The sequence below is a fragment of the Pelobates fuscus genome, chromosome 9, assembly GCF_036172605.1.
Source record: "Pelobates fuscus isolate aPelFus1 chromosome 9, aPelFus1.pri, whole genome shotgun sequence".
NCBI classification, from domain to species: domain Eukaryota; kingdom Metazoa; phylum Chordata; class Amphibia; order Anura; family Pelobatidae; genus Pelobates; species Pelobates fuscus.
In genome coordinates this window covers 3,814,668-3,886,756 of record NC_086325.1, presented here as the reverse complement: position 1 = coordinate 3,886,756, position 72,089 = coordinate 3,814,668, and the positions used below count along the sequence as shown (strand labels likewise).

At 45.1% G+C, this 72,089-nt stretch overlaps 1 protein-coding gene across 1 annotated transcript; it reads left to right on the top strand.

Moving 5' to 3' along the window:
- The first annotated feature begins 25,626 nt into the window (after positions 1-25,626).
- LOC134572990 (mucin-2-like) lies at positions 25,627-53,504 on the top strand. The gene is made up of 9 exons (XM_063432344.1): positions 25,627-25,786; positions 26,040-26,920; positions 27,107-28,898; positions 29,091-31,413; positions 31,522-31,855; positions 33,136-33,418; positions 34,212-35,420; positions 35,583-36,419; positions 53,293-53,504. The coding sequence occupies exons 1-9, from the start codon at positions 25,627-25,629 to the stop codon at positions 53,502-53,504; spliced, it is 8,031 nt and encodes a 2,676-aa protein (XP_063288414.1).
- The last annotated feature ends 18,585 nt before the right edge of the window (positions 53,505-72,089 follow it).

Below are 72,089 nucleotides of genomic sequence, written 5' to 3'. Positions count from 1 at the left end.
GCTCGTAGTGCGCTGGTGGGGGTATCGGGGCTTCTGCTGGGGGGACGTCTGCAGGGCAATATTTGGTATGGTCGCAGGCGGAGCGCGGCCGGATATGCTAGTTTTACATGCAGGCGGTAATGACCTGGGCCTCACCCCGCAGCGGAGGCTGGTAAAATGGATGAAGCAGGATCTTAACCGGCTGGTTGATCTGCTTCCCGGGGTGATGCTGGTATGGTCTGAGATTGTTCCGAGGCGGCGGTGGCGTTACGCCCGGGACCCGGTAGCCATTGACAGATGCAGGGGTAAGGTGAACAGCCTGATGGCGAGTTTTGTCAGGAAACTGGGGGGAGTGGTGGTACGGCACCAGGAACTGGAGGAGGGGTTGGATGGGTATTACCGCTCGGACGGTGTACACCTTTCGGCAGTGGGTTACGACCTGCTGAACTTGGGTCTGCAGGAAGGGATGCAGAGGGCGTTCCTTCTTCGGGGTGGCGGAGCTCAGACAGCTTAAGGGGTCAAGGTCTGAGCTTGTGGCGGGATAGGGAGCTGAGAGAGAGGACATAGGCTCCCTATGAGGAACGTGAGGAACATGGAAAAAATTGGAATTATGGTCAATGGTGGTTTCGAGTCCTGGAGGTGGCTCAGAACCTGGTGGGGCAGGGGTATCCGGGTATACCCCTGCCATGGTTACTTATGGTTGGCACTTGTTCGGTTCAAGTTGGCGAGGTTGGAAAATGTCGTTACATATTTGTATTTGTTATGTTGGGGGTCATTGCCCTCTATTAAAAAGAAGGATACGGATGAGAGGGGCGGAAGGTGGGGGCAATGACCCATGTTTATATGTTAACTTATTTAAAGCAATATTATCGTTATATATTATATAAATTATTTAATAAAGCTGTGGACAAATTTTCCCATATACCAGGTGTCAGTGTGTTATTGGGTTAGGTATGTGGGGGGTTTTTGTCCAAGGTTCCGCCAGCCCATATGGCGACTATACACCGGTCATGTAGCCCCATGTAGCCAAAGCACAGCTTAAGCGGAACAGGGCCTTGACAGGGGTTAGGAGGCGGGCCCAGGAGGAACAGACAGGACAGGTGGGTTATGGGATATGTGGGATTGGCTATTTAAGGGAGGAGCCATTTTGTGAGGTTCACTTCTAATTTCCTACCCGGTTTAGTTTGTCCCGCCCACCCTCCCTATATATTTATGTTTAGATAAGAGTTTCCCGTTTTTTCACAGCGGCGGGATAGGGAGCTGAGAGAGAGGACATAGGCTCCCTATGAGGAACGTGAGGAACATGGAAAAAATTGGAATTATGGTCAATGGTGGTTTCGAGTCCTGGAGGTGGCTCAGAACCTGGTGGGGCAGGGGTATCCGGGTATACCCCTGCCATGGTTACTTATGGTTGGCACTTGTTCGGTTCAAGTTGGCGAGGTTGGAAAATGTCGTTACATATTTGTATTTGTTATGTTGGGGGTCATTGCCCTCTATTAAAAAGAAGGATACGGATGAGAGGGGCGGAAGGTGGGGGCAATGACCCATGTTTATATGTTAACTTATTTAAAGCAATATTATCGTTATATATTATAAATTATTTAATAAAGCTGTGGACAAATTTTCCCATATACCAGGTGTCAGTGTGTTATTGGGTTAGGTATGTGGGGGGTTTTTGTCCAAGGTTCCGCCAGCCCATATGGCGACTATACACCGGTCATGCCGCATAGGGATAAATTATACTCATATGTGGTAAACTTTCAAAACAATTGACATTTCTTATCATTGATAAACTACCCCATTAAATAATGGAACCTCCTAATTACAACATACGATGGTATATCCGAATCTTGGATTGATAAGCACATAGATCTAAGATATCTGCGGGCGCAAAGCACTGAATAATTATATATACATAATTCAAAGGATTTTTTCTTGGTGATCAGTATAATCAATACTTAATCTGTCTGTTATATATATACACGTCCAACATTACTTTGTATCAATATATACAATCAGCTGAATTAATTCCTTCATCCACATCAATGTATACACCATTAGTTCAACTATTTACAATAGACAGAAATATACCACTTAAACACAAAAAGCAACATATCCATTCCAATTCAATTATCCATTATATCCATTATATTTTAAGGGAATGCAGGATCCAATATCGTGGCATCAAATATCCAGAAGTTCCACGGTACATCTTCCGGTATCTCAAAAGGTCCATAACCCCAACATTATACCAATCGGTAACTTACACATGGAAATCTAAATAAATAAGTGAAATAAAAACAATCAATTAAGATATAAACAACACACAGGCAGGGCGGAATCACCCAATCCTTAGTATATGGATCACAAAAATGGGGAGAGGTCTCGTTCTTCATTAAGACCCTTAGGATATAAGGTCTGCAATTCGTATATCCAGTACAAGTCACGCTGTTTCAGCACAACTTCCCTTGATCCACCCCTCAACAGGGGTTTCACTGTTTCCAAAATCATATATCTTAATTGAGAAACTGCATGTCGTTTCTCAGAAAAGTGTCGGGCCACTGGGTACTGAACTTTCTCAGTTCTGATACTGCTCTTGTATTCTCTTATTCTGGTAGTAAATTCTCTTGTGGTCTCCCCCACATAAGCTAGGCCACAAGGACACTTGAGCACGTACACTACAAATTCCGTTTGGCAATTATGAAATTCCTTAATAGGGTATCTTTTACCAGTCCTTGGATGGACAAAATAATCACCAGTGACTACCCCATTGCAATTAATGCAGTGCCCGCATTTGTACATACCCACTGGTGCCTTGAGCCATGTTTCTTTTCCAGCCTTCGTTCCTTGTAAATCCACATTCCGCATTAATCGATCCTGAAAGTTTTTATGCCTCTTAAACGAAAATAAAGGTTTCTCATTAAAACACGACCTTAACTTAGGATCAGACTGTAGAATGTCCCAGTGCCTATTTACAATGTGTTTGATCTCTTGGGAATGTGTCGAATAAGTTGTCACACATGGGATACCAATATTTTTATTTATTGTTTTCTTAATCAACCTACTATAGGTTTAAAAGACAAACTGGGCAGGGATATTGTCTTTTTAGGCACATCCCAAGTTTGCAATAATTGTAACGCAGGCAATTGTGGTTTTAGCTCTTGCAGGTTGATGCATGTATGTTAACACTGTTTCAGGGCCCTGCTGGGATCGCTCAACTTTGCAATGAGGATCATTCCCCAGGGCAGATCTTTTATTTCACATCTACTATCCCTATTTCCAAAATTCACCTCAGACACTTCAAGTATCACATTAGATGACCACGCAACCTCTGATTTATGTATGTGGGGAGTTTTTCTCACCTCTTGGAACGGGCGAGCCATGTTTATACCACCCCACTCTGACACTTCACCTACACTGTGGACAGATACTGCAGCAAACACAGGTTTTGCAGCCATCTGGGGAGATCTATGGCTTTGGGGACCATGGCCGACCGAGGTCAAATCACTATCCAAATTCACAGAGACCTCAGCTTTATTTGAACTGTACCCAATCGTGGCAGCGGACGTTGCCTGGGGACCACATTGGTCTGGCCACACGGTTAGGTGCTACTCTAGATAATATGGCTACATGCCATATTGTCAATAATGGCCGGTCAGCATGCTTGGTATTTACGAGACTCCTAAGATGACTCACATGGGTAGCGGCCTCCTGTCAATTCTTTATCACATGTATTCACGTTCCGGGGTGCACAAACACCGGTGCTGATCACTTGTCTCGATTTCATTTCAGGATTTCTTCACAACACTACCCACCGCCTCCAGACTGGCAACTCCAGCCCCACTTTTCCAAGACATGATAATGGATTAAAAGCTTTGTTAGATCACGCACGTCACATTTCTCACCTCGCACTTTCAGTAAACACTAGGAACACATACGATAGGGCTTTTCACGTATTCAAGAAATTCATCACTGAATTCCACATCCAGGACATGTTCACGTTAGAATCAATATTGGGTTTCACTTCCTTTTGCCACATCAACCTTAAACTATCATTTAACACTATAAAACTGTACCTTACTGGCATTCAACACCACATGCTTATCCAACAACCCAATGCTACAGGTTTCCTGTCCTCATATCAAATTAAGACAGTACTTAAAGGCATTAAAAAATTGGACGCACATGTCCCCTCACAAAGACTACCCATAGACAACAACATATTCCATTCACTAATCAATTTATTAGATTCTGCTCCTTTCGAGCCCATAACTAATACCGTAATAAAGACAGCTATATATTTAGCCTTTTATGGGTTCCTCCGACCCAACGAATTCACGACTAAGACCATTACAACCCCCGACTACCTAAGAACTATGGACTTGCAAAATCACAACGACCACTACCTTCTAAATTTAAAACAATCAAAAACCAGCTCCATAGGTCATACTATTAAAATCCCCTTGTATCCTACCCATAATAAATGGTGCCCTGAACAAGTTTTTGACGCTTATCTTCTTTCATTCCACAAACAACCTTTACAACCTTTGCTCGAACTGCATGGTAACATTCTGACTACAACAAAGTTTATGCTTTATGTACGTCTACTATTGACTAGGCTCAGTCTAAACCCCAATCATTTCTCAGGTCATTCTTTCCGAATTGGGGAAGCATCTACAGCATCTGCTAATCACATACCCTCGCACATTATCAAGACAATGGGACGCTGGAAATCCTCCGCTTACACACTCTACATACCTAATCCTGTTAAAGAATTAAGACAAGCTTTCTGTGACTTATCTAAATAAAGAAAGAAGTTGGTTACCATATTGCGTCTTATGGTATTTTATTTTTGCCCACTTTTATTACAGGTCTACTGCTTTGTCGGTTCCGGCACACCACAACCGACTTGTTCCAACTCATTGATGTTGTGGTTATTATATGCTAGATTTCTGTATACGGCTATATTGCCCCGACTACAAATTTGAAGGCTTGGCCTGTAGTTGTGTGAGGGACTTGAATTCCCTTTAAAAGGGCTGCCAATCCGCTCCCACCTTACCGTTGCTGGTCTGGCGAGTCACCCCACCCACCACTCCCTCTATTCATAAACACCCTATAAGGTAGGCCCACTTTTATTACAGGCCTACTGCTTTGTTGGTTCCGGCACACCACAACCAACTGGTTCCAACTCATTGATGTTATGGTTATTATATGCTCTGTATACGGCTATATTGCCCCGACTACAAATATATATATAAACTCTCAGTATTGTTTCAAACCCGAGGAAGAGAGGAAAATTATTGAAAACTTGTCTTTAAATATTATGTTAGTCCAATAAAAAGTATCATTAAATAGTGCAATAATTTGGCATTTTGGAATTTTATGTATACTTGAAATACCTTATAACATAGAGAAGGAATACCGTGTACAAATTGATCATCTGGAATCTGCCATACATGTGAACTATACAATGACTAAGGAAATATGAGACTAACCCAATATATACCTAGCAATTGAGGGGTTAGTACCGTAGCTGACTGGGGAAATGCAATAGAACAAGATTAAAATAAGCAATTCGACCCAACCAGGGTCATATAACATAGCAATGATTGATGATGAACATGGCAAGGGTCACATTGATAAAACCAACATATATATGGGAGAACTGCGAGTAGTATAGGTGGAGCAACGGAAGAGTAGCAATATGGGATAATCAGCAATTTTAAGAAACTAGGATCAGTATCAAGCAAAATATTTGATGAATAGAGTTTATATGGACAATAACAATATGGACAGATAATTGCAGTAGAATTGTAACTGAGCTAACAAGTGATTGGAAGTCAACCATCAGCTGAATATATCAGTAGTGAATTTGCCCTAAATGATCAGAACATAGTTGTAGAAACAGTTAACTAAACCACATTTGGCCAGCCATAGTGTAGCCCATGGAACAGCGCAGTCAGGGGAGTGGGCCTTGACAGAGCCAGGAGTAGGCAGGGGAGTAACCAGTTAAAGGGGTGTGGTTATTGGTAAATGGGGGTTGGACTATAGGAGTATATTAAGCGGCCATTTTATGACTAAGGGACATTTTAACTAAACTGACACTTACCTGGTAATTGTTTTTGGCAGGTCTGTGTTGGTTTCTCTTTTGTCTTGCAGATCATGGCATCAATGGAAGAAATCCTGGAGGGAGTGAGAGCTGCTGTGAGGGATAGAGGACTGGCCTGGCTTCACGAGCAACTGGGGGCTCAGGGTCCCCCCCCTACAACCCCTGCGGCGGCTGCACGGCGTTCCATGAGGAGGGCGAGACCGCCCCAGCGGCTGAGCCCGGGCATGGAGCCCGAAGTCGGCAGACGGAGGAGCCCGTCAGCGGAGTCTGTTGGGGCCCTGGAGGAGGTAGCGGGCCCCAGCGGAGTGGATGTACCGCGGCCGGCACCGTCGGTCCGACGCGGTGCTGGCCGGGCGCGGGCAGCAGCTAGGCCGAGGCCTGCCACGCGGTGTGCGCCCCGCCGGGAGGCGGCAGGCGGGACAGTTGCGGCTGGAGCCAGGACCCAGAGCAGATCGGATGGTGGAAGCAGTGAGCGGTTGCGGCCCGGTGAGTCAGGGAATGGCGCTGGGGCTGGGCAGCGGGCGGGGGGCAGAGCGGAGGCCTCTAGTAATCAGGCGGTCCCCCTGATGGCAGGGGGAGCCCCTGGGCAAGGGGACACATCGGGGGCGGCCTCTAGTGGGGCCAGGTTCAGCGCAAGGGACGCAGACGGCGGGTCCGCTCAGCCAGGTACATTGGGGCCGGCAGGGCCCGCGGCTTTAGCAGACAGAAAACGCCAGGATAAACAGGCGGAATCCCCAGTTCGCAAGGCGGCCCAAAAGGGGCCAGGTTCAGCAGGTCGGGATAGCTCCCAGGACTCAGCTCAGGGCATGGAGACAGGACGGGCTGGGGGAGAGCGGGAGGGCCGCAGGGGCGGCTCCCGGGGACCGAGGGGTCTCTCGCGGAGCCCTAGGCCGCATCGCAGCAGGGAGCAGCACGGCGTCAGTGCCAGGCATGACAGGAGGCAGGCTGACGGGTGGAGGGGTAGAGAGAGGAGCAGGTCTGCAAGCAGATTTAGCAGAAGGAGATCGGCCTCAAGGGACCGGAGGTGGAGGCAGCGGCGCAGTGCGTCTGGGTCATCAGGCAGGAGCTCGCCAGGTCAGCGGCGCAGTGCTTACGGCCGGGAGGGCCAGGCAGGGAGACGGGATATGGTGCGGAACTACAGGCAGGAACATAAGGAGGTTGGGCGGGTATGTGATCATGTGGACACACTACCCAGGTGTCGTTCTCCTTGCAGGTCTCGCAGCACTACACCCGCGGTCCTGAGGCAGGGCCAGGCTGACGGGAGTCGGCGCCAATTGGATGCTCCGGAGCCAAGCATGGCGGACGGACGGGAAACGAACCCACAGCCTTCTGCGGCTTCGGGCTCAGGCGGTGAGTCAACTGTTACACCACACGCAGGAACACTATTGAATTGCTTAAAGTCTTTCCTAGATTCATGGGCGGGTGGGGAAATGGCTTCACCTCAGTTTGGGAGAGTGTGGACGTGTGAGAAAGGCCAGGGGTTACAAGGTAGGGCCGTGGGCCCAACACTGGATAGCGAAGTGGGGTTATCTGTGTCCGAAACTAGTAAGGAGTCTGGGGAAAAGGTAGGTATTGGGGGTGAAATTACCGACGCTGCGCGGCAAAACGTGCACGTGTCTTTTTCGGGCCCATTAGGTTGTCATCTGAAAATGGACATCAAGGAGAAAATTTGGAAGGGTGAGTTTGTGGAGGTTTTTTCCTTGCTCCCGCTGGAGGAGTTCTTAGACATGAAGGAGGAGGACAAGAAGGACGCAAAGAAGGAGGAGGAGGAGAAAAAGCGTAGGTATCGGAAGATTCCTAAAACGTTTGGGAACTGGCTGCGGGCCTTTTGTATCCTGGCCAGCGTGATAGGGGAAAAGTCGCCGGATAAATGCTCCCAATTGTTTTGCTACCTAGATAGGATTGGGGAAGCGTACCGGACCTATGGCGGGGTCGCCTGGTGGCGGTACGACGAGCAATTTCGCCAGAGGTTAGCGGCGAATCCCAGCATGCGGTGGGATCAAATGGACCTCCCCCTCTGGATGCGGCTCATGATGGCGCAAAAGGCTGCGCCCTTTCAAGGGACGGCCGGTGCGGCCCCTGGGGGACCTGCATCGGCCGGGCAAAAGAAAGGCTTTTGTTGGCTCTTTAACGAGGGCCAATGTAAGTGGGGTACGTCGTGCCGGTTTAAGCACGAGTGCTCAGGCTGTGGGGGTGCACACGGAGCCAGCCGGTGTTTTAAGCGAGGTAAGTCTGCGCCAGGAGCGGGAGCCGTTGGAGCGTCGGCCCCCTCCGCTGCCGCGGGGGGCAACCCCGGTGAAAGTAGGCGAGATGCTGCCGTGGCTAAAACTGTACGGTAACCGTCAGGACGCTGAATTCTTATGGCACGGCTTCACGGAGGGTTTTTCAATACCATTTCAGAGTAGGGTTGTGGGGAGGTTATGCAGTAACCTCAAGTCGGTGGGTGAACACCCGGGAGTTGTGAGGGACAAGTTGCTGAAGGAGGTGCAACTGGGTAGGATGGCTGGGCCGTTCGAGGCTCCGCCGCTGCCTGACTTGAGGGTATCCCCGCTGGGGGTAGTCCCCAAGAAGGAGGCGGGTAAGTTTAGGTTGATTCATCATTTATCATTCCCGAAAGGGGCGTCAGTAAATGATGATATCGATGAGGCCCTGTGCTCCGTATCGTATGCATCATTCGACCATGCTGTCGAGTTGGTTCGGAGAGCAGGGCGAGGGGCTTTGATGGCGAAGGTGGATGTGGAGGCAGCATTCCGGCTCCTTCCTATCCACCCAGACTGTCACCATTTGTTAGGGTGCCTTTTTGAGGGTAAGTTTTTCGTGGACCTGTGCCTACCCATGGGTTGCTCCATTTCATGTGCGTATTTTGAAAAGTTTAGTACGTTCCTGGAGTGGGTAGTGCGCAGGGAATCGGGCGGGGGTACGGTGGTCCATTACTTGGACGACTTTCTGTGTGTGGGCCCGGCTGGGTCCGACAGATGTGCCCAAATACTGCGGGTGTTCCAGAGGTTAGCCCAACAGTTTGGGATTCCTCTGGCTGAGGACAAGACAGTGGGCCCGACCGAGTGTCTGAGTTTTTTAGGGCTGGAAATCGACTCGGTCGTGGGGGAATGTAGGCTGCCGGAGGAGAAGTTGAGGGTGCTCCGCCAGCAGGTGCACGCGATAAAGGGCGCTAGGAAAGTTACGCTGCGAGGACTGCAGTCCTTGCTCGGCAGCCTTAATTTCGCTTGTAAGGTGATCCCTATGGGAAGAGTTTTTTGTAGATTGCTGGCTAGGGCTACCTGTGGGGTCCGTCTGCCGAGTCATTACATCAGGGTGTCGGTTGGTATGAGAGAGGACTTGGACATATGGGACCGCTTCCTCACTGAATTTAACGGACGGGTGTTTTTCAGGGATGCGATGAAGGCATCTGGCGAAGCCGGGCTGTTTACGGACGCCTCGGGGAGCGTTGGCTTTGGGGCTTACCTTGGGGGCAAGTGGTGTGCCGAGGTTTGGCCTGAGGCTTGGTCCGAGAGCCCCTTGATTCGGAACCTCGCCTTTTTGGAGCTTTTTCCAGTTGTGGTAGCGGTGTCACTATGGGGCAAGGAGCTCAGGGACAAGAAAGTTGTCTTCCACTCCGATAACATGGCAGTGGTACAGGTGATTAACAGTCTATCGGCTTCGTCCCTGCCAGTGGTTAGGTTGTTGCGGCAGCTAGTGCTCTTGTGTATGTCTTGGAACATTGTCTTCCGGGCACGGCACGTGCCGGGCCTGCTGAATGTGGTCGCTGACGCTCTGTCTCGTTCACAGTGGGTGCGGTTCCGGGAAGCAGCGCCGGACGCGCAAGCGACAGGGCAGGCATGCCCGGAGGAGATGTGGCAGCTCGGGATGTTGTGCTTGGGCGATACATAAGGAGCTCACTGGCGCCGGGGACTTGGACCGCTTATACTAAGGTTTGGTGTGAATGGGAGGAAATGTTGTCCCAGGCGGGAGCAGGCGATTCTGCAGCTGGTAGGTTGGACACGCTGTTGTGGCTTCTTTGCAGGTTGGTGGCAGGTGGGTCATCCCCTTCTAGGGTGGAGCGCTACATGTCTGCGTTAGCCTTCCTGTTCAAGTTTAACGGGTGGGAAGACTTGGCCAAACATTTCTTGGTAAAGCAAACTTTGAAGGGTTTCAAGAAGGGCAGGAGATCTGTGGATACGAGGAGGCCTGTGTCCTTTGCCACCCTTCAAGGGTTGGTGGGGTTGTTGAACGAAGTGTGTAGTTCGGCATTTGAAGTAACTTTGTTCTCTGTGGCTTTCGTGTGGGCTTTCTTTGGGGCTTTTCGTATTGGCGAATTGGTGAGCGCCAATAGGTCGGGGGCATCGGGCCTCCGGTATGAGGATGTGGCTATAGAACAGGACAAGGTCGTGATTTGGCTCCGGCGCTCAAAGACGGACGTCTTCGGAAAGGGTAAGAATGTTGTCCTGTCATCACTACCAGGGTCCCCGGTGTGCCCGGTAGCGTGTGGGGACGTGTTTTTACGGGTTTGCCCGCAGGTTGGTGGTTGCTTCCTGATTCACGAGGATGGGAAGGCGCTGTCGCGCTTTCAGTTCTTGCGAGTCTTCCGCATGGGGTTGACGAGATTGGGCTTGCAGCCCGGACAATTTGGTACGCACTCCTTCCGTATCGGGGCTGCGACTGAGGCGGCGCGTCTCGGGCTGGGGGAGGAGCGGATAAAGCAGATTGGGAGATGGGAATCCATCAGGTTCCGCGCATATGTAAGGCCGGAAAGGTTGGTGTGAATGGAATGTTGTGGATGTGGGAGAAGGGTGCTCTGCCGGTTAACTGAATTTGTTTCCTTTCAGGCTTGGTCGCTTGGCTGGTGGGTCACTCGTTTGTCTACTGGGCGGAGAAGAGGGCCGCAGTTCGGAGACAAGGCACACAACTGGGTTTTCTTCTGGACACAGTGGACCTTCGGTGGTTTGGTTTTAGGGGTTTCAGCTGGCAGAGTATAAGTGGTGAAATTTTTGGGATGTTGTCCAGGGGGTTTGCCCCAGATATACAGTTGATTCACGGTGGGGGCAATGACTTAGGTCTGGTCCCCCAGAAGGTGTTGGTCAGGAGAATGAAGAGGGACCTGGACAGGGTGAGGGCTCTGGTCCCAGGAGTTATAGTTTGGTCTGAAATGGTGCCGCGGTTGAACTGGAGGCATGCCAGGGACCCGGCGGCTGTGGCACGTTGCCGTGGTAAAGTAAATAAGGCCATGTCTGTCTTTATTAGGAGAATAGGGGGGGTCCCAGTGAGGCACTTTGAATTGGAGGGCGGGTTGCCCGGTTATTTTAGGCGGGATGGTGTGCACCTGTCTGATGTCGGGTGTGATCTATTAAACTTGGGTTTCCAGGAGGGTATTTCCAAAGCCCTATTTATGTGTGGTGGGGGTCGCTCGAGACATTAAGGGGTCAAGTCTCTTGCTATGGCGGGATAGGGCTTGGGTAATTGGAAGGTAGGAGGAGTATAAATTGGTTAGGCTGGATTAAACTGGAGTGTGAAATGGTTTGTGGGTTCGAGCTCATCGGTGGCTCCGAACCAGGTGGTGTAGGGGGGTCTCGGTACACCCCTACAGTTTAAAAAGTTATGGATATGGGGCCTCTTTGGTAGGCCATATGTTATGTGTTATTGGTTATTTATAATGTTATTTATTGTTATTGGCGGGGTCATTGCCGGGGGTAATTTATGTACGGTGGGGGGTGGAGGTATATTTACTTTTGTGGCAATGACCCCAATTTGTTAACTTGTTTATAATAATAAATAAAGCTGTGGACTTTTTATTCCAACAGAAATACGGTGTCTGTAAGTTATTGGGGGGTTTGGGGTAAACAGCGCACCTGCCGAATAATCGACTGTGCGCATGTCATGTAGCCCATGGAACAGCGCAGTCAGGGGAGTGGGCCTTGACAGAGCCAGGAGTAGGCAGGGGAGTAACCAGTTAAAGGGGTGTGGTTATTGGTAAATTTGGGGTTGGACTATAGGAGTATATTAAGCGGCCATTTTATGACTAAGGGACATTTTAACTAAACTGACACTTACCTGGTAATTGTCCCTCCCACCCTCCCTGTTGTTTTGGAGTTCCCGTTTGGTCACAGCGGCGGGATAGGGCTTGGGTAATTGGAAGGTAGGAGGAGTATAAATTGGTTAGGCTGGATTAAACTGGAGTGTGAAATGGTTTGTGGGTTCGAGCTCATCGGTGGCTCCGAACCAGGTGGTGTAGGGGGGTCTCGGTACACCCCTACAGTTTAAAAAGTTATGGATATGGGGCCTCTTTGGTAGGCCATATGTTATGTGTTATTGGTTATTTATAATGTTATTTATTGTTATTGGCGGGGTCATTGCCGGGGGTAATTTATGTACGGTGGGGGGTGGAGGTATATTTACTTTTGTGGCAATGACCCCAATTTGTTAACTTGTTTATAATAATAAATAAAGCTGTGGACTTTTTATTCCAACAGAAATACGGTGTCTGTAAGTTATTGGGGGGTTTGGGGTAAACAGCGCACCTGCCGAATAATCGACTGTGCGCATGTCATGGCTTCTATGAGTATGGGGAGAAGTGGCTTAATTGACGACATGTTAGCATAACAATTATGATAATAACAATAAAACTGATAATTGTGGTATCGCAACTTGTTCTTTGCGAATTCACTTACAGATTTAACACTGCTGAAACAGATAGTAGGACAGAAAGTCAATATATCCCGTTGGATATCTTGAACATACCGGAACATGTACTTAATATTGACTTATGTAACGTATGCTTGAATGCATATTGAGGAATTGAGGACCTAGCAAGGGTTAGCGTAAATATGAAAGCCCCTTGTTAAAGTAAGTTTAACACCCCATGACTTAATACATGTTACTATACAGGAACTTACCTTTACCTCATAGTACCTGCCACATTACTGCTTTAAACTTATAATTGTGTGGGTCACACAGATTAACGTGCAAGCTTTTTAACCTGTATTATAGAATAAATAACTGGACAGGTTATTTCCCAAATTCTAGATACAATTTTTAATTCTAAGCAGAATCTTCGATTATCACCCCTCTGTCTACCTGTCCTATTACCCATTGTTTTCCCTTAGGATTATTAAAGGTAGGGACCTCCCCTTTCTTGTATTACTCTCCATATGGGCTTCCTTTAGCCTTCACTTTCTTCTTTTTTCTATATTATATTTGAGGGTTATTCCCTATTCTGGGAGAGTAATCTTAGGGCTCTTGGCACTTATTCATTGGTCAATGTTATGACCTCTGAATCAGAGCCACTACTATTTTATTTCACTTGGTTACCTAGCTGTTGGTACCGTATGTGCCGTATAACCATTATGCTGTGATAGAGGGATAGTCCAAGATATAATAGAAGTAGGGCTTGCTATGACCCCTTGCGTGAAGGTGTATCGGACCTAGCAGGAGTGCCGGGCATGCCCAGGTCTATCCACCTTCTTGTTTTCGAGACATGTTTGAATAACCAAGTAATTAGTGCATACAATCATGACGTAATGGCTTACTAGCTAATGCCAAGAGGCGAAACGATTAAACTTGGTTGGTGACGGATGAGGCGATGAAGCCCTGCTAAATGCCAAGCGGCTTGAGAGGCTCTATCTATGCATTTGCGCAAGAGTATTTCATGGCCACCGAACGTTGTGGCGGGGTGTCAGCCTCTCTGTGACTTTTAAAGCAAAAGAAAGAAAGGGAGTGAGAGGTGAGGCCCTCTCTAAGCTACCATGCAAGGCGACTAGCTATGAGTTGGGCCGATGGGTGTAGTACCTCTGAGTATGAGGATGGGTGTTGGCCTTGAAGGACCACTAACCGAAGGCGTAGAGGACTATGAAATTATTAACTATTGGATCCCTAGTGTCCTGTCAGCCAGTAACAAAGCAACCTAAGGGGAGAAGGGTATGGTAGTGTATAAGTACGTGTAGATTGACGTACCTGAGATAGATACCTGATGTAAACATACCTGTGTGAATTGAAAGGGCAGTTCGTTGACCCAATTAAATTAATTTATGACAAACATACCTAGCTTGTGTAGATTCCCTAAACCTGAACACCCTGTAACTAAACATAGTATGAGTAATGCCCTTGCTACAATTATCCTATAACCCAATGGATACAAGTGAAAGCAGTAGGCCTCAATTATGAATCTAGTGGTATGATGAAATATCCAAGGTAAGTGGTTACGGAGCTTGACGGCGGCTCTGGTGTTTGTGCTGGAGCCTGGCGGCCCCGGTGTTTGTGCTGGAGCCCGTCGGCCCGGTGTTTGTGCTGGAGCCCGGTGGCCCCGGTGTTTGTGCTGGAGAATATGTACATCATATAAGAGAACAATGTGACATGACATTCAAGCATAAACCCGGGGTGAGTTAGTATAGAATTTAACCCCTTAAGGACACATGACGTGTGTGACACGTCATGATTCCATTTTATTCCAGAAGTTTGGTCCTTAAGGGGTTAAGAGTGTATGTGATTTATGCAACCTACATTGTTTATATGATAGGCTTACACCAGAAGAGTGTGTTAGAGGCGTATGAAAAACAAAACAGTGTGTCGGAAGTATGATATCTAATCGTGGGGTCACCCTTGGACCCTATTCCTAATAAAATCCTGTCCAAGTGTAAGTGCAAAATTGCCCTGCAAACTGTTGGCTAATCCCATATATGCAGATAATATCTTGTGATCTATGAAAATGACTGGACTAACGGTGTAGAGAGCATTGAATATGCTATAAGATGTTAGTAGTGTAGAAATTAGATTAGGGTGTTTTGAAAAAAAAACAATATTATATGTATAGGATAGATAAATGCTAGACGGATCACCTTAGCAGCAGCTTGGTGTTGTGTCTCGAGCAAAGTGTTTATGTAAATCGCCCTGTCAGTTATTGCTCGTGGATCCTTGCGACTTGGCAACCACTGAGACACAGAAAATCACAGTGCTTGGGAAAATTGTTCACAGAGGCACAGTGCTCTTGTTAAAACACCTGGGGGACCGTGGAATGGGATTTAGCAATTGGCTGTTCTCAGCCTTGGCCGATGAACCATTTATAAAACCATTAGTAATTATTTGACTTCCTGAAGTTAGTGTAGAAAGGCCTGGTAACCCTGAGATTGTCAGAGGTGTAGTGAGGTCTAATTATCATGTTACCCATGCCAGTGACAGGGCGGGTGCGTGATGATGCCCTCGACAGTCTGTCTCTCAGAATTGGAGGAAGACTGAGGCAGTGGAATTGATAATGACAGGCTGTGGCAGGCACAGGAAATACATTTCAAGAGACTGCACAGGGTGGTACTGAGACTGCTTAGTAATGTATTTATTAGCAGTGTATAGAGATACTCTGAATTATTATAGAGTGCTGTGTGTATAGAGACACATTTTGTCATATACAGCAATGTGTGTTAATTGTCAGTGTAAGGAGATGCTAATTATCATTATACAGCATTAGTGTTCATGAGTGTATAGATACTCTGTATTAGTATACAATGACGTGATACCGTTACATAATATCAGATAACAGAGAACGAAAAACAAAATTTAAACTACCGTACATTATGCCTGCTAGATTGCTCTGTTATCTCCCTGTTACTGTAGCCGTATACCACAAGAAACAGGAACATTATATATATATATATATATATATATATATATATATATATATATATATATATATATATATATATATATATATAAACAGATAAAATTTGTATCTTGTAATACCTTTTTTATTGGACTAACATAATTTTTTAATGACAAGCTTTCGGGATAACCTCCCTTTCTCAAGTCTGAAGCATTTCTGAGCAAGACGATACATAGAATTCAAAGTTGAGTTGTGATACAGGGGTTAAAGCGACATGAGTGCAGATAAGACACAGGTTTGATAGGAAATAGACACCATCTTTGTAGAGGGTCATAAATATCTTTCTGAAGAGCAGAGTGAGGGGGGAGAGAGGGAAAAGAAAAACAAACAAGCAGACAGTGCAGAGGATGGTACACTTTATACATGCACACTCACATAAATGTGTATATGTGAACGCATAAACACATGTACATATACATAAACACATATACATACATGCACATGAACTCATATACACAAATATAAATGCACAGTAATATATATATAAGCATACATGCATATGAGTATGGGAAAGCATAGGTTAACATATAGTACTTGGTATATAGATAGAATAAACATATAGGAATGCACTTTAAAGTGTTGGTACATATGACAGAATAGCTATCACGAAGTCAGGGATGGATAGCTTCTTGTTGAGTCTGGGGTCCCTAGCCTTGAGTGCGACCGACACCTCCCCGTAGCAGTACGCCTTGTTTTCTACTAAGTCTTGGGACGCTATGAGGAGGGATACCAGGTTGACATCTTTCCCTTCTAAAATATATTTTTTAATAGCTTGGGGTACTAAGTGGGCAGGAGTGATGATATGTGAAGGTGTAGGTGCCGGGTTAGTACTAGTGATGTTACCTGCGTGAGGTAATGTTTGGGGTATAGTGGGAAGGAAAGCTGCTGGGGTGATTATGGCCACTTGGTTTTCCAGTTTCTCCAGTCTCTCGTTGATGAGGTTAACTGAAGAAAGAAGTGCAGACATTGTGGCCTGGATTCCAGGCGTGCTTCCATCAGTTGCCTGTGTGCTGGTGCCTGGTCTCGGGGTGTCGGGGTTGGCATTCAGGAGGCGGTATAGTTCCGCTTTATGAGCCGTGGCTGGGTATGGTATGCCACGTCTCTTGAGTTCGCCGCTATCTTGGGTATAGTCCAGGAGCGTAGAGACCCTGGACTTGCTGTCTCTAAGTTCTCGACAGGGGTACTCGGTCTGGTTGGGCTTCTGATTCTGGCTGGGGTGCTGGGTAGGGAGACATTCTCGGCTATATCCGAAGCGTGTGACATTCTATGAGGGGGAAGAGTACTATTAAGTGGGTTAGGTTATAGTCGGGTGATCATAAGTGTCTATTTTATGTTTTACCTGTGATGCCGGTGGGCGGAGCGGTATCCGCTTGTGAGGACCGAACTAAGCGTAACTTTGTGACACGTAAAGTAAATTTATGGAACGATTTAGGTGATGTCGTGCCCCGGTGGTGGGTTTTACGGATCTATGCGCTGTGTAATAGCGTGCGTTAGGTGTGTGGTTAAAATGGAGCCGTTGTGCTGGCCTAATAACCTGTTGGTCTATCGGGTGCGTGAACTGACAGGTGTGCTTCCTGTTGGGAGAAAGTGGAGGGGAAATGGGGGCAAATACTTACGTGCGGTTAGCGAATTTGGATGAATGCTTTGACCTATGGGATGTAATTAATGTTCTACGTAGGACTTGCTACTGAAGACGAGTTGCCTGGGATTGGGTTGGAAACCTAAGATGAGGAAAGATTAGTGGTTCTGGCTTGCCGTATTTGAGTGTGGCCAAATGGGGAAAGTATTACCTGGATGTGACTTGACCGGTGGATACGGGATCAAGATTCGTGAACTATGAGTTGTCCCAGGCGACCTAGGCAATAATCAGGGTGAGTATACTAGTCGAAATACCGAGAAAATCTTAATGGGAAATTTCTCACACTTACCTGTTATGTAGTAGAGAGGTATTCAAAGGAGTTGAGATCCTATGTTAGGTGTTGCCTAGCTGAAAATACATGTATGTTGAAAACTGAGTGAGTTTTGAGTTTAACACACAGGTATTCAAATGAGTTTGTAGAGTTGCCTTGTATTCGGTACTAGAGTGTGTGTTTGTGTTTAGATATTGTGTAGGAGTGACAGAGTTTTTTTGTTTTTTTTCAACCATGGATGGAATGAAGGAAATCAAATTGCATGAACTATGAAGTTGGAATGGTAGCAATCATAGCAATTGCAAAATATATGCAATCATACTATTCTCATAGAAAAAGAGAAAGGAGAGTTCATAGAATACTAGTTGCCCATTTTTTAATCGTGACTGCAATGGTTGTACTCAGATATTGTAAACTGATTACTATTCCAGCTGTTAGAGACCGGAGGAGGGGGATGGGGGGAGACGGCTCATGTGTGTTTGATAGCCGGCCCCTCCCCCCTCTTTGAGAGCGATCACATGGCCCCCGGGGGCCTCATTTGCCGGGGGAGGGCTGTCTGGGCTTTCAGGCAGCCCTCCAGAAGAGGATTGCGGCGGAGGTGAGTACCGCGGACCTCCAGGGGCTGAAAGCCGTTACGGCGTTCTATGCCGCCGCAACGGCTTTAAAGACCATTTAATGCGGGACGGCATAGAACAACGTAACGGCATTAAGAGGTTAAAGGACCACTATAGGCACCCAGACCACTTCAGCTCAATGAAGTGGTCTGGGTGCCAGGTCCATCTAGGGTTAACCCTGCAGCAGTAAACATAGCAGTTTCAGAGAAACTGCTATGTTTACATTAGGGTTAATCCAGCCTCTAGTGGCTGAAAATCACAGTGCCAAGACGCTACCGTCCATAGGAAAGCATTGAGAAATGCTTTCCTATCGACTGATTGAATGCGCGTGTGGCTCTTGCTGCGCATACACATTCAGTGCTGACGTCGGAAGAGGGAGGAGATTTCCTCAGTGCCGAGGGAGCCCGGCGTTGGAGAAAGTAAGTGATTAACCCCTTCCTCCCCCTCTAGCCTGGCGGGAGGGGGGCCATGAGGGTGGGTGGGGGGCCTAAAGACTCTATAGTGCCAGGAAAATGAGTTTGTTTTCCTGGCACTATAGTGGTCCTTTAAGGGATCATATTAATGCACATCTGCGAATGTGGAAAATGCATATTGTATATAGATTAGTTGTACTTAAAAGAGGAGAATCATAAAGAAAGAAAATGATCATTAAATTGCACAATTTAAAAATATATAAGTAAGATAAATGCACAAGACAATAAGTCTCCCTAGATTAGTAGCACTTGAAAGCGGTAAACATTAAAAATGAAAAGGAGAATTACAAAGCACAATTTTTAAGAAAGGAGAAAGGAAGGGAGAAAGAAAGGAGAGAAAACTCGTAGAAATATGTATTATTAATGCACTTTTTTTTTTTTTTGTCACAAGGAAAGAGAGTAAAATGAAAGGGAAAAGAAAGGGTTAATGGAGGAAGGAGAGGAGAGGAAGAAGGGAAAGGGGGGAACACACTTAAAATATGTATATCACTAAAATGAATATGAAACATGCATTCACTTTATTATGTAGTTAAAGTAGAATCAACCTAGAGGAGAAAATAGGAATTACATGAGGTGGGAAAGCTAACAGAGGATATCTTGGATACAATAACAAAAACATAAAGGAAATTGCCCTAGATAAATTTAGATAACTGCATAAAGGTTCAAATAAGGGATAATCTGCAGATAAGCTGCGGGGTCAAAACAATATGAATGAAAATTAATATGGCAGCGTCTTCTGCTGAATAGAAAATAAGGCCCACTATCCTGGTTCGCAGTCCTGCGACGGCAGCAGGTTTAAATATGAGGACTTCACATAGAAGTTCTTCATATAACGAAATGAATGTTCAAGTAGATTGTGTGATGTGGAGCTTTCTCCGGAGGCCAGATATTAGACGGCCGAAAGGGGAAGACATGAAAGGATTTGGGAGATGGTTACTATCTGAGGGGAGGTTAGAATGGAGGAGGGATTGGGGGAAACAGTGACTAGATGTCACTTAATATATTATCTATTAATGCAAGGGGTTTAAACTCAGGACAGAAAAGAGGATATCTGTACAAATTACTGATGGATAGCAAAACGGATATTGGTTTTGTCCAGGAAACACATTGGGTTAACTCCATGACTAAGCTATGGAACTATAAAAAATATCAAGTGGTCCATAGAGCTGATTTGATTGGAAAAAAATAAGAAAAGAGGAGTAGCAATTTTTTTCTCAAGTAGCCTGAAATATGAGCTCGTTTATGAGGAGGCTGACTCTGGTGGCAGGTTTTTAATAGTAATAGCTCGAATCAACGACATACTGTATACCCTGGTAAATATTTATGCTCCAAATCAACTTCCATATAGATTTTTGGAAAGCTTATTACAAAAGGTTGACCGCGTATCGTCTGGTAGCCTGATCATTGGTGGGGATTTTAATTGCATTGTAGATACCAGGGTAGATAGGAATAGAAGCAAGCCGGAGAATAAAGATGATAGTCAAAAAATAGGACCATCAATGATGCAGACCTTTCTAGCAAAAAAGTGCCTATATGACTGTTGGAGAACACTAAACCCAGAAGCGCGAGATTATACGTTCTATTCAAATGTCCATCAGTCATATACTAGAATCGATTATTTCCTGGTTAGGGCTGGCACTTTGGATCGAATTAATAAAGTGACAATTGGACCTATAACATGGTCTGACCATGCACCAGTATGCTTAGTTATAAAGAATAATCCCGAATATAAAAGCAGAGACAGATGGAGATTAAATGAAACTTTATTAAAATCAGAAATCAATGTAGAAGAATTGAGCATTCAGGCTAAAGAGTTTTTTGAAAACAACGATACTGGGGATGTCTCTAACGCTATGTTGTGGTGCACTTTTAAATCGTACATGAGAGGATGTCTCATTAAATTAGGTGCCAATATAAAAAAAAAAGAAAGGAAGAGAGCTGAATGAGCTTAATATTGATTTGGCAAAATTGGAACATATACATAAGACTACTTTAGATTATAATACCTCGGAGGATATTAAGGAGATTAGGAAAAAAATCCTAGTAAAAAACCAAGAGAAAATAAATAAAGCATTGCTAACACTAAAGCAAGGATGGTACTATGGAAACAATAGAACAGGGAAAAATCTTACAAATAAATTAAAAAATAAAAATAAACTTCAATCCATAAAATGTATAATAGCTGGAAATAAAAAATGTATTTCGCCAACTCAAATAGCCAATGCATTTGAAGAATATTATAAAAGTCTATACAATTTAAAACATAAAGACCCGTCTGAAGGGGAAATACAGCAGTTCTTGGACAAATTAAATCTGCCAAAAATAGCTACGGAGAAACTAAACCAGCTAAACATGCCATTCTCCATACAGGAGATCAGTAACACCATTAAAGCACTAATAGTTGGTAAAGCCCCAGGTCCAGACGGTTTTTCATCAATTTTTTATAAAAAACTTAATGACATAATTTCCCCATATCTATTGAAAACATTTAATGAATTCGCCACTCACAAAGCCATTCCAGCAGAAATGCTCCAGGCTTCTATAATTCCAATCCCTAAACCAGATAAGGACCCAATATATACGTCAAATTATAGACCAATTTCTCTTATTAATTTAGACATCAAAGTCTACTCAAGAATTTTGGCTGATAGACTTAAAAGAAATATACCAGATATTGTACATATAGATCAGAGCGGGTTTGTAGAAGGTAGAGGTACGTCTGATAACATCAGGAAATTATTGAATGTTTTATACCATGCAAATAATAGTTCGTCCCCTTTTGCCTTGGTTACCCTTGATGCCGAGAAGGCCTTCGACCGAGTTAATTGGAAATATCTGGAAGAGGTCTTGAAGGCCTTCGGCATAGATGGTCTATATAAGGAATGTACAATGGCACTATATAAAGATCCTCAAGCCAGAGTCACAGGATTTATGTTCCAATCGAACTGGTTCCCAATTAGAAATGGGACGCGACAGGGCTGCCCTTTGGCACCCCTCTTATATATCCTTTCTATAGAGCCATTGGCAGCTGCGATTAGACAGAATGAGGGTATTAGCGGGCTAATGGTGTATACAATGGAGAATAGAATTACACTTTACGCAGATGATGTTCTATTGTCTCTTACGGATCCTATCAGATCTATTCCAGCCACATTCAGTCTTATTAAAGAATATGGCAAAATTTCTGGCTATAAACTAAATATAAAGAAAACACAAATTTTGACAAAAGGTTTAAGCAGACCCGGGGAAAAAATGCTTAAAAATGAATTCAATTGTGACTGGGAAGTTAGAAATATAAAGTATTTAGGGGTAAGACTATCTTTGGAACTTAGAGAAATTGGAGAACTTAACTATACAGAAATCGCAACCCAATTTAGGAATACTCTAAAAAATTGGAGAGGGTTAGAATTGTCCTGGTTGGGGAGAATTGAAGCAGTAAATTCCTATCTACTTCCTAAATTGACATTCTTATTTGGAAATCTCCCGCTGAGGGTGTCCCCCCAGACGATACGCGGTCTCCAGAAACAAATAACAGATTATATCTGGCAGGACAGACGACCTAGAGTGTCATTGGAAATCTTACAGAGACATTGGAGGGACGGGGGAGTATCCTTTCCGAATGTACAAAAACTATACATGAATAATATGGTTGCACACTTAATCAAGTGTGATAACTTTACAATACCAAGACCAATTTGGTTAGATATCGAAAAATCGGATTTTTGTAATATCGAACCTCTATTCCTTTTGTGGTGCGATAGTGAATTTGTAAAAAATATAAAATCCAACAATCCGATGAACAACACAATGATTTATATAATAAAATATCTAAAGAAAAAATATGGCACCAACCACATATCAAGAAATGCTCCATTAACATGCTTAAAATATTACATAAAAGATATAAACATCCAAGAATGGGAAAATTGCGGAATTGTAAGATTTACAGAACTGTTAGAGGATAACAAAGTATTGTCATTCCCAATATTACAGATTAAATATAATCTCCCTCCCAAAGAAATATTTAATTACTTAAGAATAAAATCTTTTATTATGGGAAAGACTTTTTCAGAAACCTCTCCAATCGATCAGTTTATATTATCCCATAATAGAAAAAAAATTGCTTCCAGATTCAACCAATTCATAAGGAGACAAAATCAAATTGATAAAGTGTCAGCTATGAATAAATGGGAGCAAGAACTCAAGTTCTCCCTGCCGGTTGAAAACTGGCTTTCGGGCCTACAATTAGTAAAAAAATACATACATGGGGTAAACGTACGGGAAGTATACTTTAAACTAGTATACCGATGGTACCTGGTGCCTACTCGCCTCCATAGATTTCAACCCACACTTCTACCAGACTGTTGGAGATGTGGCAGGGAATTAGGCACATTCTCTCACATATGGTGGGACTGTGAGGAGTTGAAACCTATGAAAATAATCTTGTCGGATTTGGTAAATCTTATTTTGAAAATACAAACGGTTATCACGGCCCAAATGTTCCTGTTTCATTTAGATATGCCAAGGGTCAAGATAAAATTTAAAATCCTAATGATACACATTTTTATGGCAATCAAATTAGTTGTGGCTAGAAATTGGAGAACTATGGGCCCGTTAGATTGGCACGAGATTTGTATACAAGTGGATTACCAAGGTAGGATGGAAGCAGGCATAGTAACAAATAAAGTCTCCAAAGAGAAATATGACAAGATCTGGGCCCCTTGGAATAGATACTATAAGTCCTAAAAAATAAACGCCCCCCCCTCCCCAAATTCCCCCTAAGGCAAGATAGTAGCCTTGTGGAAGTGTGTGAAAGAGTCTAATGAATGAGCATTTTTGTTGTCTTGAGTATGGACTTTGTAAAAACAATATATAAAAAAGAGAGAGGGAAAAAGAAAAAACAAAAAAAAAAAGAATGGTTTCAAAAATAATATGTTTAATATGTCTAATATTTAATTCACTGTAATATATTGAACCTATTTTTTTTTTTTTTTGTAAATGTATTATATGGATGTGGATGAAATTTTAAATGAAAAATGAAATGAAAAATAAAATATTTATAAATATCAAAAAAAGAAAATGCATATTGTACCCCTGTTGGTCATCACTTCACCCAGACTAGTCACTCCATCCAAATCCTCAGGATTAAAGTTCTTAAAGAGAATTTCAAAGATTCTCATGAATGAAAGACATTTGAGATGGACATGATCACACATTCCAACACCATAAATGAAGGACTTAATGTAGACTCTGGCTTTCTCACACACTGCCAAAACTTTTTATAAACACACAGCTTAATGTCTTATATAGTTCTTTTTCAATATTCTCGCTTCACCTTTATTGGATCAATTTATGTATACATGCATGTGTGTATCTATCTATCTATCTATCTATACACTATCTATCTATCTATCTATCTATACAGTATCTATCTATCTATCTATCAATCTATACACTATCTCACAAAAGTGAGTACACCCCTCAAATTTTTGTAAATATTTTTTATTATATCATTCATGTGACAACACTGAAGCCAGCGGTTAGACATTAATGGCTGTGTGTTGAGTTATTTATAGGGGACAGCAAATTTACTCTGTTACACAGGCTGTACACTTACTACTTTACATTGTAGCAGAGTGTCATTTCTTCAGTGTTGTCACATGAAAAGATATAATAAAATATTTATAAAAATGTGAGGGGTGCACTCACTTTTGTGAGATACTGTATTGAAAGTATATTGAGCACTGCAATACGGCTAAGCTAATCTACACCGCAATATATATTTATATATGGTAACAAACAAACAACAAAATAAATAGGTGCTCTCTATAATCTATAAGTACAGCAGCAGTAAATCCTACAAGGATTTCCCAACTTTGTGACAACAAGCAATAAGACTGAACAAACAATAGATTCACCGTGCCTTTAAAAATTTAACCCTTAAGTGCAGCAGTGCTTAAAACTATATACATACATATATCAATAGGCTTCTTAGTGTAAAAAACAGATATCTCAAAGAAAAAAAAAATAGTACAATACATTTGCATTGAGAAATAACTTGTCACTATAATGAAAGCGCACTCACACTTTATGGAGCTTCTAAGAGCTCTGCTGTATTCAGCAATGGCGGTACAATCCCCGTCTCAGGATATATTTAGTGAACAGCAATGATATCCTTTCAAAAGTAGAACAATATGCATAAAACAAAAAACAGTACGTAAAAAAGTATCCTACTAACATGAAATAGCGCAGGAACCTACTCTAGTGGTGAAGACCTATGGTGATAAAATCCACACGTGGGATATGTGAAAAAGGAAGCCAAATAATTAAAATATAAAATACAAAATACTTTAACAATAAATTACATTTAAAAATATTACATTTATTGCAATAATAAAAAAATAAAATAATTATCTAACTTTATTATTCTGATCAGTATTGCGTCAGACCTGAGGGAGAGAGGAACACGCTTGAAAGTGGAATTATCTCGAACTCCTAAACCATTTAAAGGGTTGTGCTGACTGAATTCCATCTCGTATTAAATCCAGCAGAAATTAAAAAAAAAAAATCAAAAAACCAGTTGATAATTATTGATTGTATTTATGCCAAAATAATTAAATCAAGGCAATGGTGTTCAATTCAAAAATCCAATAAACCTTATTTTTATTTTTGTAACTATTCACACTGTATATAACAGATTATAAACCAATCAAAGTGTCAACCCCATATTATCTGTCATTACAGATTACAAATGGAGAAAGAGGAACGATGACACTTTGAGCTTTGATCCAGAAGAAGTAAATGTAGGATTTCCTTTGGATGGCCGTGAATATATGAATATAAGGCAGCACAAAGTTGAAGAACCAAGTTTCCGACATCATGAATCAGACACATGTCCACCATGTACCACAGCCTATACCACAATATATGTGACAATAACAGTATCTCAAAGCACTTTCATTACGACAACAACATCACAAACTACACAATCCATCACACCAGTAATAACAACATCAGAAATCTTAAAACCAAGCACGTCCACACCAACTACCGCAACAACAGTCAGTACTACTTCACCTACCACAACAACTACCCCAACAACAGTCAGTACTACTTCACCTACCACAACAACTACCCCAACAACAGAAAGTACTACTTCACCTACCACAACAACTACCCCAACAACAGTCAGTACAACTTCACCTACCACAACAACTACCCGAACAACAGTCAGTGCTACTTCACCTACCACAACAACTACCCCAACAACAGTCAGTACTACTTCACCTACCACAACAACTACCCCAACAACAGTCAGTGCTACTTCACCTACCACAACAACTACCCCAACAACAGTCAGTGCTACTTCACCTACCACAACAACTACCCCAACAACAGTCAGTGCTACTTCACCTACCACAACAACTACCCCAACAACAGAAAGTACTACTTCACCTACCACAACAACTACCCCAACAACAGTCAGTGCTACTTCACCTACCACAACAACTACCCCAACAACAGTCAGTGCTACTTCACCTACCACAACAACTACCCCAACAACAGTCAGTGCTACTTCACCTACCACAACAACTACCCCAACAACAGTCAGTGCTACTTCACCTACCACAACAACTACCCCAACAACAGTCAGTGCTACTTCACCTACCACAACAACTACCCCAACAACAGTCAGTACTACTTCACCTACCACAACAACTACCCCAACAACAGTCAGTACAACTTCACCTACTACAGCAACTACCCCAACAACAGTCAGTGTTACTTCACCTACCACAACAACTACCCCAACAACAGTCAGTACTACTTCAGCTACCACAACAACTACCCCAACAACAGTCAGTGCTACTTCACCTACCACAACAACTACCCCAACAACAGTCAGTACTACTTCACCTACCACAACAACTACCCCAACAACAGTCAGTACAACTTCACCTACTACAGCAACTACCCCAACAACAGTCAGTACTACTTCATCTACCACAACAACTACCCCAACAACAGTCAGTGCTACTTCACCTACCACAACAAGTACCCCAACAACAGTCGGTACTACTGTGAGTCCCACAACAAGTACCCCAACAACAGTCAGTACTACTTCACCTACCACAACAACTACCCCAACAACAGTCAGTACAACTTCACCTACTACAGCAACTACCCCAACAACAGTCAGTACTACTTCACCTACCACAACAACTACCCCAACAACAGTCAGTACTACTTCAGCTACCACAACAACTACCCCAAAAACAGTCAGTGCTACTTCACCTACCACAACAACTACCCCAACAACAGTCAGTACTACTTCACCTACCACAACAACTACCCCAACAACAGTCAGTACTACTTCACCTACCACAACAACTACCCCAACAACAGTCAGTACAACTTCACCTACTACAGCAACTACCCCAACAACAGTCAGTGCTACTTCACCTACCACAACAACTACCCCAACAACAGTCAGTACTACTTCACCTACCACAACAACTACCCCAACAACCATCAGTACTACTTCACCTACCACAACAACTACCCCAACAACAGTCAGTACTACTTCAGCTACCACAACAACTACCCCAACAACAGCCAGTACAACTTCACCTACCACAACAACTACCCCAACAACAGCCAGTACAACTTCACCTACTACAGCAACTACCCCAACAACCGTCAGTACTACTTCAATTACCACAACAACTACCCCAACAACCATCAGTACTATTTCAGGTACCACAACAACTACCCCAACAACCATCAGTACTACTTCACCTACCACAACAACTACCCCAACAACAGTCAGTACTACTTCATCTACCACAATTACCACAACACCAGTCAGTACTACTTCAGTTACCACAACAAATACCCCAACAGCAGCCAGTACAACTTCACCCACCACAACAACTGCCCCAACAACAGTCAGTACTACTTCACCTACCACAACAACTACCCCAACAACAACCAGTACAACTTCACCTACTACAGCAACTACCCCAACAACCGTCAGTACTACTTCAACTACCACAACAACTACCCCAACAACCATCAGTACTATTTCAGGTACCACAACAACTACCCCAACAACCATCAGTACTATTTCAGGTACCACAACAACTACCCCAACAACAGTCAGTACTACTGTGAGTCCCACAACAAGTACCCCAACAACAGTCAGTTCTACTTCAGCTACCACAACAACTACCCCAACAACAGCCAGTGCTACTTCATCCACCACAACAACTACCCCAACAACAGTCAGTACTACTTCACCTACCACAATAACTACCCCAACAACAGTCAGTACAACTTCAGCTACCACAACTACTCCAACAACAGTCAGTACTACTTCAGCTACCACAACAACTACCCCAACAACAGTCAGTACTACTTTGGCTACCACAACATCTACCCCAACAACAGTCAGTACAACTTCAGCTACCACAACAAGTACCCCAACAATAGTCAGTACTACCTCATCTACCACAACAACTTCACCAACAACAGTCCGTACTACTTCAGCTACAACAACAACTACCCCAACAATAGGCAGTTCTACTTCAGCTACCACAACAACTACCCCAACAACAGTCAGTACAACTTCAGCTACCACAACTACCCCAACAACAGTCAGTACTACTTCAGCTACCACAACATCTTCCCCAACAACAGTCAGTACTACCTTAACTACCACAACAACTTCACCAACAACAGTCCGTACTATTTCAGCTACAACAACTACCCCAACAATAGGCAGTTCAACTTCAGCTACCACAACAACTACCCCTAGAACCGTCAGTACTACTTCATTTACCAGAACAACTACCCCAACAATAGTCATTACTACTTTAGCTACCACAAAAACTACCCCAACAACAGTCAGTACTACTTCACCTACCACAACAACTACCCCAACAACCGTCAGTACTACTTCATCTACCACAACAACTACCCAAACATCAGTCAGTACTACTTCATCTACCACAACAACTACCCCAACAACACATAGTACTACTTCAACAACAACAACAACTACCCCAACAACCATCAGTACTATTTCAGGTACCACAACAACTACCCCAACAACAGCCAGTACTACTGTGAGTCCCACAACAAGTACCCCAACAACCATCAGTACTATTTCAGGTACCACAACAACTACCCCAACAACAGCCAGTACTACTGTGAGTCCCACAACAAGTACCCTAACAGTCAGTACTACTTTGGCTACAACAACAACTATCCCAACAACAGTCAGTACTACTTCACCTACCACAACAACTACCCCAACAACAGTCAGTACTACTTCATCTACCACAACAACTACCCCAACGACAGAAAGTACTACTTCACCTACCACAACAACTACCCCAACAACAGTCAGTACTACTTCAGCTACCAGAACAACTACCCCAACAACAGTCAGTACCACTATGACTCCCACAACAAGTACCCCAACAATAGACAGTACTACTTTGGCTACAACTACTACTACCCCAAAAACAGTCAGTACTACTTCAGCTACAACAACAACTACCCACTTAATAGGCAGTTCTACTTCAGCTACCACAACAACTACCCCAACAACAGTCAGTACTACTTCATCTACCGCAACAACTACCCCAACAACAGGCAGTACAACTTCAGCTACCACAACATCTACCCCAACAATAGGCAGTTCTACTTCAGCTACCACAACAACTACCCCAACAACAGTCAGTACTATTTCAGCGACCCCAACTACCCCAACAACAGTCAATACAACTTCAGCCACCCCAACTACCCCAACAACAGTCAATACAACTTCAGCTACCACAACTACCCCAACAACAGTCAGTTCTACTTCAGCTACCACAACAACTACAGCAACAACAGTCAGTACTAATTCAGCTACCACAACAACTACCCCAACAACAGCCAGTACTACCTCACCTACCACAACAACTACCCCAAGAACCGTCAGTACTACTTCATTTACCACAACAACTACCCCAACACCCGTCAGTACTACTTCAGCTACCCCAACAACTACCCCTACAATAGTCAACACTACTTCATCTACCACAACAACTACCCCAACAACACATAGTACTACTTCAACAACAACAACAACTACCCCAAAAACCATCAGTACTATTTCAGGTACCACAACAACTACCCCAAAACCAGTCAGTACTACTGTGAGTCCCACAACAAGTACTCTAACAGTCAGTACTACTTTGGCTACAACAACAACTATCCCAACAACAGTCAGTACTACTTCACCTACCACAACAACTACCCCAACAACAGTCAGTAATACTTCACCTACCACAACAACTACCCCAACAACCATCAGTACTACTTCAGCTACCAAAACAACTACCCCAACAACAGTCAGTACTACTTCAGCTACCACAACAACTACCCCAACAACCATCAGTACTACTTCAGCTACCACAACAACTACCCCAACAACAGTCAGTACTACTTCAGCTACCACAACAACTACCCCAAAAACAGAAAGTACTACTTCACCTACCACAACAACTACCCCAACAACCGTCAGTACTACTTCAGCTACCACAACAACTACCCCAACAACAGTCAGTACTACTTCAGCTACCACAACAACTACCCCAACAACAGTCAGTACTACTTCAGCTACCACAACAACTACCCCAACAACAGTCAGTACTACTTCATCTACCACAACAACTACCCCAACAACAGTCAGTACTACTTCATCTACCACAACAACTACCCCAACAACAGTCAGTACTACTTCAGCTACCACAACAACTACCCCAACAACAGTCAGTACTACTTCAGCTACCACAACAACTACCCCAACAATAGGCAGTTCTACTTCAGCTACCACAACTACTACAACAACAGTCAGTACTACTTCGGCTACAGCAACAACTACCCCAACAACAGCCAGTGCTACTTCATCCACCACAACAACTACCCCAACAACAGTCAGTACTACTTCACCTACCACAATAACTAACCCAACAACAGTCAGTACAACTTCAGCTACCACAACTACTCCAACAACAGTCAGTACTACTTCAGCTACCACAACAACTACCCCAACAACAGTCAGTACTACTTCACCTACCACAATAACTAACCCAACAACAGTCAGTACAACTTCAGCTACCACAACAACTACTCCAACAACAGTCAGTACTACGTCAGCTACAACAACAACTACCCCAACAACCGTCAGCACTACTTCAGCTACCCCAACAACAGTCAGTACTACTTCAGCTACCACAACAACTACCCCAACAACAGTCAGTACTACTTCAGCTACCACAACTACAACAACAACAGTCAGTACTACTTCGGCTACATCAACAACTACCCCAACAACAGCCAGTGCTACTTCATCCACCACAACAACTACCCCAACAACAGTCAGTACTACTTTAGCTACCACATCTACTCCAACAACAGTCAGTACTACTTCAGCTACCACAACTACTCCAACAACAGTCAGTACTACTTCAGCTACCACAACAACTACCCCAACAACAGTCAGTACTACTTCAGCTACCACAACAACTACCCCAACAACAGTCAGTACTACTTCACCTACCACAATAACTAACCCAACAACAGTCAGTACAACTTCAGCTACCACAACAACTACTCCAACAACAGTCAGTACTACGTCAGCTACCACAACAACTACCCCAACAACCGTCAGTAATACTTCAGCTACCCCAACAACAGTCAGTACTACTTCACCTACCACAATAACTAACCCAACAACAGTCAGTACAACTTCAGCTACCACAACAACTACTCCAACAACAGTCAGTACTACGTCAGCTACCACAACAACTACCCCAACAACCGTCAGTACTACTTCAGCTACCACAACAACTACCCCAACAACAGTCAGTACTACTTCACCTACCACAATAACTAACCCAACAACAGTCAGTACAACTTCAGCTACCACAACAACTACCCCAACAACAGTCAGTACTACTTCAGCTACCACAATAACTACCCCAACAACAGTCAGTACAACTTCAGCTACCACAACTACTCCAACAACAGTCAGTATTACTTCAGCTACCACAACAACTACCCCAACAACAGTCAGTACTACTTCAGCTACCACAACAACTACCCCAACAACAGTCAGTACTACCACAATAACTAACCCAACAACAGTCAGTACAACTTCAGCTACCACAACAACTACTCCAACAACAGTCAGTACTACGTCAGCTACCACAACAACTACCCCAACAACCGTCAGTACTACTTCAGCTACCCCAACAACAGTCAGTACTACTTCACCTACCACAATAACTAACCCAACAACAGTTAGTACAACTTCAGCTACCACAACAACTACTCCAACAACAGTCAGTACTACGTCAGCTACCCCAACAACAGTCAGTACTACTTCAGCTACCACAACAACTACCCCAACAACAGTCAGTACTACTTCACCTCCCACAATAACTAACCCAACAACAGTCAGTACAACTTCAGCTACCACAACAACGACCCCAACAACAGTCAGTACTACTTCAGCTACCACAATAACTAACCCAACAACAGTCAGTACTACTTCAGCTACCACAACAACTACCCCAACAACAGTCAGTACTACTTCAGCTACCCCAACTACCCCAACAACAGTCAGTACTACTTCAGCTACCACAACAACTACCCCAAAAACAGAAAGTACTACTTCAGCTACCACAACAACTACCCCAACAACAGTCGGTACTACTTCAGCTACCACAATAACTAACCCAACAACAGTCAGTACAACTTCAGCTACCACAACAACTACTCCAACAACAGTCAGTACTACGTCAGCTACCACAACAACTACCCCAACAACCGTCAGTACTACTTCAGCTACCCCAACAACAGTCAGTACTACTTCACCTACCACAATAACTAACCCAACAACAGTTAGTACAACTTCAGCTACCACAACAACTACTCCAACAACAGTCAGTACTACGTCAGCTACCCCAACAACAGTCAGTACTACTTCAGCTACCACAACAACTACCCCAACAACAGTCAGTACTACTTCACCTACCACAATAACTAACCCAACAACAGTCAGTACAACTTCAGCTACCACAACAACGACCCCAACAACAGTCAGTACTACTTCAGCTACCACAATAACTAACCCAACAACAGTCAGTACTACTTCAGCTACCACAACAACTACCCCAACAACAGTCAGTACTACTTCAGCTACCCCAACTACCCCAACAACAGTCAGTACTACTTCAGCTACCACAACAACTACCCCAAAAACAGAAAGTACTACTTCAGCTACCACAACAACTACCCCAACAACAGTCGGTACTACTTCAGCTACCACAATAACTAACCCAACAACAGTCAGTACAACTTCAGCTACCACAACAACTACCCCAACAGTCAGTACTACTTCACCTACCACAACAACTACTCCAACAACAGTCAGTACTACTTCACCTACCACAATAACTACCCCAACAACAGTCAGTACTACTTCAGCTACCCCAACAACTACCCCAAAAACAGTCGGTACTACTTCAGCTACCCCAACAACTACCCCAAAAACAGTCAGTACTACTTCAGCTACCACAACAACTACCCCAAAAACAGAAAGTACTACTTCAGCTACCCCAACTACCCCAACAACAGTCAGTACTACTTCAGCTACCACAACAACTACCCCAACAACAGTCAGTACTACTTCAGCTACCACAACAACTACCCCAAAAACAGAAAGTACTACTTCACCTACCACAACAACTACCCCAACAACCGTCAGTACTACTTCAGCTACCACAACAACTACCCCAACAACAGTCAGTACAACTTCAGCTACCACAACAACTACCCCAACAGTCAGTACAACTTCACCTACCACAACAACTACTCCAACAACAGTCAGTACTACTTCACCTACCACAATAACTACCCCAACAACAGTCAGTACTACTTCAGCTACCACAACAACTACCCCAAAAACAGAAAGTACTACTTCAGCTACCACAACAACTACCCCAACAACAGTCAGTACAACTTCAGCTACCACAACAACTACCCCAACAACAGTCAGTACTACTTCAGCTACCACAATAACTACCCCAACAACAGTCAGTACTACTTCACCTGCCACAACAACTACTCCAACAACAGTCAGTACTACTTCACCTACCACAATAACTACCCCAACAACAGTCAGTACTACTTCAGCTACCACAACAACTACCCCAACAATAGGCAGTTCTACTTCAGCTACCACAACTACTCCAACAACAGTCAGTACTACTTCAGCTACCACAACAACTACCCCAACAACAGTCAGTACTACTTCATCTACCACAACAACTACCCCAACAACAGTCGGTACTACTTCATCTACAACAACAACTACCCCAACAACAGTCAGTACTACTTCAGCTACCACAACAACTACCCCAACAATAGGCAGTTCTACTTCAGCTACCACAACAACTACCCCAACAACAGTCATTACTACTTCAGCTACAACAACAACTACCCCAACAACAGTCAGTACGATTTCACCTACCACAATAACTAACCCAACAACAGTCAGTACAACTTCAGCTACCACAACAACTACCCCAACAACAGTCAGTACTACTTCGGCTACAACAACAACTACCCCAACAACAGTCAGTACTACTTCACCTACCACAACAACTACCCCAACAACAGTCAGTACTACTTCATCTACCACAACAACTACCCCAACAACAGTCGGTACTACTTCATCTACCACAACAACTACCCCAACAACAGTCAGTACTACTTCAGCTACCACAACAACTACCCCAACAATAGGCAGTTCTACTTCAGCTACCACAACAACTACCCCAACAACAGTCAGTACTACTTCGGCTACAACAACAACTACCCCAACAACAGTCAGTACTACTTCACCTACCACAATAACTAACCCAACAACAGTCAGTACAACTTCAGCTACCACAACAACTACCCCAACAATAGGCAGTTCTACTTCAGTTACCACAACTACTCCAACAACAGTCAGTACTACTTCAGCTACCACAACAACTACCCCAACAACAGTCAGTACTACTTCACCTACCACAACAACTACCCCAACAACAGTCAGTACAACTTCAGCTACCACAACTACTCCAACAACAGTCAGTACTACTTCACCTACCACAACAACTACCCCAACAACAGTCAGTACTACTTCAGCTACCACAACAACTACCCCAACAACAGTCAGTACTACTTCACCTACCACAACAACTACCCCAACAACAGTCAGTACAACTTCAGCTACCACAACTACTCCAACAACAGTCAGTACTACTTCACCTACCACAACAACTACCCCAACAACAGTCAGTACAACTTCACCTACCACAACAACTACTCCAACAACAGTCAGTACTACTTCATCTACCACAACTACTACCCCAAAAACAGAAAGTACTACCTCACCTACCACAACAACTTCACCAACAACAGTCCGTACTATTTCAGCTACAACAACTACCCCAACAATAGGCATTTCTCCTTCAGCTACCACAACAACTACCCCAACAACAGTCAGTACTACTTCAGCTACCACAACATTTTCCCCAACCACAGTCAGTTCTACATCATCTACCACAACAACTACAGCAACAACAGTCAGTACTAATTCAGCTACCACAACAACTACCCCAACAACAGTCAGTACAACTTCAGCTACCACAACAACTACCCCAGCAACAGTCAGTACTATTTCAGCCACTACAGCAACTACCCCAACAACAGTTAGTACGACTCCACCTACCACAACATCTGCCCCAACAGTCAGTACTACTTCACCTACAAGAACAACTACCCCAACAAAAGTCAGTACTACTTCAGCTACCACTACAAGTACCCCAACAACAGAAAGTACTTCTTCAACTACCCCAACAACAGTCAGTACGACTCCACCTACCACAACATCTACCCCAACAACAGTCAGTACGACTCCACCTACCACAACATCTACCCCAACAACAGTCAGTACTACTTCAGCTACCACAATAACTACCCCAACAACCATCAGTACTACCTTACCTTCCATAGCAACTACTCAAATAACAGTCAGTGCTACTTCAGCTACCACAACAACAGTTAGTACTACTGTAACTCCCACTACAACAAATCACCCAACAACAGGCAGTACTACTGTGGCTATGACAGATAGCTCTACAATAGCTAGCACCGCTTTAGCTTCCACAACAACAAGTACAACAAAAGTTTCCATGACAACTGGTCCAACATCAGCCAGCACCAATGAAATACCTGCAACAACTGCTCTGACTGCACCCAGTACTACAGTAATTCTGACAACAACAATGAACCCAACAACAACCAGCACCATTGCAACACCAACATCAACTGGTCCAGCAGCCCACAGTACCACTGAAGCTAAAGTAACCACAACGGTTGTCTCTAATACATGGACAACATCTACTACCTCAATAAGCACAGCTTCTGTAACTCCTACCGAGGACTGGGGAACATTGACCACTCATGACTGGGGCACTCCTTGTACTCCATGTGTTTACGATGAGTTTGCTACATCTCCCACTGTTACTGGTACACTTTCCTCCATTTTTACAACAGTCCAGGATACTGCATCCCCATCAGGAGAAGGTAATGTAAAATAATGTATTGAATATTTTATCGTACAACTATAACAGTTTAAAAGTAATTCAAATAATTAAACTAGCTATTTTACTTGTTATTAATTACATTTTTATCTAATACAAAATGAGACTTTCATAGTCTAATATATTTCCCTTTTTTTTTTGCTAAAGACACACTTTAAGCACTAAAACAACTTTATTGCAATGAAGCAGTGTTGGTGTATAGATAATGCCCCCTAGCTTCTCTGCCATTTAGGAGTTACATCATGTTGTTTCTTTTTCACCCTGCATTAAAAAAATGGTTTCATTCTCAATCAGATATGGCTGGACAGTGTGTTTACTTTAGAAATTCTTATTTTGCTCTGTTAATTGAAGTTTAATCGCATACATGTGGCTGTTGTAGGCCCCTGCAGGCTATTAACAGAGGAAGAGATAATGAATTCTAAAGCAGTGAAAGGAAAAAACGAATGCTAAGTGAACACAGGTTGCAAGTGAGCATTGTCTCTTTTAACCACTTAAGGACGGCGGGTGTACTATGCCGTCCTTGGGGACCCGGCTCTAAATGCCGGCGGGCAGCATAGAAAGTCCCCGCCATCCTATTCACTTACCTGCTCGCCGGCGATCCCATGCCGGCAATCGCGATGGGGGGGACTTGCCTGGCATCCCAACAACAGACAGTCTGATCCAGCCCTCCTGGGCCATGTGATCGCGAGGTCCTTGCAAGGACCTCACGATCACATGGACAGAATAGCCGTCAATAGCAGTGCCAGCAGGGGGAGTGCCTGCTGCATGAAATAAAGTTAAATGAAGTTTAAACACAGTTTAAAATTAAATAATATATACTTTGATCATATATATATATATATATATATATATATAAACGATTGCCGGCACTCCTGGATTTCCAACATCCATTTAGTTTTATTGTCATGGTCGACGTTTCAGTCCCTAACCTTGGACTTTCATCAGGACACACCAGGTTAGGGACTGAAACATCGACTAAGACAATAAAACCGAATTGATGTTGGAAATCCAGGAGTGCCGGCAATCGTTTATTTTTATATTGCAGTGTGGCTGGGCACCAGGTACCATTGGCTGGAGGTAGGAGTGCTAAAACATTTTTATATATATATATATACAAATTTGAAGTTTCTTTGCACTTCAGGCTAGCTTGAAACATACTTGGAAATGCCGGGCCAAGGTCATCCAAAATACAAAAATCTAAATGATGGTCCGCACTCACGGTCTTCATAAAACAAAGCTTTTATTATTTACATAAAAGTACTGGTGTGATGCAGAATAGCGTCAACGTTTCAGTCCCAGCTCGGGACTTTCCTCAGGACAGTGTATATATATACACTTACACATACACTGTCTTAGTGTATTTTAATATATATATATGTGTAACCCTTTTTTGCCCTGCTCCTGGCAACAAGCCGTAGCTAGCAGCAGTTACACCTTCTTCTGTCGCTGACAGGGATCGTGAGCCTCCGCTATAGTTGGGAGATCGGGACATCCTGTTCTGACGCAGTGCCTCCACTCAGTGCAACTTCTATTTATGGGGAACCCACCCCACTGAGTAGATGAGTACCCTCCACTTAATAACTCAGAGACATGAAATAAATACAGACATGGAAATACACACTGTATTGTGGTTAAAGAGATACACATATAAGAGCAGAAATAACAATGCAGTTCCTGGCTAATGTTAACAGGGCCGCCATCAGGGCATGACAACCATAACGGTTGTCATGGGCCCGGCGGTCCTGGGGGGCCCGGACTGCTCAGGTCATCCCAGGCCCCACATTAGCTATGTGCAGTGGCGTACGCGGGTGCCACTCAGCAGGGGGGTGCCAGGCTCTATACCTCCTGCTCTCCCGCAGCTCCGGCAGACCGGCGCTCAGTCAGTGAGTCAGAGCACAAGGAGGGGATTCCCAGCCTGTGTTCTGACTCACACACTGAGCTGCAGGGAGGCTATTTCGGGGGGGGACCAGCAGGGGGCGCAGAGCGGCGCTCAGTGTGTGAGTCAGAGCACAAGGAGGGGATTCCCAGTCTGTGTTCTGACTCCCACACTGAGCTGCAGGGAGGCTATTTCGGAGTGTACCAGCAGGGGGCGCAGAGCGGCGCTCAGTGTGTGAGTCAGAGCACAAGGAGGGGATTCCCAGTCTGTGTTCTGACTCACACACTGAGCTGCAGGGAGGCTATTTCGGAGTGTACCAGCAGGGGGCGCAGAGCGGCGCTCAGTGTGTGAGTCAGAGCACAAGGAGGGGATTCCCAGTCTGTGTTCTGACTCACACACTGAGCAGCAGGGAGGCTATTTCGGAGTGTACCAGCAGGGGGCGCAGAGCGGCGCTCAGTCAGTGAGTCAGAGCACAAGGAGGGGATTCCCAGCCTGTGTTCTGACTCACACTGAGCTGCAGGGAGGCTATTTCGGAGTGTACCAGCAGGGGGCGCAGAACCAGGTTGCTCCCCCGCGGTCACTCTGTACAGATCCCCTGCACCTGCTGCCTGCCTGGGAAGGAGCTGCTGCCCATGCACCCTCCTAAATGCCAAATGGTAAGTAACTTTTATACCACCCTCCCTGTCCTATACCCCCCCACTGCCATTATAACCCCCCCTCCCTGTCCTATACCCCCCCACTGCCATTATAACCCCCCCTCCGTGCCCTGTACCCCCTGCCATTATATCACCCCCCCTGCCCTATACCCCCTGCCATTATACCACCACCCTCCCTGCCCAGTACCCCCTGCCATTATACCACCACCCTCCCTGCCCAGTACCCCCTGCCATTATATCACCCCCGCCCTATACCCCCTGCCATTATATCACCCCCCCGCCCTATACCCCCTGCCATTATATCACCACCCCCCTGCCCTATACCCCCTGCCATTATATCACCACCCCCCTGCCCTATACCACCACTGCCATTATAAACCCCCTGCCATATACCCCACACCCCACTGGCATTATAACCCCCCCTCCCTGCCCTGTACCCCCCTGCCATTATATCACCCCCCTGCCCTCTACCCCTGCCATTATATCACCACCCCCTGTCCTATACCCCCTGCCATTATATCACCACCCCCCTGCCCCATACCCCCTGCCATTATAACCCCCCTCCCTGCCCTGTACCCCCTGCCATTATATCACCCCCTGCCCTATACCCCCTGCCATTATATCACCACCCCCCTGCCATTATAACCCCCTCCCTGCCCTGTAACCCCCTGCCATTATATCACCCCCTGCCATTATATCACCACCCCCTGCCCTACACCCCCCTGCCATAATACCACCACCCTCCCTGCCCTATACCCCCTGCCATTATACCACCACCCTCCCTGCCCTGTACCCCCTGCCATTATACCACCACCCTCCCTGCCCTATAACCCCCCCTGCCATTATACCACCACCCTTCCTGCCCTATACCCCCTGCCATTATACCACCCCCCCTGCCCTATACCCCCCTGCCATTATACCACCACCCTCCCTGCCCTATACCCCCCTGCCATTATATCACCCCCCACCCTATACCCCTCTGCCATTATATCACCACCCCCCTGCCCTATACCCCCTGCCATTATACCACCACCCTCCCTGCCCTATAACCCCCCCGCCATTATACCACCACCGTCCCTGCTTATACCCCCCTGCTATTATATCACCCCCGCCCTATAGCCCCCTGCCATTATATCACCCCCCCGCCCTATACCCCCTGCCATTATATCACCACCCCCCTGCCCTATACCCCCTGCCATTATACCACCACCCTCCCTGCCCTATACCCCCTGCCATTATATCACCCCCCTGGCCTATAGCCCCCCGCCATTATATCAACCCCCCTGCCCTATACCCCCTGCCATTATACCACCACCCTCCCTGCCCTATACCCCCCCTGCCATTATACCACCACCCTCCCTGCCCTATACCCCCTGCCATTATATCACCCCCCGCCATATAACCCCCGCCATTGTATCACCCCCCCGCCCTATACCCCCCTGCCATTATATCACCACCACCCCTGCCCTATACCCGTTGCCATTATACCACCACCCTCCCTGCCCTATAACCCCCCTGCCATTATACCACCATCCTCCCTGCCCTATACCCCCCTGCCATTATATCACCCTCCCTGCCCTATGCCCCCCTGCCATTATATCACCACCCTCCCTGCCCTATACCCCCTGCCATTATACCACCCTCCCTGCCCTATAACCCCTGCCATTATACCACCACCCTCCCTGCCCTATACCCCCTGCCATTATACCACCACCCTCCCTGCCCTATACCCCCTGCCATTATACCACCACCCTCCCTGCCCTATACCCCCCTGCCCTATACCCCCCTGCCATTATACCACCACCCTCTCTGCCCTATACACCCCTGCAATTATACCACCACCCTCCCTGCCCTATACCCCACCCCCGTGCCCTATGCCCCCTGCCCTATACCCCCTGCCATTATATCACCACCCTCCCTGCCCTATACCCCACCACCCCTGACCTATACCCCCTGCCATTATACCACCACCCTCCCTGCCCGATAGCCCCCCTGCCATTATATCACCCCCCTGCCCTATACCCACTGCCATTATACCACCACCCTCCCTGCCCTATACCCTCCCTGCCATTATACCACCACCCTCCCTGCCCTATACCCCCTGCCATTATATCACCCCCCGCCATATAACCCCCGCCATTGTATCACCACCCCCGCCCTATACCCCCTGCCATTATATCACCACCACCCCTGCCCTATACCCCCTGCCATTATACCACCACCCTCCCTGCCCTATAACCCCCCTGCCATTATACCACCACCCTCCCTGCCCTATACCCCCCTGCCATTATACCACCACCCTCCCTGTCCTATACCCCCTGCCATTATACCACCACCCTCCCTGCCCTATACCCCCTGCCATTATACCTCCACCCTCCCTGCCCTATACCCCCCTGCCATTATATCACCACCCTCCCTGCCCTATACCCCCTGCCCTATAACCCCCTGCCATTATACCACCACCCTCCCTGCCCTATACCCCCCTGCCCTATACCCCCCTGCCATTATACCACCACCCTCCCTGCCCTTTAACCCCCCCTGCCATTATACCACCACCCTCCCTGCCCTATACCCCCCTGCCATTATACCACCACCCTCCCTGCCATTATACCACCACCCTCCCTGCCCTATACCCCCTGCCATTATACCACCACCCTCCCTGCCCTATACCCCCTGCCATTATACCACCACCCTCCCTGCCCTATACCCCCTGCTATTATATCACCACCCTCCCTGCCATTATACCACCACCCTCTCTGCCCTATACACCCCTGCCATTATACCACCACCCTCCCTGCCCTATACCCCACCCCCGTGCCCTATACCCCCTGCCCTATACCCCCTGCCATTATATCACCACCCTCCCTGCCCTATACCCCACCACCCCTGACCTATACCCCCTGCCATTATACCACCACCCTCCCTGCCCTATACCCCACCCCCCACTGCCATTATACCCTCACCCTCCCTGCCATTATAACCCCCCTGCCATTATACCACCACCCTCCCTGCCCTATACCCCACCCCCCACGGCCATTATACGCCCACCCTCCCTGCCATTATAATCCCCCCTGCCATTATAATCCCCCCTGCCCTATACCCCCACCTCCCTGCCATTATAACACCCCTTGCCCTATACCCCCCGCCATTATACTCCCACCCCTTTACCCCCACACCCCCTGCCCTATACTCCCACCTCACTGCCATTATAACCCCCCTGCCATTATACTCCCACCCCTCCTGCCCTATACCCCAACTTGAAAAGTTCTGAGGACATAGTTGACTTGCTAACACAGGACACCCAATCTTCTACAGCTTCTGCTCGGAACCTTGACGCACCATCCTCCTCCAGCTTAGCTTCGGGCACCTCTCAAGATACCACTCACCCGCCTGCCGCCACCACCAACACTAGCACCACAGCCGCTTCACTTTATCTGTCAGAGGAGTTATTTACACATCCGTTTGAAGAAATGAGTGATGCGCAACCATTATTGCCAGAGGATGTAGATAACAGGGACATGTCTCAGTCAGGCAGCATTACACACATGGACGTACGGTGTGATTATGATGATGTTGTACCCGCTGCTGCTTCCTTTGCTGAGTTGTCAGATACAAGTGAAGCGGTTGATGATGACGATGCGTCCATGGATGTCACGTGGGTGCCCGCTCGGCAAGAAGAAGAACAGGGCGAAAGTTCAGATGGGGAGACAGAGAGGAGGAGGAGACGAGTTGGAAGCAGGGGGAGGTTGTCGCAAGGAGCTAGTGGCACAGTCAGACAACATGCATTGGCACCCGGGGTCAGCCCGACAGCACGCCAATCAACGCATGTTGTGTCCACCACCAGAATGCCGTCATTGCAGAGCTCAGCAGTGTGGATTTTTTTTTGTGTGTCTGCCTCGGACAACAGCTATGCCATTTGCAACCTGTGCCAAAAGAAACTGAGTCATGGGAAGTCCAACACCCACCTAGGTACAACTGCTTTGCGTAGGCCCATGATCGCACATGAGTACAAGCAGCACACAAACTCAAAGCCGCAATCCTCCTCCTGGTCCAGCATCTTCAGCCACATCAACCGCTGCTGTCCTCCTTGCCCCCTCTCAACCATCCGCCACTCCGTCTCTCGCCTAGAGCAGTTCCCGCTCATCTGCCCACAGTCAGGTGTCTGTCAAGGACATGTTTAAGCGTAAGAAGCCAATGTCAGAAAGTCACCCCCTTGCCCGGCGTCTGACAGCTGGCTTGTCTGAACTATTAGCCCACCAGCTTTTACCATACAAGCTGGTGGAGTCTGAGGCGTTCAAAAAATTTGTAGCTATTGGGACACCGCAGTGCAAGGTACCCGGACAAATTTTTTTTTCACAAAAGACAATCCCCAACCTGTACTCGATTGTGCAAAAGGAAGTAATGGCATGTCTGGCACACAGTGTTGGGGCAAGGGTCCATCTGACCACTGATACCTGGTCTGCAAAGCATGGTCAGGGCAGGTATATCACCTACACTGCGCATTGGGTAAACCTGCTGACGGCTGCCAAGCATGGAATGCGTGGCTCTGCAGAGGAGTTGGTGACACCGCCACGACTTGCAGGCAGGCCTGCTGCCACCTCCTCTACTCCTCCTACTCCATCCTCTTCCATAACCTCCTCGGCTGAGTCCTCTTCTGCTGCTGCATCTTGCTCCACATCAACGGCACCCCCCCAGCTCCCCAGGTACTATTCCACATCTCGGATACGGCAGTGTCACGCCGTCTTGGGTTTGACTTGCTTGAAAGCAGAGAGTCACACCGGACAAGCACTCCTGTCCGCCCTGAACGCACAGGTGGAAAAGTGGCTGACTCCGCAGCAACTGGATATCGTCAAAGTGGTTTGTGACAACGGAAAAAATTTGTTGGCGGCATTGAAGTTGGGCAAGTTGACACATGTGCCGTGCATGGCACATGTGTGTAATCTGATCGTACAACGCTTTGTGCATAAGTACACAGGCTTACAGGACGTCCTGAAGCAGGCCAGGAAGATGCGTGGCCATTTCAGGCGTTCCTACACGGCCATGGCGCACTTTGCAGATATCCAGCGGCGAAACAACATGCCAGGGAGGTGACAAACCTAGTCAGTCGCAGCGAAGGCACCATCAGCGACATCATACCATTTGTTTTCTTCCTGGAGCGTGCCCTGCGAAGAGTGCTGGATCAGGCCGTAGATGAGCGTGAAGAGGAAGAGGAAGAGTTGTGGTCACCATCACCACCAGAAACAGCCTTATCAGCATCGCTTGCTGGACCTGCGGCAACGCTGGAAGAGGATTGTGAGGAAGAGGAGTCAGAGGAGGAATGTGGCTTTGAGGAGCAGGAGGAAGACCAACCACAAAAGGCATACCAGGGTGCTCGTTGTCACCTATATGGTACCCGTGGTGTTGTACGTGGCTGGGGGAAGAACATGCCTTCATTGACATCACTGAGGAGGAGGAACGGGAAATAAGTAGCTCGGCATCCAACCTTGTGCAAATGGGGTCTTTCATGCTGTCGTGCCTGTTGAGGGACCCTCGTATAAAAAGGCTGAAGGAGAACAACCTGTACTGGGTGTCCACGCTACTAGACCCCCGGTATAAGCAGAAAGTGGCGGAAATGTTACCGAATTACAAGTCGGAAAGGATGCAGCATTTGCTAATAAAATTAAAAGTATGCTTTACACAGCGTATAAGGGTGATGTCACAGCACAACGGGAATCTAACAGGGGAAGAGGTGGAAGTCATCCTCCTCCTCCTCCCACGACAACGCCATATCTGCCAAGTGACCCTATGTAGGGGAACAGTCCGTATTCTGCTCTGTGTCAGTGTGTATCAGGGATCCTTAGGATAGGTGTCAATCCATATCTGCCAAGTGACCCTATGTAGGGGGAACATTCTCTATTCTGCTCTGTGTCAGTGTGTTTCAGGGATCCTTAGGATAGGTGTCAATCCATATCTGCCAAGTGACCCTATGTAGGGGGAACAGTCTCTATTCTGCTCTGTGTCAGTGTGTATCAGGGGTTTTGAGGACAGGTGTCAATCCATATCTGCCAAGTGACCCTATGTAGGGGGAACATTCTCTATTCTGCTCTGTGTCAATGTGTATCAGGGATCCTTAGGATAGGTGTCAATCCATATCTGCCAAGTGACCCTATGTAGGGGGAACAGTCTCTATTCTGCTCTGTGTCAGTGTGTATCAGGGGTTTTGAGGACAGGTGTCAATCCATATCTGCCAAGTGACCCTATGTAGGGGGAACAGTCTTTATTCTGCTCTGTGTCAGTGTGTATCAGGGATCCTTAGGATAGGTGTCAATCCATATCTGCCAAGTGACCCTATGTAGGGGGAACATTCTCTATTCTGCTCTGTGTCAGTGTGTTTCAGGGATCCTTAGGATAGGTGTCAATCCATATCTGCCAAGTGACCCTATGTAGGGGGAACAGTCCGTATTCTGCTCTGTGTCAGTGTGTATCAGGGATCCTTAGGATAGGTGTCAATCCATATCTGCCAAGTGACCCTATGTAGGGGGAACAGTCTCTATTCTGCTCTGTGTCAGTGTGTATCAGGGGTCATTAGGATAGGTGTCAATCCATATCTGCCAAGTGACCCTATGTAGGAGGAACAGTCCCTATTCTGCTCTGTGTCAGTGTGTATCAGGGTCCCTGAGGACAGGTGTCAATCCATATCTGCCAAGTGACCCTATGTAGGGGAACAGTCCGTATTCTGCTCTGTGTCAGTGTGTATCAGGGATCCTTAGGATAGGTGTCAATCCATATCTGCCAAGTGACCCTATGTAGGGGGAACATTCTCTATTCCGCTCTGTGTCAGTGTGTTTCAGGGATCCTTAGGATAGGTGTCAATCCATATCTGCCAAGTGACCCTATGTAGGGGGAACATTCTCTATTCTGCTCTGTGTCAATGTGTATCAGGGATCCTTAGGATAGGTGTCAATCCATATCTGCCAAGTGACCCTATGTAGGGGGAACAGTCTCTATTCTGCTCTGTGTCAGTGTGTATCAGGGGTTTTGAGGACAGGTGTCAATCCATATCTGCCAAGTGACCCTATGTAGGGGGAACAGTCTCTATTCTGCTCTGTGTCAGTGTGTATCAGGGGTTTTGAGGACAGGTGTCAATCCATATCTGCCAAGTGACCCTATGTAGGGGGAACATTCTCTATTATGCTCTGTGTCAATGTGTATCAGGGATCCTTAGGATAGGTGTCAATCCATATCTGCCAAGTGACCCTATGTAGGGGGAACAGTCTCTATTCTGCTCTGTGTCAGTGTGTATCAGGGGTTTTGAGGACAGGTGTCAATCCATATCTGCCAAGTGACCCTATGTAGGGGGAACATTCTTTATTCTGCTCTGTGTCAGTGTGTATCAGGGTCTCTGAGGACAGGTGTCAATCCAGATCTGCCAAGTGACCCTATGTAGGGGGAACATTCTCTATTCTGCTCTGTGTCAGTGTGTTTCAGGGATCCTTAGGATAGGTGTCAATCCATATCTGCCAAGTGACCCTATGTAGGGGGAACAGTCCGTATTCTGCTCTGTGTCAGTGTGTATCAGGGATCCTTAGGATAGGTGTCAATCCATATCTGCCAAGTGACCCTATGTAGGGGGAACAGTCTCTATTCTGCTCTGTGTCAGTGTGTATCAGGGGTCATTAGGATAGGTGTCAATCCATATCTGCCAAGTGACCCTATGTAGGAGGAACAGTCCCTATTCTGCTCTGTGTCAGTGTGTATCAGGGTCCCTGAGGACAGGTGTCAATCCATATCTGCCAAGTGACCCTATGTAGGGGAACAGTCCGTATTCTGCTCTGTGTCAGGGATCCTTAGGATAGGTGTCAATCCATATCTGCCAAGTGACCCTATGTAGGGGGAACATTCTCTATTCTGCTCTGTGTCAGTGTGTTTCAGGGATCCTTAGGATAGGTGTCAATCCATATCTGCCAAGTGACCCTATGTAGGGGGAACATTCTCTATTCTGCTCTGTGTCAATGTGTATCAGGGATCCTTAGGATAGGTGTCAATCCATATCTGCCAAGTGACCCTATGTAGGGGGAACAGTCTCTATTCTGCTCTGTGTCAGTGTGTATCAGGGGTTTTGAGGACAGGTGTCAATCCATATCTGCCAAGTGACCCTATGTAGGGGGAACAGTCTCTATTCTGCTCTGTGTCAGTGTGTATCAGGGATCCTTAGGATAGGTGTCAATCCATATCTGCCAAGTGACCCTATGTAGGGGGAACAGTCTCTATTCTGCTCTGTGTCAGTGTGTATCAGGGATCATTAGGATAGGTGTCAATCCATATCTGCCAAGTGACCCTATGTAGGAGGAACAGTCCCTATTCTGCTCTGTGTCAGTGTGTATCAGGGTCCCTGAGGACAGGTGTCAATCCATATCTGCCAAGTGACCCTATGTAGGGGGAACATTCTCTATTCTGCTCTGTGTCAGTGTGCTTCAGGGATCCTTAGGATAGGTGTCAATCCATATCTGCCAAGTGACCCTATGTAGGGGGAACAGTCCGTATTCTGCTCTGTGTCAGTGTGTATCAGGGATCCTTAGGATAGGTGTCAATCCATATCTGCCAAGTGACCCTATGTAGGGGGAACAGTCCCTATTCTGCTCTGTGTCAGTGTGTATCAGGGATCCTTAGGATAGGTGTCAATCCATATCTGCCAAGTGACCCTATGTAGGAGGAACAGTCCCTATTCTGCTCTGTGTCAGTGTGTATCAGGGATCATTAGGATAGGTGTCAATCCATATCTGCCAAGTGACCCTATGTAGGGGGAACAGTCCCTATTCTGCTCTGTGTCAGTGTGTATCAGGGATCCTTAGGATAGGTTGTGACGAAACCAATCTCGCCACATTGTATTGGAGGAGCCTGGTTGCCCGCCTGCTGCCTCTGGACTATGGACCGGCAGCTAAAGGGTTAATTTTACTGTGCAGAAGGATTTATTTCTCCCTTTCTGCACAGCAGTTCGGTAGATTTAATCGAACAAACAGCCGTTCACCAACCTCCCCAGAGCCGTGGGAAGCCGGCCGGCGTTGTTAATTGGCCACCCAGAAGCTGGAGTGTGCTGCCAATTTACCTCCCTGAAGCTGCGGTTAATTGCCTGTTAACTGTGTGGCCGCTGTTACACTTAGCGGCCGCTAGGTGGCGCTGGTCTGGAGCTCCCCGGGCAGCCAGCACTTTTCTGCCCGGCTTTCATGCACCAAAATCGGACACTTTTCCGTGCAGGCACCACTGAACCTCCAGCCCCTGGTTCTCATTCGTATGGATTTGGTGAATGCAGGGAAATTCGGTAGTTTGTTTTATGTGAACTGTAGTAACCCAGATAGCCTGCCATGGAGCCTGTTCGTATAATTAAAGACTTTGGCTCCATGGCAATTAAAATGTATTCGTGTGATCTGGGTGCCATTCACTTAATAATGTGCACCCAGACCCGAGCTATCTGGGGATATGTTACATGTCTGTGTTTTATGTATAAAATGTGTCTGTATGTATTTTAAAGTGATAGTCTGTTTCTGTGTCACCATGTGCATAATGGAGTCTGGCCTTTGTCTTAGGAGATAATTGAATTACTTCATTAATTATCTCCAGGGCAGGGAGGAGGAAACCAAGATGCATGGTGGGAAAGTATTGTGGCTGTGTGTACGAAAATGATACATGTCTGTCTGCTGTTTCAGTCTTCCATCTGGTCCCCTAGGGGAGTGTCCACCAGGTGGGAGACCTGCATAAATACAGGGGCAGGTAGCCCTGAATAAACAGACCACTGCTTGAACTTCAACACGGAGCCTTGTCTCGTTCTTGGGGGGATTCACTGTATGTTGCTGGAGATTGACTGCTAGGAGTGTAAGCTGATGTCTGCTTTTCCTGTTCGTCTGCTAGCAGCTATTCGTGAGGTTCCAGCTGGAGTGCTACCTTATTCCCTTGTATGCAGTTCGGGAGTTTGGTGCATTCATTTATATCCGAATTCGTGAGTTTTGGTGCTTTTACAGTAGCTGTGCCTTTTTGTGAAAAGGGGATTATCGCCTAAACTGATTTTTCCCCTTTTATGCTGAAACGGTCCGTAACAATTGGTGGCAGCGGTGGGATCGTTCCTACAGCCAGAAGGACAGCTACAGGAGACACCATTGCTCTGGATTTTACAAATTGAGGGCAACGCATGTCTCAGTACAGCGACCCTGACAGCACCAGCATGCAACCAGCAGTGGAGTACGATGAGGGTGACATGGATGACTGAGATGCAGTATGCAAAGGCATCTGGTACCAGGCACTGGGTATGGTGGAATACCAGCAGGACGGGAGATTCCCCAAGGAGGAGCAGCGGTTGCAGAAGCGAGTAGCCCTGCGGATGCCCTTCCTGGGAGAGCAGCCCCTGGAGGAATGGGTGAGGGAATTGGAACACCTAGTATGGCAGGAAATGTGGCTGGAGGATGCCTACCAGGCGCTCTGGTGGTATGAAGCTCAGTACCTGCCCTGGACAGCCGAGCATGACAAGCCAGAGGGAGACGAGTTTGATGGTCCTGGCTTGTTATGGGAGACTTTTGCAGAGCCTGAGTTTGGGAGCGCTACACAAGCCCGATTCCAGGATCTCTTTGAGTGGAGGGAGAGCAGGTATGACTGGGACGACACTCACAAGATTGAGCAAGACTTGGTCCACCTGGTGACCCGGGAGATGGAGCTGGAACAGGGCTACAAAAATCTGTTCCACTCCAGTGAGAAGGCTCAGCAGGGAAGCGCAGACCCAGATCCAGATTCAGACCCCTTCAGCTGGGAAGATATTGTACAGTTTTACTGGGAAGAACCCCAGGTGGCCAGTGGAGATGGGACCGAGGTCTCTCCACCGGTCCTGCAGGGAATTGGGAGCCCAGTCTCCATTTCCCAGCGGCAGTGTAAAGTGCAGGGAGAGGAGAGCAGTGTCCTCCCTCCCCAGCGGCAGGCTGAGTTACAGGGGGCAGAGGTAGTTGTTCCTGCCCCCCAGCAGCAGAGTGATATGCCAGGAAGGCAGTGTGAAGTGCAGGGAGCGGAGAACAGCGTCCTCCCTCCCCGGCGGCAGGCTGAGTTACAGGGGGCAGAGGTAGTTGTTCCTGCCCCCCAGCAGCAGAGTGATATGCCAGGAGGGCAATGTGAAGTGCAGGGAGAGGAGAGCAGTGTCCTCCCTCCCCAGCGGCAGGCTGAGTTACAGGGGGCAGAGGTAGTTGTTCCTGCCCCCCAGCAGCTGAGTGATATGCCAGGAGGGCAATGTGAAGTACAGGGAGAGGAGAGCAGCGTCCTCCCTCCCCAGCGGCAGGCTGAGTTACAGGGGGCAGAGGTAGTTGTTCCTGCCCCCCAGCAGCAGAGTGGTATGCCAGGAAGGCAGTGGGAAATACAGGGAGAGGAGAGCAGTGTCCTCCCTCCCCAGCGGCAGCGTGATTTTTCGGGAATTGGGAGCCCAGTCTCCATTCCCCAGCGGCAGTGTGATGTGCCGGGAATTGGGAGCCCAGTCTCCATTCTCCAGCGGCAGTGTTATTTGCCGGGAATTGGGAGCCCAGTCTCCAGTCCCCAGCGGCAGAGTATCCAGCAGGGAATAGAGAGCCCAGCCTCCTTTCCCCAGCAGCAGGACTGTGTATTGGGAGGAGAGACAGTCGGTCTCCCTCCGCAAAGACTGGAAGTATGTATGGGAGAGGAGATTGTTACCACCTCTCCCCAGCGGCAGCTTAATGTACCAGGGGGAGACTGTAAACCCCCCACCGGTGCAGATGGGACCGTGGTCTCTGCACTCACCACACAGGGGGTAGGGACGGTCGGTCCTACCCCCCCACGACAGAGCTATGTACCAGGGGGAGACTGTAAACTCCCCACCAGTGCAGATGGGACCGTGGTCTCTGCACTTACCACACAGGGGGTAGGGATGGTCGGTCCTACCCCCCCACGACAGAGCTGTGTATCCAAGGGGGAGACAACCGGTCTCCCCACTCAGCAGCAGAGCTATGCAACTAAGGGGGAGACAGTCCGTCTCCAGCAACCAGGCTCCAACCAGACTACTCCGGTGGTAGTGCTGGCACCAGGACAGAGTACCGCTGGTCTCTGCCCACTCAGCAACCCACCAAGGCAGCCTACCAGTCCCCTACACAGCCGTGGTGAGGCACCTGGACATGGACAAACTTCTCCTCTACCCAGGTGTAGTAACTATTTATTGTGGGTGGGCTGTACTGTTTTTTTTCCTTTGTGGGTGGGTTGCTGGACTAACAAGGGCACTGACCGGCAGGAGGTCAGGTACCCTGTTAGTCTTTTTGGAAAGGGGGAGAGATGTGACGAAACCAATCTCGCCACATTGTATTGGAGGAGCCTGGTTGCCCGCCTGCTGCCTCTGGACTATGGACCGGCAGCTAAAGGGTTAATTTTACTGTGCAGAAGGATTTATTTCTCCCTTTCTGCACAGCAGTTCGGTAGATTTCATCTACCGAACAAACAGCCGTTCACCAACCTCCCCAGAGCCGTGGGAAGCCGGCCGGCGTTGTTAATTGGCCACCCAGAAGCTGGAGTGTGCTGCCAATTTACCTCCCTGAAGCTGCGGTTAATTGCCTGTTAACTGTGTGGCCGCTGTTACACTTAGCGGCCGCTAGGTGGCGCTGGTCGGGAGCTCCCCGGGCAGCCAGCACTTTTCTGCCCGGCTTTCATGCACCAAAATCGGACACTTTTCCGTGCAGGCACCACTGAACCTCCAGCCCCTGGTTCTCATTCGTATGGATTTGGTGAATGCAGGGAAATTCGGTAGTTTGTTTTATGTGAACTGTAGTAACCCAGATAGCCTGCCATGGAGCCTGTTCGTATAATTAAAGACTTTGGCTCCATGGCAATTAAAATGTATTTGTGTGATCTGGGTGCCATTCACCTAATAATGTGCACCCAGACCTGAGCTATCTGGGGATATGTTACATGTCTGTGTTTTGTGTATAAAATGTGTCTGTATGTATTTTAAAGTGATAGTCTGTTTCTGTGTCACCATGTGCATAATGGAGTCTGGCCTTTGTCTTAGGAGATAATTGAATTACTTCATTAATTATCTCCAGGGCAGGGAGGAGGAAACCAAGATGCATGGTGGGAAAGTATTGTGGCTGTGTGTACGGAAATGCTGCTGTTTCAGTCTTCCATCTGGTCCCCTAGGGGAGTGTCCACCAGGTGGGAGACCTGCATAAATACAGGGGCAGGTAGCCCTGAATAAACAGACCACTGCTTGACCTTCAACACGGAGCCTTGTCTCGTTCTTGGGGGGATTCACTGTATGCTGCTGGAGATTGACTGCTAGGAGTGTAAGCTGATGTCTGCTTTTCCTGTTCGTCTGCTAGCAGCTATTCGTGAGGTTCCAGTTGGAGTGCTACCTTATTCCCTTGTATGCAGTTCGGGAGTTTGGTGCATTCATTTATATCCGAATTCGTGAGTTTTGGTGCTTTTACAGTAGCTGTGCCTTTTTGTGAAAAGGGGATTATCGCCTAAACTGATTTTTCCCCTTTTATGCTGAAACGGTCCGTAACATAGGTGTCAATCCATATCTGCCAAGTGACCCTATGTAGGGGGAACAGTCCCTATTCTGCTCTGTGTCAGTGTGTATCAGGGTCTCTGAGGACAGTTGTCAATCCATATCCATTGTGATTTAGGAATGTTAGGTGATTTATGCCCTTTATGGATTAAAACCAGACTCTGCATCAACTTTGTCATTTTCCATGGGAGTTTTGCCATGGATCCCCCTCCGGCATGCCACAGTCCAGGTGTTAGTCCCCTTGAAACAACTTTTCCATCACTTTTGTGGCCAGAAAGAGTCCCTGTGGGTTTTAAAATTCGCCTGCCCATTGAAGTCAATGGTGGTTCGCCCGGTTCGCCGGTTCGCGAACGTTTGCGGAAGTTCCCGTTCGCCGTTCGCGAACCGAAAATTTTGTGTTCGCGACATCACTAGGCACCACGGTCTAGTGGACAAAATGTGCAGCAGGATCCAACTAGCCTATATATTCTATCTATGATCTAGTGGCGGAATTTACATCAGGACACACTTATTCAAGATAGTGTGAGAACTAGTGGACGGAATATACAACAGAATCTCGCTTAGTCTCTCCGGTATCCCCAATCTAGTGACCAAATATACAACAGGATAACACTTAGTCTGCCAGGATACCGGTGTCCGGCTGAACATATATACACAGAATTCAGCCTGACTAAAGTCCCTGCGTTAAACGGGCTGGCTACAGAGCGTTTAACTTCAGTTAAGCGGTGCGCCTTCGCTTCTTCCCTTCGTAGGAAGGGGGCAGTCAGATTACCGGTTACAAATTTGACCCCTAACGGGTCCACAGTCTATCACTGTCTTACCTTTAAGTTCCTAGACCTGGGTTCACACTCATCGACGGAACACCCTGGTACTCACTGCATAGAAGATGATGATCTCCTGGACAACAGGCCAGTGGCGCTGAGACGAAAGGAGGTCCACGCAGAAGTCCACGGGTGCAGCCATGGAGGATTTGGAAAAAGATTACTGTCTCAAATATCTGCACAGGCTTCCATGTGATGAGATTCCAGGCCCAATAGCACCAGAAATGTTACCGTAATCAATTGCAGAAACCAAACACAGAGATGGAGGCAGATCTTCAGGAAGTAAAAAGGTTCTTTATTCATACCGATCGGGTCTCAGATGAACTCCTGTTCAAAAAATGTCTGAGAGCTAGAGAACAAATTGCAGAAGCTTTTGTTAACAGCATATCTCCTCCCACATATAGCTCCACACATAACTTTAACCAATCAGTGAACAAGATATTCAGGATCACCTTTTATGGGCAGACCACATGGTTCATCTGAGACAAAGGAATGTGCTCTCCACTTCCGCACATGCTCAGTACACTGATGACTCATGCAACTTGTGTTTAATCAGATACTAATTAGCATATGCCATGTGGAGATTTCGGCCTACTAAATTTTGACCATGCTGGAATCCCATCACACTATTCCTATACATTATTTTGTGTTTAGCTACATCTGCTGAGTACAACGATACCCCCATTGTATGTCTTTGGCACTATTTCGTGAAGCTACAGTGCCATATAGGAGACCTATCCATTTCAGTATTTACTGTAGAGACGGATTTAATGGGCCTATGTTTCAATTTGGGGTATTATAGCAGTTTGACTGGCCTACCATTTGTAAAAATTTTACACTCCAGGGTATCTCATATGGTGCATGTTGTGCCTTAACATGCACCCTGCCCCCTTTTTTCACCAATATATGTAAAAGTTTGTGGTAAAAAATAATTTTTGCCATTTTTTACATACGGATTACATTTTTGCTGGGCATTTTGTATATTTGATATGTGCTACTAAGTTCAAAGCCCCAAAATTATCCTCCGCTAAGTCTTCTGAGTAAAATGATACCCCCATTGCATGTCTTTGGCACTATTTCGTAAAGCTACAGTGCCATATAGGAGATCTGTCCATTTCAGTATTGTAATGGAACCGCTGGCACCCCGACCGGGTACCCTCCGCTGACGGATGCTCCTAGTGCTTTCTGAGGTCTCCAAGCACTCCACCAGACACCATAACTACTGTAGACTCCCACGAACCGCCGCAGCTTGGTTGGGGTCTCGCCACGCTACCCACTCTGGACCCAAGACCAGGGTCTAGCTTCCAGTAGATGGACCTCTCCGAATTCCAGAGAGCAGGAACAGGAACAAGCTCAGCGATAATACCCTGGGGAGTATAGTGATTATAGCAAGAGTGTAGTTCTCCAATCCCCCAAACATGAGCCGAAACTTCATGAAGGTACAAGATGATCTGAGGTGCTAGCACACCCAGTCTGCTTTTATTTCCATCTTACACATATAAGACCGCCCACAGGGAGGGACAAAACAACCAATAGCATAATGGTTACAACCCCCAGGTTTCCTCCCCTCAGATAAACATATAACATAATTATAGCATACAGTAAAAATACAGTTTTCACACATACACTGTAACTTTAAAACTATACATTCAATTTCCATAAAAAATAATAAAATATTTGGAATCAGCACACTTTAAACATAAACACTTCCAAAAATCAGCCAAATCCCCCCAGTGGATCAAATGTTAGCTGGAGGTCCCTTTATGACCGACCGCAAGCACAATTTCCTGCCCAAAACAGTTCCATAGATTTGGGCTGTGCGGTCGGTCAATTTCATGCCGAAAAACGCCATTTCGAACGGGACTTAGTCTCTGGAGCTGAAAAACTAAGTGTAGGAGAAGGTAAGGGTCAGCGGTGTTCGGTAAAATGTGTAGCCGATTTCAGTTCCACAGAATCTTTAGCATACACCGCTGACCGCGTTCGACTGAACAAAGATGGCCGCCGCCACGTGCAATTAACCGGCAGTAACCTCACAGCCTGGGAGGTAAATTGCTGCACACTTTAACTTCTGGGTGGTCCGCCTGTGTGGTACTTGGTTCAGTAAGCCCTATTTACTGAACCAAGTGGGGGAAAGCCAGGAACAAGTTATTTTACAGGTCTGGGGACATAGTCTTAAAGGGGCATCGTTCACCAAAGTTACAAGATGTCCCCAGACGGTTCTTAAAGGGCCATACACACCCAATAAAAGTTAATACTTTTCAGGGGCCATAGTCTTAAAGGGTATTGTTACCCAAAGTCTCAATATGTCCCCAGACAGTTCTTAAAGGGCCAGCAGCAGTACAAGAAAATACCATTCACTGTGCTTAAAGGGCCAGCAGTCGCACAATATGCCCAAATATATTTCTCTAAACGTACCAATTTTCCAGGGGCCATAGTCAGCCGGTAGGAGGCGGGCAAACAGGCTTCTCCAATGCCCAGTGGCGAGGTTGGTTTCGTCACAAGTATTCACAGTAAAATTTTGAGAGACGGATTTAATGGGCTTGTAACGAACCGTTTCAGCAGACAAGGGATAAAATCCGTTTAGGCGATAATCCCCTTTTCAGAGACAGGCACAGCTACTGTAGAATCACCAAAACTCCCGAATTGGATATAAGTGAATGCACCAAACTCCCGAACTGCATACAAGGGAATATGGTAGCACTCCGAACTCCCGAACTGGAACCTCACGAATAGCTGCTAGCAGATGAACAGGAAAAGCTCCCAAGCGGCTTACACTCCTGGCAATCAGTCCCTAGCAGCATACAGTAAATCCCACCCAAGAACGAGACGAGGCTCCATGTTGAGGGTCAGGCAGTGGTCTGTTTATTGAGGGCTACCTGCCCCTGTATTTATGCAGGTCTCCCACCTGGTGGACACTCCCCTAGGGGACCAGATGGAAGACTGTAACAAAAGACAGACAAGTACCAATTACAGACATACAGAAGTAAAACATCCCCACAATGCATCCTGGCTTCCTCCCCTCTGCCCTGGATAAGTAATTCAATTATCTCCCAGGACAAAGGCAAAACTCCATTACACACGTGGGGACACAAAGACAGACTATCACTTTAAAATACTTAATGGGACAAATGGTACAGTAAATATATACATGTAACATATCCCCAGATAGCTCAGGTCTGAGTGCACATTATTAGGTGAATGGCACTCAGACCACACAAATACAGTTTAATTGCCATGGAGCCAAAGTCTTTAATTACACTAATATGCTCCAAGGCTGGGTTAAAACATTCCTCCAACATAAAATACCGAATTTACATGCATTCGTTAAATCCGTACGAATTAGAACCAGGGGCTGAAGGTTCAGCGGTGCCTGCACGTAAAAGTGTCCGGGTTTGGTGCAGGAAAGCCGGGCAGAAAAGCGCTGGCTGCCTGGGGAGCTCCAGAACACCGCCATCGTGTGGCAGCTAAGTGTAACCGCGACCACCCAATAACAATCAATTAAGCTTTGGTTAACCGCAGCTACTGGGTGGTCAATTGCCGGCACACGCTCGTTAAGCCGCGGTTAACCGCGGCTTCAGGGAGGTAAATGGAGGGCGCACTCCAGCTTCTGGGTGGCCAATTAAGGTCGCCGGCCGGCTTCCCACGGCTCTGGGGAGGCTTAAAAGAAGCTGTTTGTTCGGTAGATAGAATCTACCGAACGGCTGTGCAGAAAGGGAGAAATAAATCCATCTGCACAGTAAAATTAACCCTTTAGCTGCCGGTCCATAGTCCAAAGGCAGCAGGCGGCCAACCAGGCTCCTCCAATGCAATGTGGCGAGATTGGTCTCGTCACAGGGCTTATGTTTCTATTTGAGGCATTACCAAAAGTAGACACCCCAAGGTATTTCAAAAGGCATATTTTAAACCTTAGCGTTGGATAATTTTTTTGTTAGTTTGTACCAAGTCTAGTTGCAATTAGCATTTCTTTCTGCCTTTTTGACACACTTGGAGATGTTACGGTATATTTTGCAATCCTTATGTGTGCTACGGCAGTTTAACACCTAATATGTTGCTCAGCTATGTCGTCTTAGTACAACAATACCCTCATGTGTACCTTTTTCAGGGATAAGTGGATGTTGAAGGGGCACATTTAAGACACACCAATTTCATATTTTTCAAAAGCGGATGCAGAGCCTAAGTCCCATTTTAGCAGCTCATGATTGCAAATTACCTCTCAAAGGAGACATCTATTTTTAAATATAAGCAGCTCATCAATTCAAATTATGAACAAGGGCATAGTATTTACTGTGAAAGGGCATGATTTTATCAGGGGGTAGTACCCAGTCATCTGCGTCCCGGGCAAAGCTGTCTTGGATTCCAGAACCAAAACACAGACAAACCACAAAGAGAGAGAACAGAGAGAGAGAAACTTGTAATACCGGTCCTTAGAATGGCTGGGCTAAACAAGCACAGAATAATCAACGTACAAGCCGAGGTCAAAGGAGTAAAGAGAAACGGAACAACGATAGGACAAGCCAAGGTCAAGGATCAGAGAAGACAGGATAAATGGGAGACAAAGCCAAGAACAATCAGACAGAGTAAATGCGCTATAAGGCTATCAAAAGACCACAACAGGGCAATTCATTTTTTATAACCCCTAACTTAACACTAAACCCCCCAACGTCCCACTAACTACCACCTTCCACCCCCCACCCCAATTTACTAAATCACCAAAATAATAATAATAGTCAGTCAGCGGTCAGAATTTTAGAAGCCTCCTTGGCCTGAACTTCCTTAGCATCTTTAACTTACAATAACTAACAATATATAAATTATATACATATTGATACCCACACATGACTAAAATCACACCCGAAAACCGGTCTACTTATTCGGCCTGGGTGTGGAAAATCTTAAAACAATGGCCAATACATAATAGAAAAATAGGATATACCTAGACCTATAAAATAAAGAAAGAACACGCTCATAGGGGATTAACGTAAATTCACAAATGGCCCCTTATTTATATGTTACACTCACAAAATGGAAGTGATTTTCAGGCTCATCAATTTAGTGGATTCTCACGAATTCCTCATGGTTGGTATTGCATGTAAAAGATAAAAAATATCATAGTACAGTACTGTCATGAAGTAAAATCAGCTTTAATGGTTACACTTACAATATAAAAGGAGTAAAAAGGCCCATCAGTACAAATCTGTGTGTCCCATCAGTGTTGAATAGGAAGATACTTGCATAAATGTAGGCAGGAAAAGCAAATAAAAATAAAATAAAATTACAAATAAATGAATATCTTTAACTCTACGCGTTTCGTCTGTATTCTCAGACTTCCTCAGGAGTAGTAAGGTGCTTCAAATCTTCTGGGAGCTGTGGCTTCCTTTTAAAGACCCTCCCGCCGGTTTTCCTTTGATTCCTCCAATCAGCTGTTTTCAGACAGCTGTACTTCGTTTGCTCGTTTTTCAAGGTCCTTGTATGGAGTTCCGGAAAACGCCCGTGTAACGCACGTGCGTTCCACCAACCCGGAAGTGTCTGTTTTCTTGTCGGCTATGCGGAAGTGATGCGCATAGCTGGAACGCATATGCGTTCCACTTCATCTCCATACGGTCCCCACAAGGATTTAGACGATCACAGTAATGTGGAATAAAATAAAATAACATTATGTCAGTAGCTTATTCGTAGCTTATTCATTGCACTCTTTAAACAGTGCTTCCAATCTGTACCTCTTGAACATACAATCCTCAATATAGAACATTTTTGAAACATGGCATAAAGAGTAAAATGTATATATACATCATTCTTATAATCTTAAAGACCCAAACATATATTGATTTCACATTGATAGTGTAATATATTATACATCATTGAAGAGATAGATGTGACAAATGTGACAAAAAGGAGAGTGAGGAAGGGAGAGCAGAGGGAGAGATTCTGGAGTCACTATACTTTTACACAAAAAAAGATAATAAAACATGAATAAAAAATTAATAAAAATCAATTAGAAATATTAATCATTTATAAAAAACAGATTAAATCAAAATCTACATTCAACCCTAATGGTTGGAGTGTTTTAAGTCTGTGTATCCAGAATCCCTCCCTTTGTCTAAGTTTGATGGTAATGTCCCCTCCTCTTACATCTAAATTCACCTGTTCAATAATTATCCAAGATAGACCATGAGTTTTGAACCTAGGACATTGATTACAGTGTGTGGGGTCTGAATGGTTCTGGACCCCTTTTTTTATATTATTCAAATGCTCTAAAAAGCGTATTTTTGCTTTTCTTCCTGTTCTCCCCACATACTGTGCCCCACAACCACACGTAAGTAAATATACTACGTTAGTGGAAAGACATGTGACACCTCCTTTGATTTTGAATTCCTCTCCAGTTGTTGTACTATTAAAACCATGAGTATGACGTGGTATAGATCTACAGGCTTTACATTTTCCGCAGGTGTAAAAACCCTTTCTACCATCTCTAATCCCCGTTCTGTTGGATGGTTGGAACAGACTGGGTGTAAGATATGTTGAAAGGCTTCTCCCTTTTCTATAGATAACCTTGGGAGCATCTGGTAGTTGTCGTCCCAGGAATTCGTCATCTTGTAGAATTGACCAATGCTTTTTGAAAATTCTATTAATCGAAAAAGCTTTAGAGTTGTACTGTGTATTAAATGAAAATTCAAAAGGATTCCTTGAATTAGGCACCACTTTAGGTTTATTAATCGAAAGATCTCCTCTATTGGTGTCTCTAATCTTTTGTGCCTCTGTTTGCAACTGATCTCTCCTATAGCCCTTTTCTATAAATGTCTTAGTCAAGAAATCTGCTTGTTCTGCATATAGTTTTTCATCAGAACAGTTCCGCCTCAGTCTCGTGTATTGACTCTTTGGGACTCCTTCAAGCCATTTAGGATGGTGTTCACTGTCAGACTGGATGAAGCTGTTCATATCTGTAGGCTTAAAAAAGGTCTTTGTTTTGATTTTTGAATCTTCAATAAAGATTGTCAAATCCTAAAAATCAATGGTCATTGGATTAAAAACGGGTGTAAATACCAGTGAAAGTGTGTTATTGTTTAAGTATGAGAAAAAGCCATCTAGTTGTTCATCAGACCCTTTCCAGATTACAAGGATATCATCAATATACCGATGCCAGAGCACCAGGTTTGCCCCAAATGGACTGTCTGCCCATACAAATGCCCGTTCCCAGCAGTCCATGAAGATGTTAGCATAACTGGGGGCAAACCTGGTGCCCATTGCCGTACCCTTGATTTGCATAAAAAAAACATAATTGAACATGAAAATATTGTGTGTCAATATAAATCTAATTGCCTCAAGTAAAAAAGACCTAAAGTTAGTATCAAAGTCTGATCTCCCTCAAGATTCTTTCTCACAGCTTCCAATCCTTGATTGTGATCTATCACTGAATATAAAGAGCTTACATCTAGTGTTATCCAGATGTAGTCTTTATGCCATTCGATCGAGTCTAACTCTTGTAGTAAGTGTTTAGTGTCTTTTAAATAAGACTTAGCCGCTTGGGCATATTTTTGCGGTGAATGGTCTATAAATTGGGATAATTTGGATGTGAGGGAGTCAATCCACTTATTATCGGTCTTCTGGGTGGGTTCGTTTTGGACTTGTGTACTTTCGGAAGAAAGTAAAAGGTCAGGATTCTGGGTTGTTCTTGAAAAAGGAACTTATAGATGTTAATGTGAATTACGTTATTGGACAAAGCTTGTTCTAGTAACATTTTTAATTCATCCTTAAAAGATGTATTAGGGTTATCAATAAGCTTGATATATGTGGTATTGTCCCCTAATAATCTATAAGCCTCTCCTAAATAGAAATCTGTGGACATAACAACTATGCCGCCCCCTTTATCTGAATTTTTTATAACTATATCGTCTCTTTTTTTCAAATAATTCAGAGTTTGGATCTCTTTCTTTGTCATATTGTTACAAAACTCTTTTTTTTTGGTTAGTTTCTCTAGATCTTTTGTTACCATTTTGTTAAAGACTTCTATTTGACTACCTTTGTCGTAAGGACAAAAGGTTGATCGTGGTTTGAATTTCTTAAGGGGATCTGATTCATATTTAAGTTCCATTTTTTGTCCCAGCGGATCTTCTAGCTCTTTTTTTTTTATTTTATAATTCTTTATTTTTGTTGTGCAGGTGGGTACATAGCATAGTCATATGCCACAACAGCGTGCATTTATATTTGAACATAGGTGAAACAGTGGCATAGGGAATTTGCACATATTTTGTTTTGAAGAGCATAATGATAAGCTAGGCAGTTATGTCTGAACTATAATAAACAGTTTGCTAAGTAACTCGCTTGTTTAAATAGTAAACAGTAGAGGGTCTGACAGCTAATTCTGTCTCATAACTAAAAGGTAACATCGCTGGTATATCTAGACTGCTAAGTTTGGGTATCATAGAGTAACATTCAGTCTATGTCGTACATGCTTAGTCTAGCTTTTTTACACAAGAGTGGATTACAAATGGTAGGGATATGCTGGCAGCGGGTTTAACCCCTGGTGCGCCTCTGATTTCGTAGTGTAATTGTAGGCTCAGGTAGGCAACCAGTTATTTTAAGGAAAAATAAATAAAACCATAGAGTAATAAAGGAAATTAAAAATAGGCGCTTGTAAAAAACTTTTCAAGTCTATTACGGGTGCATTTGGAGCTGCTTGCCAGGGATGGGAGAGTCCTCCACTTATCTGTAGAGTCAGCCGATTCCCCGTTGGGGCCAGACTGAGGTTTGCCATGTGAGTCCCGCACTGGTGTCCCCTGTCTCCTTCTTGCTGGAGGCTGAGGGCGTGATGGATGCCGTTTGGGTGAGTCAGTAGGCAAGGCGCTCATACAGATAGCTTTATCACGGTTATGCTTTACATGCATAACCTCCATGGGCCCCTCTCGCCGATGCTTCCCTCCTTCTCCATCCCCATCCCGCTCGCCATGTAGTCGGAAGGCGGGTTCGTGTGCGGGCTTGTTTGGGTAGGGATGATGCTCAGCAAGGTGGTTCCGTCTGCAGACAGGAGAGGTTGCGTCGGCCATTGCGGATCGTGGCGCCGCCATTTTAGTGCCCTGGCTCGTAGCGCACTACGCTTGTTGTAGGGCGGTGTTTCTCTCCGATGGGGACCGGGATAACCCCCCCGGTCCATGGGGGGGAGAAGTGAGGCCTGCGAGGCGCATCCCAAGGCTGTCGCAGGGCGGCCAGGTTCACAAGCAGGATGGCGGCCGTCCGTCCCGCTCTCCACCCTCATAGGCCGCAGGCCCCAAAGTCCCATATCGCTCACTGGGGGCTCTGGAACTCCCGATCTCAGGGACTGTGGTGGCTCCGGCTTCTGCCTGGGTGCTTAGGACGGCCTCTGGTCACTCAGATTGCTTTGATGGTCCATTTTTGTGCCATTGGGGACCAAAGTTGTCAGGAGCCTCTCTAGCCTGCGACCGGTCAGCATGGCGGTCAGGCCCCGCCCCCCTTCTAGCTCTTTTTTAATGAAAAATATTTTTATATTGAGTTTTCTGATAAATTTTTGAAGGTCTATATAAACCTGGAATGAGTCTGGAGGGATATTGGGTGTATACTTAAGGCCCTTTTTCAATATCAAGCATTCTTGTTCAGAAAGGTGTATCTTGGAGATATTGAATATCCCCATAGATTCCTCTTTATCACGTTGTTCAATATCTATGTTTCTCTCCCTGGACTTATTCTCTTCTTTTTTCCCGGGGTGTCCTGATCTGTCAATGGAGTGAATCGATTGGCTAGGTCTATCCTGTGGGGTTTTGGGGCAAAGTACTGTGTTATCTCTTTTTTCTTTACCCTTTGGTCTTGCCCCCTCTCTAAAAAATCTCTATCTTGAAAAGTCTCTCTTTCTGAGTGTGTCTCCACCCTATTGTGCCTAGTTTCATTGTGTGTTCTCAACCTCCATTTCTGTTGCTGATTATATGTAGAGACATATCTTTCTCTTGTATTTGGAGAATGTTGTTGTGGCGAAACCAACTTCGCCACTGTGAACTGGAGAAGCCTGGTTGCTAGCCTCCTGCCCTGCGACTATAGCCCCTGGACATATTGCACTGTAAAAACTATATTTGGGCATGTAATAGTCTATATTACTGCTACTGGGCCTTTAAGGGCCATCCGTGGACCTATTGGGACTTTTGGGATACTGTACCTTTAAGACTGTGGAGCATATTACAGTAATACTGCCTTTAGTCCTTTAATATCATGTATGCATTTATGTGTTCAGTTAACCTGGGTTATATGTATGCAGCATTCATCTGATTGTTCGGTAGAGTCACTCCATTCAGTATATTGAGTGAAACTACCGAACAACCAGACCACCCAGGAATGAGTGTGCCTCCAATTACCGTTTGCAACAATGTTGCAAACGGGTAATTGGCAATCAGTGTAATGTATTCTTTGTCCTCTGGGTGGCCGCCATTCGGGAAATGAACACGTGGCGGCGGCCATCTTAAACTCCCGAACAGCGGTGTTTTGCCGTCGAGTGTCTGGAACTAAAATCGGACACTCGACTAGGCAAACACCGCTGAGACCTCCATACTTCCAGAAATTCGTATAGAAATTACCGAATGGCCCGCCGTTCGGTAGAAAGAACCCCACAAACAAGGGAATTCATTCAAACCCTCTCCAGGCTCTATAACACAGGCAATTCACCTGTTTTCATTCCCTTGTCTGTGACCGACCGCAGGGCCAAAATGCATGGAACTGTTTTCGGATACTTTACCCATGCGGTCGGTCAAATCTTTGGAACCCTATATCTCCCGAACCGTTTATCCGAATGAACTGATTTTTGGATATGTTGTCCCCCTGAATAAGGGCTATCCAGTGATGCTGGATTTAAAGGTGTACCCCCTGTTTTTGGGGTACATCCAGAACTTGGTTAAAAATGTGTACTGTATAATTGGGTTTACTGATATCTGAGGGGAGGGGATGTGTGGGCTGAACCATGTATGTGATTGGTTATTTTATGCCTCCCCCTGGGTGTGGCCTGTAAGTGTACAAGTGTAATAAAAGCCAGGCTGGATGAACCAGTCCAGAGTTCCTGTTTAACCCTCAAAATGAAGTGTCGTCTCGTTCTTGGGGGGAATTGGATTGTATGCTGACTGCCAGGAGTGTAAGCGGATTGTATGCTTTTCTTGTTCAGCTGTTCCAGTTCGGAGTGTTATCTTGTATCCAGTTCGGGAGTTTGGTGTTCTGCAGTAGCTGTGCCTGTCTCTCAAAAAGGGGATTATCGCCTAAACTGGGTTTTATCCTCTTGTAAGTGAAACGGTCCGTTACAGCTGTCTACGACTCTCATTCTCTTGTCTTAAGGGGGGAATATAAATTTTCTTATCTGGCTTTCTTTTATTATAATTAGAATTAAAGTTTTGGGTGCTGCGCCTGTCTTTCTTGTTTTTGATGGAAAAAAGTTGGATTTCTTTATCTTTTCGGTCCCTTCTATACTTATTATTTTTAGTTTCTGCAATTTTTTCGTCCATTTTTTGGACTCTATCGTACACGATTTTTTCTTTTTGTGTATATTCTGGACTTTTTTATCGAAAGTATTACTTTTTTCTAAATTGTCCAGCTTTTGTGTCACATTATTTAAATTTTCTTTTTCATAATCCACTATAATTTTTTTTACATGTTTCTAAAGCTTTATCCCATCTATCAGCGTGGCGTGAGTTTTCTAATCCATTGGCGGGATTTTTTGACAATCTCAAGCCTCTAGGTATGAGGCTTTCTTTAATGTAACCCTCTAGGAAAGAAATCTCCCACCACTTTTTGGTCTCTTTAATAGATAATCTCTCTAATGTTCTAAAGAACCCTTCAATACCCTGATTTATATTTTGGGGATTATCATAACTTTCTGTGAAGAGGGATTGGAAAGGTAGTCAAATAGAAGTCTTTAACAAAATGGTAACAAAAGATCTAGAGAAACTAACCAACAAAAAAGAGTTTTGTAACAATATGACAAAGAAAGAGATCCAAACTCTGAATTATTTGAAAAAAAGAGACGATATAGTTATAAAAAATTCAGATAAAGGGGGCGGCATAGTTGTTATGTCCACAGATTTCTATTTAGGAGAGGCTTATAGATTATTAGGGGACAATACCACATATATCAAGCTTATTGATAACCCTAATACATCTTTTAAGGATGAATTAAAAATGTTACTAGAACAAGCTTTGTCCAATAACGTAATTCACATTAACATCTATAAGTTCCTTTTTCAAGAACAACCCAGAATCCTGACCTTTTACTTTCTTCCGAAAGTACACAAGTCCAAAACGAACCCACCCAGAAGACCGATAATAAGTGGATTGACTCCCTCACATCCAAATTATCCCAATTTATAGACCATTCACTGCAAAAATATGCCCAAACGGCTAAGTCTTATTTAAAAGACACTAAACACTTACTACAAGAGTTAGACTCGATCGAATGGCATAAAGACTACATCTGGATAACACTAGATGTAAGCTCTTTATATTCAGTGATAGATCACAATCAAGGATTGGAAGCTGTGAGAAAGAATCTTGAGGGAGATCAGACTTTGGATACTAACTTTAGGTCTTTTTTACTTGAGGCAATTAGATTTATATTGACACACAATTTTTTCATGTTCAATTATGTTTTTTTTCTGCAAATCAAGGGTACGGCAATGGGCACCAGGTTTGCCCCCAGTTATGCTAACATCTTCATGGACTGCTGGGAACGGGCATTTGTATGGGCAGACAGTCCATTTGGGGCAAACCTGGTGCTCTGGCATCGGTATATTGATGATATCCTTGTAATCTGGAAAGGGTCTGATGAACAACTAGATGGCTTTTTCTCATACTTAAACAATAACACACTTTCACTGGTATTTACACCCGTTTTTAATCCAATGACCATTGATTTTTTGGATTTGACAATCTTTATTGAAGATTCAAAAATCAAAACAAAGACCTTTTTTAAGCCTACAGATATGAACAGCTTCATCCAGTCTGACAGTGAACACCATCCTAAATGGCTTGAAGGAGTCCCAAAGAGTCAATACACGAGACTGAGGCGGAACTGTTCTGATGAAAAACTATATGCAGAACAAGCACATTTCTTGACTAAGACATTTATAGAAAAGGGCTATAGGAGAGATCAGTTGCAAACAGAGGCACAAAAGATTAGAGACACCAATAGAGGAGATCTTTCGATTAATAAACCTAAAGTGGTGCCTAATTCAAGGAATCCTTTTGAATTTTCATTTAATACACAGTACAACTCTAAAGCTTTTTCGATTAATAGAATTTTCAAAAAGCATTGGTCAATTCTACAAGATGACGAATTCCTGGGACGACAACTACCAGATGCTCCCAAGGTTATCTATAGAAAAGGGAGAAGCCTTTCAACATATCTTACACCCAGTCTGTTCCAACCATCCAACAGAACGGGGATTAGAGATGGTAGAAAGGGTTTTTACACCTGCGGAAAATGTAAAGCCTGTAGATCTATACCACGTCATACTCATGGTTTTAATAGTACAACAACTGGAGAGGAATTCAAAATCAAAGGAGGTGTCACATGTCTTTCCACTAACGTAGTATATTTACTTACGTGTGGTTGTGGGGCACAGTATGTGGGGAGAACAGGAAGAAAAGCAAAAATACGCTTTTTAGAGCATTTGAATAATATAAAAAAAAGGGGTCCAGAACCATTCAGACCCCACACACTGTAATCAATGTCCTAGGTTCAAAACTCATGGTCTATCTTGGATAATTATTGAACAGGTGAATTTAGATGTAAGAGGAGGGGACATTACCATCAAACTTAGACAAAGGGAGGGATTCTGGATACACAGACTTAAAAAACTCCAACCATTAGGGTTGAATGTAGATTTTGATTTAATCTGTTTTTTTATAAATGATTAATATTTATAATTGATTTTTATTAATTTTTTATTATCTTTTTTTGTGTAAAAGTATAGTGACTCCAGAATCTCTCCCTCTGCTCTCCCTTCCTCACTCTCCTTTTTGTCACATTTGTCACATCTATCTCTTCAATGATGTATAATGTATTACACTATCAATGTGAAATCAATATATGTTTGGGTCTTTAAGATTATAAGAATGATGTATATATACATTTTACTCTTTATGCCATGTTTCAAAAATGTTCTATATTGAGGATTGTATGTTCAAGAGGTACAGATTGGAAGCACTGTTTAAAGAGTGCAATGAATAAGCTACGAATAAGCTACTGACATAATGTTATTTTATTTTATTCCACATTACTGTGATCGTCTAAATCCTTGTGGGGACCGTATGGAGATGAAGTGGAACGCATATGCGTTCCAGCTATGCGCATCACTTCCGCATAGCCGACAAGAAAACAGACACTTCCGGGTTGGTGGAACGCACGTGCGTTACACGGGCGTTTTCCGGAACTCCATACAAGGACCTTGAAAAACGAGCTAACGAAGTACAGCTGTCTGAAAACAGCTGCTTCGAGGAATCAAAGGAAAACCGGCGGGAGGGTCTTTAAAAGGAAGCCACAGCTCCCAGAAGATTTGAAGCACCTTACTACTCCTGAGGAAGTCTGAGAATACAGACGAAACGCGTAGAGTTAAAGATATTCATTTATTTGTAATTTTATTTTATTTTTATTTGCTTTACCTGCCTACATTTCTGCAAGAATCTTCCTATTCAACACTGATGGGACACACAGATTTGTACTGATGGGCCTTTTTACTCCTTTTATATTGTAAGTGTAACCATTAAAGCTGATTTTACTTCATGACAGTACTGTACTATGATATTTTTTGTCTTTTACATGCAATACCAACCATGAGGAATTCGTGAGAATCCACTAAATTGATGAGCCTGAAAATCACTTCCATTTTGTGAGTGTAACATATAAATAAGGGGCCATTTGTGAATTTACGTTAATCCCCTATGAGCGTATTCTTTCTTTATTTTATAGGTCTAGGTATATCCTATTTTTCTATATATTGAGGATTGAGAGGAATCCTTTGCTATACCTGACTAAAAAGGAAGTAATTATTCTTTTTTGTTTGTTTGCACTGCACCTGGGTGGTGTAAATCTGTATTTCTGTATTCCAATACATAATAGGCCTGCACCTTTTCTGGGGAAAGGGGTTTTTTTGGGGGGGGGTTGATGGAACCCTGAAGCAGAAGTGACCGGACTCTATTATTCTGCTGTGCTCCAGATGGTCCCCCTCTGTGGCACTCAAGCAACCCAGATATAAGCTGAAACTGAAATGAAAGAAACGTGCATTTCAGCTCAGCATTTGGCTTTTTAAATATAACAAAAGCATTGTGGATTACATAGTTACATCGCTTAAAAGAGACTTGCGTCCATCAAGTTCAGCCTTCCACACATTAGTTTTTTGCTGTTGATCCAAAAGAAAGCAAAAAAAAACCAGTTTGATTACCGTCTGCATTATATATAAATGCCCACTTTATTATACCATGCTCTGGTCTTTCGCATGATCAAATATGGATGCATCGGTTGATCGTTCAGGGCAATTGTAATGCTGTATGCAGACTGGCACCAGTTTAAATTCCTCTCTGCCACGAACTGCGACCTCGCGAGTGCGTTTACCATGGATGGTGGTTAGGATGAACACCTCCTTTTTATCGCGGTACTTTGGTGCCAGCAGTTCATACTGGCAGAGAGCTGCTCTTTCCCCCCTTTTTATTTTTTTCCGCTAGAACCTTTGAGAAACCTGTGCGACTCTTCCGAATAGTGCCACAGGCCATGGTCTCGAACATTTTTAAAAGTGGGATACTATTGTAAAAATGATCAATATACAAGTGATATCCCTTGTTTGGTATCAATTTTCCCAGTTGTCCCTACTATATCTGGGCAACATGGGGGATCAAGGTGGTTATCCCTTCCTTCATATACATGGACGGTGTTCACATAGCCACTGCCACTTTCACACAATATATAAAATTTGATCCCATATCGGGATCTTTTGGATGGGATGTACTGTTTAAGCCCCAGTCTTCTCTTAAATGTCACAAGAGATTTGTCAACAGAAATATGTTTTTAGGGGTATAAATAGTGGCACATTTTTTTGTTAAAGTGGGCAATTAGAGGGCGTATTTTATATAGAAGATAATACTGCAGATTACCATTTGGGGGGGCACTTTGTATTGTCAACAAAGTGCATGAATCGTAGTTTGTCTTCATATCTGTCCCTACTCATTGTCTGGGAAAATGGGGGTATTGCAAATGGGATTCTCAGACCAATACATCCTAATTGTGAGCTTTTTAATTATCCCCATTAGCATTGTCAGTGCCCAGAATTGTTTCAATTCTGGCACACTGGTTGGGTACCATCTCTCTTTCCTGGAGATGAGAGACTCCCCAAATATCTCCCCAAAAATATCATCCACCAGAAACAGCTGCATACAATCCAGTGCATTATAGCCAGACAGGTGAGCCAGTATGCCAGGATTGGCAGTGAACTCTGAGATGTCTGGTGAAAAATCATTAGGGGGTACCCAGTCATCTGCGCCATGTTCAGCATCAGGGGAATCAGCGATTTCTCCTGATGGTTCTGCAGTATCTGGCACATAGTCCCTATCCCCTGCGTCACTCTCTGAGGCAGCGTCTGTTGCCTCTAACCGGGCATAAGACTCCCCTGTGCTATACTTCCTAAGCATTGTGCACTACGGTAATAAACTTTAACTGTAACTAAACTTAAATTGTTTTAACTTTTTTTTTACTTTTCATCCCTAACAAGCTTATCACTAAATTCCCCAATTCCCACTAAATTTCACCCACCCAACTAAATCACAAATTGATAAAATTAAATATTAAAATGTAATCACTTAGGGTTGCTAGAAAAAATCCAATTTAACCCTTGAGGGTAAAAAAAATAAAAAAAACTAGATCACAGTAAAGTACCATTACCTGTATTTTGATGACTGCTGGCAGTGATCAATCAGCAAGGAAAGGGTTCTTTTTCTTAAAGCACGGGGTAAATGGGATTTGGAATCTATTCACACAATTTATTCTCCTCAGGGACACAATGTAACAACGATCGGTCTCTCTCCACTTCACAAACCCACAAGAGGTGGAGGAAGGCAGATCTGATATTCCAGTATTTGTGACCAATGTGAAAGGCTGTCACGGCGATTATGTGGGCTTGGACATTGCAATTTGATGTTGTCGTTGAGTGATTCCCCAACATGACGGATGTGGTCCGTTAGGTGGTTAAAATATCATCTGTCATTGTTCCACAATTTATGTAAATATTGGGTGGGGTGTTTTAAGGGGTCCCACACAGGAGCATTTTTTTCAATTATTGGAGGGGCTACATGTATAATATTTGACTTGTAGTTTCTGTCTAGTTTGAACCAGAGAACTCTTTAGTGCTTGTGAAATATTAACCATTAGATGTATTTCATATAATAATTTAATTAATAAAAAATGTATCTATATTTGGATAAAAGGTTGATTTTGCTGGTACCGGGGGCGTTATTAAAGCAGTATTTTGTCTTTAGGATTTCAGTTTACTCTCACTACCGCTGCTCAATAAGCCCATTCCCTTGTGGTTAATAACAGAATTATCAGATAGCTACCCTGGTTAATAACAGAATTATCAGATAGCTATTCTGGTTGATAACAAGAATTATCAGATAGTTATCCTGGTTGATAACAAGAATTATCAGATAGTTATCCTGGTTGAGAATATAATTATCAGATAGATATCCTGGTTAATAACAAGAATTATCAGATAGTTATCCTGGTTGATAACAAGAATTATCAGATAGCTATCCTGGTTGAGAATAGAATTATCAGATAGCTATCCTGGTTGAGAATAGAATTATCAGATAGCTATCCTGGTTAATAACAAGAATTATCAGACAGCTATCTTGGTTGATAAGAAGAATTATCAGATAGCTATCCTGGTCAGGGCCAGATTAAGAGCCCAGTGGGCCTGGTGCTGACAATTATGATGGGGCCTAATTACAGAATCTTATCGACCAAAAACCATAACAGTCATACCTCCCAAGCTTCATGTATCTAATGGAGATCGTGTTGGATGGAAACTCAAAGGATGCAGCTATAAGAAAACACATACTCTATGCTAATCTATCTCTAATTTATGCTTTCATCTTTCAAGTAAATCCATACCCCGTAACAGCAGTGTCCAGTGAAGCAGGAAGTCAATGGGCGATGTAAAAGGGTGGGCCACTGACACAAATCACGTGACCAGAACTGCTAAAAGAGGTGAACATGCCCAAAAAGGGGGCATGTCTGTCCAAAGAATTGGAAGGCCAGCCTGGCATCAGTGTCCCTATGTACCACAGTGTCAGTGTCCCCATGTCGCCCAGTCCCCTAGTCTCCCAGTGTCTGTGTCCTCATTCCTCCCTGTGTCCCCATGTCTGTGTTTCCCGTGTCACTAGGATACTAGGGGACACTGAGAGACCCGGGGACACAGAGACCCAGGGACACTGAGACACATGGGGGTACTGAGACACTTGGGGACAATGGGAGACATGGGGACACAGATACTAGGGACACAGAGACATTTATGGACGCTAAGGTACTAGGAACACTGAGACATTTGAACACAGGCACTGGGAGACTAGGGGACACTGGGAGACATGGGGACACTGAGACACTAGGGACACTGGCTGGGATGCATGGGGACACTGAAAAATGTGGGGTCACTGGGAGACATGGGGACACTGAGAGACATGGGGACACTGAGACACTGGCTGGGAGACATGTGGACACTGAGAGACATGGGGACACAGACACTGGGAGACTAGGGTA

Coding starts and splice junctions, on each gene's coding strand:
- LOC134572990 (XM_063432344.1), top strand. CDS start 25,627: ATGTACCACAGCCTATACCACAATATATGTGACAATAACAGTATCTCA. Junction 25,787..26,039: donor CACCAACTACCGCAACAACA/GTCAGTACTACT, acceptor CCCCAACAACAG/TCAGTGCTACTTCACCTACC. Junction 36,420..53,292: donor TGCATCCCCATCAGGAGAAG/GTAATGTAAAAT, acceptor ACGGGTCCACAG/TCTATCACTGTCTTACCTTT.